The following is a 63,726-nucleotide window of genomic DNA, read 5'->3' on the forward strand; positions in this document are numbered from 1 at the left end:
ACTTTTTCGCCCCGATAACAATGATATCAATTTTATCCCAAACATAGAACAAGTTGTCCCGATAACGAAAAACGTATAAACCAGCGGCGACGCCACAGCCACGGTGGCGGCGCCACAACCATAAGCCAACGCCAAGAAGCACGATATTGCAGTGGAGCCTCTAGTTGCGTTTGTTCGTATCACTGAAACGCGAATGTTCAGTTAGCACACTGATAAGTGTGTTTTTATACCGGACCCTATTCCTGTCGTTTCTGCTCCTTTTACGTCACTGTAACGCGACACTGAAACGTTTTTCACGATTTCTTGAGTTTTTTTCTGCTAAGAGACGTCTTCCGTGGCTGGAAGGCCGAATAGTCAGTTACCAAATGCCAGTTTGTTTGGACTGAACAGAGCTGTATTTTATCTTTATCTCCCCTTTTAAGTGCAACCCCACATAAATAGAGATAACCAGGCACCAGTGTCGGCAGCCACAGTCTTCAGCACAGCGGCCGCACAAAAGATGACGGCGTTCGGTAGGTGATGACGTTGAGAAATCCTCCCAATTATTTACAACCCCGCAGGCCTGTAGTGGCAATGCCATGTTTACGCACCCTATGATCGCTTACGCACAGCTGTGTAAGCAGCGGAACGCACCCAGTTAGATGCTTCATGCGCAAAAAGCTCATTAGGACCGAAGCTGGAGTGCTCATTACATTCCCAGCAGAGAATTTGTCCATTTTTAAGGGAATGCGGAATACAAGGCTTTCTATTTAATGAGAGACCGCAGTAAATTCGTTAAACTAGTGTTGGTAAATGCAGTGTTTGGGGGCAACCCGGGCCATTCCATCTTTGACTGGCGCTTTCGAAATATAAAATGCCTTGTTTATTTGTTAAGCCAAAAAGAAAACAGAACACCTCCTTGGCTACTTCGTGAACGGCCGCAAATTTTACCGCCCTTTACCGAAAACTGACTTGGCGGTATCCATAGTTTCAAAACAAAACTGATTTTTACGCATCTCATGGTTATTATTTGCCCTTTGTTAAAGGGAATCCTCAAGCCTCACATTGATGCCGTGTGTATTCCTCCCACAATGCACTGCAGGAAAGCCAACTTTCTGTGACGATCATATTGAGCGGGGGTGAAGTGAAGAACAATTAAAACGCTTCCCGCGACCGGAATCGAACCTGGGACCATCGCGTTATGAAGCCGACGTCCAACCGATTGCGCCGTTCTGGAACGCTCGACACTGTTTGAATTCGGAGAGTGGTGCAATGACGCTGCAAAATTAGACAGAAAATGCACTTCTCCGTCTAGCGAAAACGACGGTTGAACTCTATAGGGAAAGCCATGGAATGCCCGCATTAGTGAAGACCTAGAGAGCACAATCGCAGTGCAGTAAACCGCCCCGATAAGAATCAGGTTCTCGCTTTTGGGTTAGTTGGTTTTGTAGTGTCTTACTTGCTTTTTGGAAAGGTTCGCGTTCCGTCATCGCTGTCGTCTCGACAGAGGGGTAGGTAAATTTACTGTGCCCTCCATGCATGTTCATTGAGAAAGAAATGCACCAAAAGTCTACCCTTTGACTGTGACAATATGTCACCTTACTGTTCGGCATAAATTAGACGAGAAGCATGCATGGTGCAATAGGAACACCCGTGAAGAACAAAGTTTATGGATACGAAAGCTTCAGTTTACACGTTAGGTAGAAACCAGCCGTCTCTGGCGCAGAGACGGCACAGATAATGGGTGACAGATTGCGTACAAAATGCCGATGCATCATTTAATAAAAACAGGAAACTTTTGTTCCACAGAAACTTGAGTACATTTTCTTCCGGGTGAGCTTGGTTCCTACCAACAATAACCAGAAGGCGGTACAGGCACATATTCTCGACACCACCATCATTCGGTGAACCTAGCCGACTAAAGATTAACCTAGTCAATGCCCTTTGGCTTTTGACCTATAGAGCAGTAATAGTATAGATAGTATAGTACTGGAATGTTTTATTGAGCTGGTGAAGTGGGCGCGCTTCCCTATTCTAGGAATCCATGTAATACGTATTGGATACATGTGGTCAGGCCTACATAAGTCATTTCACTGCGGAAAAAAAGAAAGGCTGCTGCTGCTGCTGCTGATGATGATAAACTTCAGAAGTAGCAATTGGGAAAGTAGCAAAGCGCGTTCTCACTAGATGTCCTTTTTGCTTGGCGGTGCCAACGCGGGTGAGTGCCGAGTCATTGTGACTGAGGAAAGAATACAAAGACGCAAAGGATAAAGGATGGCAAAATTTCGGCCCACGCAAGAGGTCCCCAGGTGGTCTAACGCAATCCCGAGCCATATATACTACTGCGCACATCATAGCCCAAGTGTAGCATCGGCGCGTGAAACTCCCAAAATTTGAGTTGAATTTTTCAGGAGAAAGTTAACGATAATCAGGGAATATTTGGGTAGTGGGAAACTCTTGTTTCCACAACCACTACATCACGTGTATAGTGGCGTGTATATATGTTCTGGTAATTGTTTTACTGTAAAATGCACGGCAATCAGTTGGAGGACAATGAGAGCTAGTATCTGTTTGTTTTGCTGCAAAAGGCCTTGAATGATGGCAGCTGCCCATCACGTATCTTCCTGCACCCAATCTGAAGTATACGTCACGCTTCTTTCCCCTCTTGGTGGACAAATAGCTTCACAAAACAGGGACGAAGGAAGGAACAGGCGACACACCGCAAGCGCAAATACGGTTTTATTGGAAAACAAAAATATTCCCGGGCCATCTCCACTAACGTGAAACGTGGGGAGGGGCGAAGCATGCAGTGTATAAGTGTATTCTTGGCGGCTTGCCGTTTTCGCCAATGGAGATGAAACCGTTGAGGGGTAGAGGCACATAGCATTGCTGTAAAAGTCTCTCGTCTTTGAAGCACCAAGTCCCGAGTTTTGTAGCCTGAGCTACACTGGCAGAGGTTCAGCAGTTTCGCGTGGCTCCTGGAGAGCCGTGCTGCGAATGGGCGAGGAGCAGTGACGTCACAGGGCGCACAGAACGTTGCTCGCTGCCCGGCGTCTCTCACACAACCCGCGCGCCCAGCGTCTTCACCGACCTCCGTTCGGCACGTGGCAGCCCGGTCCACTTAAATGATCCTGCGAGGGGTGGCCGGATGTGGAACCGATTGCTCGTGCGTCGCTGCAACAGCGGCGTGCGCCTGTGGAACCAGCTTAGGTCTGGGGCGATTGGTGACCCTGTGCCGGAGTCGATTGATGAATATACGTGTCACATAATGCTGTGCTGATTGATTGATTGATTGATTGATTGATTGTAGGGTTTAACGCGCCGACGCAACGCAGGCGATGAGGCGCGCCGTAGTGGAGGGCTCCGGGTTCATCTTGACCACCTGGGGATCTTTAACGTGTGCCGAAATCTCGTACACGCGGGCGTTTTTGCTTTTCGCCTCCATCAGGAAAGCGGCCGCCGCGGCCGGGCATCGAACCCGCGACCACGTGCTCAGCAGCGCAACGTCTTAGCCACTGAGCCACCGCGGCGGCTTGTATCACATATTGCGTATACAGTGCGTGTGTGTCATTGAAGCAGCAGTAAGCATGATAATCAAGCAAATCCTAGACAACCAGGAAAGCGAAGAAACACCAGATGAACCTTAGCTTACACAACGTATATCCTAGCATAGCCGAGCTAAGCCACTGCTAATTTTTTTTGTACGCGTTACGAAGCGCTCCAACTCGAGGCGTAAACGATTGTCCCGGTGAATTTTTTAGTGCGCGTTACGTTCTAGCGTGAGGCGTAAGCGAGTTTCCCGGTGTTTTATTACTGTGACTGCATGAGACGAGCGACGATTATGACGATGACGACAGGAAACGCCAACAGTATGAGCCCCTAAAGGGGCTTCGCCCATAATATAATGACTAGAGCTAGGATTTCTGAATTGAAAATATTAAAGGGAACGTTAACTGAGTTTTGCCGAGGGTGGACTCGGAAAAATGCCTTCCGTGTCGCCAAGGGACCTGATTAAATTTTCCAGATTACTTAATTGTGGTTTATAGGCTATCCTTAAATGCGGCGGTTCTAGTGGACTTTCACAGAAATTTCAGGACAGTACTTTTGAGTAATTGATTTCTTAGTCCGTTCGCTTTATTGAATATAATTGAACCTACCACAATTATTTAGAAATGCCCACAGCTTACCCACATTTCGTTTAATAAATGAATCCATACGGATTTACGATGGCTTTTAATTTTCCCACATGGTGCGAACAAGATATATGCCTTGGGTTTTAAAACATCCACGGTTTTCCGAAGATACTAAGCACTATCTCCCGTTCCTGCGGCCTTTACGGCTTCTCAGCGGCAGTCTCTTCAAACTCCACAGTGCGTGAAAGCCCTAACGCTCGATTCGCAGCTCCAATTTTGTGGTAAAGTTACAGCTATATTTGTGCTTGGTATAACCTTGTCAAGCCATGTTCGTGCGCAGTAAGGGATAACCATCTTAGCTAACAGAGATAAATACCAATGACCCATATACGACTAGACATCGATGGACGTAGAAGAGAGGCGCGGTTGGTCAGCGCTAGAAATTGAAATGTATCGGAACGCAATCGCTCTCAGCCGATGCATTGCGTCAGCAAGAGGGGAAATTATACGTAGAGGGTTAAGTGATACAAATCTATCGTCGCAGGTAATCATCTGGTACCGAAACAAACATCGACTCCGGAATAACGGCGCCGACGACACGTTTTGAGGTCACCAACATAAGCCACCAAACTTGCGATCAGCGGCCATCATCGAAGCATTGCCGATGCGGGAAAGGATAGGAAGTTAGCGCACCATAAGGCCTTGTACGGGAGATAATGAGATGCTCGTGCGTACAAGACTGATCTAAAAGTGAAACGCCGCCTCTGGATACGCGAGGCCACGTTAGCCGAGGCTTTCGGAGGTCACCGGAAGCGCCGTTAGATTATGCAACGCTTGCGATGCAGTAACTGTAGAAGCCGAGGAAATGTTTCACTAAGCTTCGCGTAGGTCGCTGTGTGTCCCTTTTGCGTATAGGCGTTTCCTAGTCAGTACAGCCTAGCGACGCATGGCGCTATCTAGGGGCATGTTTGAAGCTATCTCAACGTGCATGTGGCCCTCAATTTAATCGCTTAGAACCGCTTGGTCTCGTAGTGCAGTAGTTGCGCTCCTCATTAGTGAACATCCTAACCCGGGTCCAAAGCCCGTTACCGGTTTTTGTTTTCATTTTCAAGGGTTTGTCATACTCGAATATGAACATTTATTATCAGAAATATAATCTATTTATGACATCTGTATGTATGATAAATGGGATTTCAGGTGTTTTCGTTGCCTTTTGGCCAGTTTCAGCTACTGCTTCTGGTATGTTTTTGTGGGTTTGACCCTTTTAGGTCAGGTTCGGCTATTTCTGTTGAATATTTTTCTGTACCGTGGTTTTCAACCATTGCAGGTCTGTTTTAGCTGCTATTTATTTCAGTTCGGGTGGTTTTCAACGTGTTAGGTACATTTATGCCGTGATATAACCCCCATAAGCAAGATCAGGTGACGGCTGGCTGTACTGACCAGGAAACGTATATACGCGTCCGCTTTTGCTTCGTGAAGTAATCGTACAGTGTACGGCTTTTTAATTCATCTCCCACATTATCAGCAGTGTGTTCGTGTTGAATGCCCGATGTTTGGTTTTAACTGCTCCTATGCCAGTTTTGTAAATCCCTCCCTTGCAACAGATTTTGAATGCGAAGCCTGCATGGTCCCATTGCGTGCAGTGTCTTAACGAAAACGCACTTCAGCAAAGACACCTTTACACAAAAAGGGGGCACATGATCATGACGATGGAACAAGGAAAAGATGCCTCCAGTGTTCTGCTTGGACTTGAACAGGGATTCGTCGTTTTATGAAGCTGACGTCTACCCTATTGCGCCATCATCGAATTCGGGTCTCTCAGCATTTCGTTTGGGTCCGTTGATCGGATGTGGGCTTTGGACTTCGGTTGACTTGGAGTGGATAATAAGCTGTAGACAAGGATGGTCTAAACACAACGATTGAGGGGGGGGGGGGGGGGGGGCAACGGCACTCAGCTTTCTCGTGAGAGATTCGTTTGCTGTCACTTTGATAGTAGACGCTTGGGCTTTGCTTGCAGCAGCTCTAAATTTGGCACTTCGCAATTTGATTTTCGCACGCAAGACAATTTCGGGTTGGAACAATCATATAGTTACACGGAACGGATTTGAATTCTTTTGAATCTGCGCCGTTATCGATCACTGTTTGGAAGTATTTTGTTTTCTCATTGATGATTTCGACGGCCGCCTCTAAGTGGCCATTCCTATGGACGGATGGTCCACCTACAGTCCGTCGTCCGCACAATGTGACCCACCCAAAGCCAATTATTTCGCCTAATTTAAACTAGGATGTCTTTCACGTAAGCTCGTCCTGAAATACGCGACGCTGTTTTTGGTTCCCAAGGGTTTACCGTGGTTAACATTCTCGTCTTCGTGCCTGCTAGGATGGTTTAATTTTTCTTTCGAAGTGTTTTGCATAACCCAATGTTTTTGATAGATATGTAATCAGCGGAAGATAAAGAAATTTGCATTCCAGTGTCTTCAAAGAGAAAACAAATATTAACTTGGTAGGTCCTATATCCGCGTCCCCACACACAAATGGCCAGAAAACTGACCGGCTGATAAATCACTGAATAGCCGGTAGCTCAAAAATAAAAGGATGTGAAGAGTTCTTGGCCTCAGAATATATATTGGGAGGGCCTTTCCAAGCTACTAAGTCTACTGGCACGAATCATAAGTATACACATTGTCCAGTAAAAAAAAATAGAAATCACCTTCCTGAAGCATAATATAAGTATTTAACGTATTTATTGAAGAGCACCGGGTTCGTTTTAAAGCGAAGCTTTCCTAGTTTAGTTACGGCGTAGATCGTAACACCAAAATACACTGGAGCAATCCTACCTTCACACAACAGGTTTACACTACACAAAGAGCGCATGACAATTAGTTTAATGAAAAGCGAAGCCTTTAGGAAAAAAAAAAAACGCTTGCCGTGGTCGGAATCGAAACTGAGTCTTTCCCGTTATGAAGCCTACGTCAATCCTACTGCGCCATTGTGATACTGTGGAAGTAGTTTAATTTTTAAGGTTGCATAGGAGAAAGCTTTGCGTTTTACACATTTTTGTGTTAAGAAAGTTGCTCTATTTCTTACTAGAACACTTTGGATTGATTTTTTACAATTGCCTACCAAACAACGGGTTAAAAATGGCATCGATTGCAGGTGAGGTCAAAATTAACACAAACACTAAAACGAGCCTTTCAAAGCACACGAACAACAAAAGAAAAGGAACAAGACGAACACTGTACGTCGCAACAGATGGCGCAGGAGCAGCGCGACTGGGGAAAAATTGATTGAACAAACGATTGCAACTCAAGTAGCCTATAGCCGATGTGAATAGAATGGAAAATAGGATAACAGGATGCATGCATGGGGATGAAAACGAAGAAAATTAGGCAATTTAAAGATAATTGTGAGAGAACATGTTTGGAAATCTGCCACTTATGCTTTCGCATTGACTACATCGTTATATGCCCTCGTAACGTTTGATGATAAATGTACCTACGTATTAATTTTCGCTTAAGCCTTCGCAATTCTGCATATAATATATTTTTCATGATTTATATCAGCATTACCAATATGCCCAAGATAGTTAACGTCCATATTTTAACAAATCAACGATTTGTTTTTGTCCGAAAGGTCAACTTGCTGCAGGGGCACAAGACCATTGTCCAGCCTGTTTTAAGTGCGAATGCACTTCTTAAGCGAGCCTGAAGCGTCCGCCGCCGTCCCCATAGCAACAGCTGCGGGTGCGCGCGCTCCTCGTCTTCCTTGGCAACGGGGGGACATGGGCGCGCGCTGCCTGGCCGCTGACATGGCACATACCCACGTGGGGGATTGGCCAGGAATCTCCTCGTCTTCCTTGGCAACGGGGGGAGATGGGCGCGCGCTGCCTGGCCGCTGACATGGCACATACCCACGTGGGGGATTGGCCAAGAATCGGGCGTGAGAAGGGCTAATGCACCCGCTTAAAGGAGTACTGACACGAAATTTCAAAGCTGAGATCCGCTCTAGCAATCAAGTCAAGTGGGGGATTGGCCAGGAATCTCCTCGTCTTCCTTGGCAACGGGGGGAGATGGGCGCGTGCTGCCTGGCCGCTGACATGGCACATACCCACGTGGGGGATTGGCCAAGAATCGGGCGTGAGAAGGGCTAATGCACCCGCTTAAAGGAGTACTGACACGAAATTTCAAAGCTGAGATCAGCTCTAGCAATCAAGTACAACGACAACACAAATAGGTGGCGGGCGCTCCGCATTCCGACGCGTGAGGGCGCTCGTGTAGCCCTCGCCGTCACGGCGGGCGCTACTCTCCTCCTCCTCTCTCCGCTCAGTGACTGCGGGTGTTGGGCGCCTCCTCTCCACTCCAAGATCACGATATCCACCGTAATCGCGCAATCAACAACCGTGCATTCGCACTTACACACTCTCCCGCTCGGGGAAGTGCGAGGGAATTTTTTCCTGAACGGCTCCTTTTGGATGCCCCAATCATGGTCGTAGTAGAGTGCCCTCGTCACAACTTCACCTGTGCATATCGTGCTAAGTGAACGCTCACAGTGCAGTGCAGACTTTATATGAACAATCTTCCCCTCCCCTTTTCCCCGTGCCCCACACCAGGGCCTATTGGCCTCCTCCTGTAATAAAGTCATCCATTCCATTCTGTGCACCCGGACCGACTTTGCGATGTACACAAAGGTATTCGGGCTCTGATTGCTGATTTCTCTATGAGTATTTCCTCACATTGGGTGAGTTTCTCGTAGGGGGGTGGGGGGGGGGAGGATACGTATGAAGGAAGCTGAGTTGGCAGTTACACGGTGGGGAGAAGTGGACGACGAGGATATGATCTACGGCCGTTATACGGGGGCTGGAAGAGAGTTTCATTCGCAAGCATGTGACTGCGGTCGCCTCGTGCAATGATTGTATAACCAAATACACCTGAAATTTAACATTGTTAAAGAGGTAGAGGGCTAAGGGAAGGCGCTCATCTGAGCGAGGTGGTGTATGCCGGGAATGAGTCCATGTAGTTACAGGCATCGATCGCTTCCCCTGTTTTCACCACTTGGGGTGGGAGCATGGCAAGTGTTGCCAGTTGCAGCAAAAACGATGGTTACGAGGTGGTTTTTATCCGGGTAGGCGAGAGAGGTCCGGTGAATGCGGGTGCTCCTGGTAATTTTCAGGGTGTAACACGCGGCTTGATTTCGACAGCAGCCGTTTACATAACTGATGCAGGATAGAATAGACGGTGTAACACGCACACACATACACACACACACACACACACCCTCCCACCCACCCACCCACTTAAGCACACCCCCACGCACACACGCACGCACGCACGCACGCACGCACGCACACACACACACACACACACACACACACACACACACACACACACACACACACACACACACACACACACACCATATTGAGAGCTACGATGGGTCACCCGACGATCAGGCGCACGGCTTAGAAACAAGAGGCGGCAATGGCAATGGCAGAGAGGGTGCCTATCATTGTGCCAAGCATGTAGGCGTTCAACATATTTACAGACAGCATACTGTGGCGCTCGATTAGTAGTATGTGATTTATGGCCAACCCCGTTGTCGCCTTCCGCGACAGTACTGACACCGGTCGGATGTTGATGGCCGGATGCTGATGATGAACACAAACTGCGTTCTGTTCATCACAGAACACTATAACAAATTCTTCGTGAACCAGAAACTGTTAATAGACATTTTACAGGGCTTTGCACTGCCAAAGCAGTTCATTCAATGCTCGTCGTTTCCCTGACTTGTGATAACGTTCGTGCACTGTGATTTACCGAATCGATGAAGACCACAAGCAGCCCTATTTCACTTCAAAGAACAAACGTTCCCTAAATCGCTGAAATGAAACCATGTAATTGTTCGGAAAGAAAAATTCCTAATACCGACCGACATCCAAATTTACCGCTTCGCGATGTCACCAGTGACGTCATTTTAAACCACGATTGGCAGGTTCGGAGGAGCTAAAAATCAAACTTTCTGAAAGAAGCCCAAAATGCAGCGCGAGTATTTTTAAAGAAGCCCAAAACAAACAAGAATTCTCGAAAGGCTCACTCAAAAAAAAGTACAAGTAGACGAAGAACTCACTAACCGACTCTTGGAAAGTACACAAGTAACAAACATTTTGCATTGCAATGCTGTACGAAGTACGAACGGGAACACATTATTTGATTTTAATCGTAGTCTCATATATGTAGCCTCCACCCCGTTCCATCCACGTTTGTCCGTTCCACTGTAAAATTCACTTATCTCTTTTGCACCGCACCGTATGCTTTATTTCACGCCTCAACTGCACACAGTCATCGTCACATGTGTCTGACTCATCCGCAAATTCCCAGCTTCCGCTTTGGTGAAACCGTGCATGTTTTTCGAGTTCAAAAACTGCAGAAGCATTGTGTTACTTGTAAGACCCGGACTTAGACAGCTCAGATATTGAGGCCAAACGCACCTTCCCACTGGCACTCAGTATGGGGTTTGTCATTCTGCTTCATTTGACGAGACTTCCCGATCTTCCTGCGCGAAAACAGGCGTGAGACGTCGGGGTGCCGATAGGCGGGGCCAACAAGGACAGAGCGAACTCTGCTCTTCACTTCAAACTGCGTTAACTGATTAGATCTGTGAAATCTAACCTACCCAGAATGTGTTCGAGGTTTTGACGAAGAATGCGACAGCGTGCGTGCGAGCACTAGAATAGCAATGTTTTGAAAAGCGCGAATAATCGCAAAAAAGCGTCCAGCGGCTGAAAAAATCTTTAAGCGGCTCGGCGAAAAAAGAAGCCCAAGTCAGCTTACAACTGGCAGCACTGGCAACCCTGTTTTGGCCGGATCAAACACCGTAACAAGCGTTTGGGTGGGTACTTCACGTTATATTTAAACGTAGATATGAAATAAAAACGCAAGCGCCACTACCAGTGAACGCAGAAGCATGTTTATTGGCGGTAGCGTTTGTAGGTAGCCGCTAATCACTCAAGCTCGCCCGGTGGTGTCACCATGTGCGGACGTGCCAAGTGAGTCCACAATTTCCAACCTATTGTTTTATTACCCATATCATTATTTTTAAAATTTTTGGCTGACGTTGCTACTATATTGTGTCAATCGTTTGAACGCACCAAACACGCGTTTTAATGCGACAGCAATAATATAGCCCATTGTACAAATAAGGCCACCCTCCAGCCTCAACAGCGGCGTATGGACCAGAAGCACGGCTCATTCAATGTTTCCAAACACGAAGCGCTCCGAAATTTATTAATACTAGTTTGCTCTGCCGTAACTATAGATGCGTTGTCGGTGCACGCTTGCGCGATGGAAGGCTGCGGTCATTGGCTGTGAACGGCGAAGTACAAAACTAACAGCGAAAACAAGCATTTAAGGCGATGATCGTGCCCTGAAAAATTTTTCTGGGGATGGAAAAGGGTGGCCTTTATGAATATTTTAAAAAAAAGAAAGTGCAGAAAAACATGCCCGCCGTGGATGCTTTTTCTTTCAAACGAAAGTTGCGTTTCTTATTGGTATAATAAATGACTTACCACATTGTCCCCCTTGCTTTCCTTGTCTTTCTTGACCACCTCCCCTTATTTCTATCCTAATTTACTAAGCCCCTCATTTCTTATTCTGATCGGCTGCATGCACAGCGAGCGTCTCTGCTCTGGCAGTCTTGGTACCATAGGTTGCATAAGGGGGTTCTACGCTGGTAGACCGCTGCCCACGTGTCGTAGACGCTCGAGTCATGGCGCAGGGATAAGAAAGAGGGTCCCCTTCAGCCGGAGTAGTTGAAGTTGGGCTGGCTACCACCCTCCTGCGGAGTTAACAGTTACCTTAACCAAAACACTCGAGAAAGTGGAGGGGAGCACAACCCCGCCTGTAGCATCTTGAAGTGCAGAGGTGCGCTGCCTGACACGAAACGTAAGACAGGGTTAATACCACAAAAACAGACAAGGTGAGGCGCAAACTATCAACTGTTTATTATCTTGTGAAGGGAGGGGAAAGGAGTGGAGTGAGATTGCGTTAGCGCCCCTTCAATCCGGCTTTCGGCGCGTGAAATAAGTTTCCTAAATGAGGAATAGATATCATGTCACGTGTAGCGTTTTATTGTTATTTTTTCGTGCATGTTCTTCATTTCCGTCATATATAACCGCCTCCCTTCACAAGATAATAAACAGTTGATAGTTTGCGCCTCACCTTGTCTGTTTTTGTGGTATTAACCCTGTCCTACGTTTCGTGTCAGGCAGCGCACCTCTGCACTTCAAGATGCTAAAACACCAACTAGCCCACTCCCAAGCCTTGCTGAACCCGCCTGTAGCTCTGTGGTTATCGCAACAGATGCGTAATCTGGAGGTCGTGGGTTTGGTTCCCACCAGCGGGCATCTTTTAAGTGCAATGCACTTCTTAAGCGACCCTGAACCTGCGTCCACCGGCGATGTCCGCGCACGTGGAGATGGGCGCGCGCAGCCTGGCCGCTGACATGCACATACCCACGTGGGGGATTGGCCAGGAATCTCCTCGTCTTCCTTGGCAACGGGGGGAGATGGGCGCGCGCTGCCTGGCCGCTGACATGGCCCATACCCACGTGGGGGACTGGCCAAGAATCGGGCGTGAGAAGGGCTAATGCACCTGCTTAAAGGAGTATTGACACGAAATTTCAAAGCTGAGATCCGCTCTAGCAATCAAGTACAACGACAACACAAATAGGTGTCTGTGAATAAATGCATCTTTCTTTCTTTGTAGTTGTGTGTGTGTGTGTGTGATCTCTCTTTCGCGAACATTACCGAACCGCGCAAATTCAACTCGTGCATTCACACTTTCACATTCTTCCCCTCGGGGAAATGCGGGGAATTTTTTTTCTACGCTTTCTTTCTAAAAAACATCTGCATCTCTTATGAGGATAATAAATGACTTGCCACTTTTTGCCACTTGCTTGCCATCGTTCTGTTGACTGCTTGCACTTATACCCGTCCACGGATATTATATATATATATATATATATATATATATATATATATATGACAGTTGAACCTCGTTGTAACGAGCCCTGATATAGCGAATTATCAACAACAGAGAGAGAGAGAGAGAAAGAGAATGGTGGACGGTTGTAGCGCCGGGTTTAACTGAGCCGCCATTTTGATTGCCGGGCAGCGCATTACGAAGAAACAAAAACATGAAGGTCTCCAAATTAAAATAAATAGATAAAATAAAGAAGGGGACCTGATGCGCAAGAATTTTTAGACACATGCAGAGAGTCTGGCCGCGAAGTTCACCACAGCAAACGCCACCCAAATGATACACCAACTGCATGTGGAGAGTTAAAACTTCATAACATCTCCAGTAACAATTTTTTAAAACCTAACATGTACGGTCTTTGCTTGGACGCTGGGCGTATAGTGCACGAAGGCCTGTTTTGTCCTTTAGGCGGCAAGCGCAATATTGAAGGCCACACCACGCGCACACATCCCGCTGCAGATGACATTTGCAAAGATTGCGCGAATGGGAATGCACGGGGAAAGCGGCAAAATTTTCCCCCGTATTTCAGCATGCCGTATGGTGTGTTTGAAGTGCAACGACTTTGGCGTTGTGGCGCAACCAGCTATTCGTTTAGGCGCGTAGGGGAAATCTTTGGTCTTCCTTCATTCTCCCCAACAGTGCTCACCGATCATGCACGGGTAGAAGAGCTAACACACAAAGCGAGTGACAAAACCTTCTCTGAGAGAAAAGTGAGCAGTCTGGGGGCCCTCCTCACCAAATCAACTGGCATTGCGAGGCTTGGCATTTGAGCGGAAAATCCAAAGAGGCAATGTATGGGCAAGAAAGTGTCTATGCAAGCGAGGCGGCCCCTGATAATGGGTAAACCAACGAGGCAAAACGCTCTCTGTCTCCCTACAGCCGTTTCCACAGGCTGGATGTCTTTAAAATGTAAACTGTGGTTGTGCTGGAAATTGGCTGGCGGCGAGAAAGCTTTTTTTCCAGGATACCCTGTGCCGTAAGAAGACAGGTTTAGTTTGCTCAGAGGCAATTTATTTCAAGTTGAAACAAACCCACCTCCTAACAGCTTTTTAGAGGCTTTGTAAGTAGAGAAAGTGTTTTTGTAGTATATAATGTCGACAGCAAAAACCGCATCACAATGACAGAAATGAAAGCACCACTGTCGCAGACGCGAGATAAAAGCATGCACTAAAGCTAAACACGTCTGCTTTTGCTGCTCCTACAAAACAGAAACGGAAGATCCGGACAGATCGTGTGGAAGTTGTGTGAACGTCGGAAAACTGAATTCAAGTCAGCGAACCTCCGCTGGATTAGTCATGGGAGGAGGATGCGGAGAGAGGAGGGCCCGAAGAGATGGGAGAGGAGCAAAATAGGAGGATGGTGAGAGAAGAAAGGGTATTACGTGGCAGAGGAAGAAGAAGGCTGCCGTCTTTCAACCGGATTTTGGGGGAAGTGGCCAATGTTGTGGTCTTAGATTTGGTTGGGCTAGTGTAATTGGTGGAGGAACTAGCTTCTCCGGTATGCCATTGTCATCTCGCGGAGCATCAACCTCACAGGGCGATTTACCATCGGTGGACGCAAGTGAAGACCCACAAAAAAAGTTCACTTTCTTTCATAGAAACTTACTCAACGTTGGGGATGTCCCCTTAATATTGTCGATTAAATGACGACCTAGGTTAGGGCTTTAGCTGAACTCCAAACCGCCCATGTACATACGTCGCAAAAAAATCCGAAACAACGCCCTGCCGACACTCGTCCGTTCCCAAAATTTTCAGCCTTTAGCAACATACGCCGAAGTGTACGTTTGTTATGTCAATGAATGAGCACGGAAATTTATCAGTTCTCAGCACATGTGGTGCTGACATGGATAATGGACAAACAATCCGTGTTACCAATTTTAGTAAATTGCTTGTCAGTCTTCTTCGTTTTCTCTCAGAGACGCTTTCCTTTGGTTCAGAAAGCCGGCACAACCCAATGTATCGCATTATCCTGCGTCGCTACCAATAATTGCGTCTCGGAAAACCGTTTTTCCTTTTTCGCCCGTTCAACAGACACCAGTCACCCCTCTCCGCTTTATTGCTGCGTCAAGGACGGTCGTCCCAAGCTGTTACAAGCCACATACCGGCCCTGGGAAATGTTTAAACGGCCTTAAGTGCATTCAGTGCTCACGTGCACATTCCTGTACGGTGCGACTCGTTACGTTACGCAATACGTCTATTGTGGTTGAACAACCGCTGAAAGTATTCCAAGTTAATGTGGAGGAAATGTGCGTCGCTTAACTCCTGCTTGAATAACTTTATATTGCGAAGAACATCTACGGCGAATAACATCCCATTGCAGATACGTGCCACCGCAATCCACAGAATTTTACCACGTTCGAGTGCTGCCAGTGCGTGAGATGCGTTCATTAAGCCCCCTGCTCTTGTGCGCTTCTCAAACAAAACAAAGAGACTGTGAGTGTCAAAGCGCTGGCGCGTGTCGTTCCACGCTTAAATACTTTTCTTGTGCGTCCACTACGATGGTAACGTGCTTAAAAAAGATCAAGGGCTTCCGCGGCCCTAAGCCTTGGAGCTGAGGCTCCGTTGGGTGCGAGAAAGGTTCCCACATTAGGCTGCTCTTTCTTCCAACCTTAAAGTGAGAGATGTTTTTCATATATTTCTCTGGTGGTGTTTCAGAGCTGTCTGCATTGAGAAAGAGTTAGCCATCAGCTTATTTTTTTTTTCAATTCGTTCTTTCTATCACTTACATCGCGTGGAGGCCCAATTACATTTCCAAAAATCTTGTATGACAAAGGTAATTTTGCTTTTAGTACTTAGTTTAAATCCATAAACAAATTAATAAGGCAAAATATGGAAAAGCAGCCCTATGACCACGGGCTGCTACTTGAGGTAAAAGCGCGAGCTATTTTTCTGCGCTTGCGAGCCACCGAACAGGAAATGCACTAGTACCTGGTTTCGAGGAGTAGCAAATAAATCGCAATATTTTGGAACTTCCATCTTGTCTACACCCACGGCGGTGTCGTGAAACAGCCGAGGGTCTTCTTCGCCCCCTTGAGTCAGCCAGTCCAGTTCAGCCCAGCCCAGCTCAGTCAGTCAGTCAGTCAGTCAGTCAGTCAGTCAGTCAGTCAGTCAGTCAGTCAGTCAGTCAGTCAGTCAGTCAGTCAGTCAGTCAGTCAGTCAGTGCAGCCAGCCAGTAAATTTTATCGAGGTGAGAGGAAGGAAGAGAAGGAGGGGCTAGAAAAGTGAGTACGACCTCTTTTCAGGGCCACAGTCTCAGTTGCCGCGACGTTGGTTCTTCGGATACACTCTTGCTGTGTCCCGAGGGGCGGTGTTGGCCTTGGCTGCCTGCCATGTGTGTTCGATTCGTCGGATATCTGGTGGCCATATCGTGGGACATCCCCAGGATGCGAGGAACAAACTTGGTACCACTCAGCGATTCTTGTAGTGTTCGTCTGTGGTGTTCAGGAACATTAAAGAAGACCTGGACATTCGTATGAAGGTGTTAGAATTTCTTTAAATGTTTTGTTTTTGTAGGTATTAGGTCCTGTAATCGTGCACCCAGGTGACGCTGATAGTGACACTGACCAGCGTCTTACAAAACGTTGCAGCGCCTTCGACGGGGTCTTCGTCATGCATATGAAGCACAGATTACCAAGCGAATTTCTTGAATTGCCCATTTATTATTATGATGATCATGGTTGGATTTCTATGGCGCAGGGCCAGATGGGGTAAAGAGTGCCAAATAAAAGTAGATAACCGAAAAAAGTCGGTACTCAAGCGTGTAAGCCAGAATAAGAGTAAAATGAATTAAAGGCTATTGTGTGGCTGATGTATAGGGCCAGTTTTGATTATGTATGATATAAAATGAGATTTAAAAAGTTAACATCAGACAAATATTTAAAAACGCGTTTCACAGAAACCATGGCATTGTCACCAAAAAAACAAGGCTGGTTGTTGCGGAATGTGTGGTCTGTATAGTTCTCTGAAGTGTGTGTGTCTTGTGTCGGGTGCCCTGCATGTGATTAGGATGTGGACTACACATGTGATTAGTACATGTGGACGTGACGGGGCAGACGACTAGCCGTGCTGTCTGGTACCGCTTTTTTCCTTGGCCCCGACACTTAATACAAAAGTATCTGTATAAATAGATGTACATAAGTGGAAATAAAGAATTAATTAATTCATTCAGATAGGCCTTACCCACACCTGCTACACACAGGTCTTGGCGATCCAGTGAGCAGGTGGTAGTGTGTAACGTGTGTGTGGCCTATCCTCAACCTTGCTAAGGTCACTTCGGTGTGTCCGTTGTGTGAGTCGGTTGTGTACCATCCCAATAATGGCTTTGTTACATGTAATTTGTTGTCTCTCTGTTCACTCCAGGGTGTTTTCCATGTTTTACGCAGGTGTGGTCTGATTAGTGGCTTGAGGTCAGTGTAGGGTACTGTTGTTATGTCTAGAGTGTTTCTAAGTGCAGCAGCAGCGGCCCTTTCATCAGCCAACTCGTTTCTAGCGACTGCAGCAAATTGCCTATTTATATCCGTACATGAAAGTGGGGCATGCGCAGGCCATATTCTCAACCCCACGTGTCTCTTTACGAGAAAAAAAAGAAAGAAGCCGGCACTAAACGGCACGACTTGAAGGTAGCGAAGCTGTGGGCAACCTTCACGACCATCCCGAAGCTTCAAGTCCACGCTTCCAGCAGGTTTCCTTCTTCTAGGCTGCCGCATCGACCTTTACGGCACACGTTATGCTGTTAATGTGAGCTTCGTTCCTTTTTAGGAAGTGTTATTCATTGCACATCGCCTAGAAGGTGCATACCCAATGACGTGTTTTCTCTTTCGGAGCAAGTGCTGCAGCGATTACGGTGAACGCTGGATTTATTTTTTTGCCAATATTCCTAAGTGCTTGGCTTGAGAAACGTGCGACGGGGATGTTGGGCGGTCGTTGCGAGGCACGCACACACGAGCGCATGGCATGGTCTTGGTTTTGTTTACTGCCGGGAGGCCGTCGCGAGACCCGCGCTCAAGTGCATGCGCTCGGAAATTTCTTGGTATTTTTAAAGGGACACTGAAATCATTTGTTAACACTGCGGGATTACTAGCACAAATGGTAGTCCGGAGTCCTTAGGTCATGTTTGGACCACTCTGAGTGCGTTTACGCAAATTTATATAGTAGAAAAATCAATTAGAAAGGGCTGTCCTCCTCTCTGCATCCTCGCCCATTTTGTGTGGCGTTTTTGTGTGACGACAGAGGAAATGACTTGGCTTGAATGCGCTACTGCGTGGGTCGCTGACCTTCCGACAGAGTCAGTAGGCCCAGCGTTTAGTACGGCAGCCGCTGACGGGTCGTCGCAATTCCTTCGCTCAGTTGAAACTTAGCCCCGACACGTTTGTTAAAGGAAAAATGTGCCTTTTTTTATTTATTAGTTTGTACACTGTATCAAGCTACAATTCCAGGTTGCTCCACACAAGCGCTGCACAAGCGCACATGCGACGCTACGCTGACTGGTACGCTAGTAGGAAAATCTAAGGCTACTTGAAGGCGGACAAAGAGTGAGTGAGTGAAAACAACTTTATAGAGATCGCCTGCAGATCGGTTTAAACGTCCCTCAGCTTGGAGGGCTTCTGTTCACCGCGACGCGGCCTGGACGTCGTCCCGCCAACCCCCGAGGTTTGCTCCCGAGTTCGGCCTCATGGGTGCGGAAGAGCCACCGCCCTGCTCACCCTCGGCGTCGCTCGGTCACTGCCTCTCTACGGTAGCCGAGACCTACAGGACGGCCAGGAGTTGAATGTCGTAGTCGTGGGTACATGTCGCTGCTTCTAGCTGCGGGGGGACCGTCTTCATCCTGGCTGCCTTTCTCGCGTTAACGCTACAATCCCGCAGGATGTGAGCCAGCGTGGCTCGCTCCTTCGCGCACTGTCTACACACGTGACTGTCGTACACCATTAGGCATATGTGTTTCGCGAGCACCGGGGTGATCACGGAGTCCGTCTGCAACTGTCTGTATAGCACTACCTCTTCCCGAGTGAGCCTCGTGTGAGGGGGCGGCATCATCCTTCTATTGAGTCGGTAACACTTCAAAACGTCGTTGTAACTGGTCAGGGTGTCCTTGGTACCGTCGTCATCGTTGCCCGCGACCACGTCGTCGTAGTAAGCCTGTCTAGTCGTCGCAGTGCGGCTGGCAAGTCCTCGCGCGACGGCGTTGGCCGTCTCTTTGTGGTTCACGTTCCCTCCCTGGGCCGCCACGGTTTTACACATGTGTGCCGGGAACGACTTGATCACCACACCACCACTGCTGCCGTTGGCTTCGGCCTTGCGCAAGAGGCGGGTGGCCTCACGGCACACACTGTTCTTGGCAAAGTTCCGCACCGCCGTCGTGGAGTCGCACAGCACCATCGTGCAGCCGTGATCGGTGGTGGCCAGGGCCACGGCCACATCCTCCGCCTGGTGCGGCTTCCCGAAGCGGATGCTCGCCGCCGTCTTCGTGTTGCCCGTCGTCGCCTCGATCACCACCACCGTGTAGGCTTCTTTCTGGTCTTGGTGCTTCGCCGCGTCCAAGTACGCGGCACCGCTGTCGTTGGCGTACAAATCCACCAGGCCCTTGGCTCTTGCCATTCGCCGTTCTCTGCTGTGTTCGGGGTTCATGTTCCCAGGTATCGGGCACACGGTGATCCGTCGTCCCGACCCTTCGGGTGACGGTTCCCTGCTCGTCGTCTTGCCCTCCTTGGGCACCAGGCCCAGCTGCCGTAGTAAGTGTCGTGCCGTTCTGGTTCAGATAGTCTCTCGAGCTGCGCCACTCGCTGGGCTTCTGCTATTTCATCCAGGGTGTCGTGCACGCCCAGGGCCGCGAAGTTGTCCGTACTTATGCTCCTAAGGAGCCCGAGCGCCGTCTTGTACACCTTGCGTATGACTGCGTCGATCTTTGTGGGTTCGCTCGCCCGCCAGTAATGAAAGGCGGCCACGTACGCTATGTGGCTGTGACGAATGACTGGACGAGTCTCGTGAGGTTCTCTTCCCTTATCCCTCGTTTTCTTTTGGAGACCCTTCTGACGAGGCGCATCTCCGCGTCTGCTTTCGTCGCTACCTTGGTGGCCGTCGTGCCGTAAATGCGATTCTTATCGATGAGCATTCCGAGCACTCCGATCTTGTCAATGTCAAACATGACTTACCCGCCTTGCGTGCGCACGGTGACCTTGGGGCTAGCGTGGTCGTGGTCTTCATCATACTTTCTCTTTCTGCCCGCGTTCATCGGCGGGAGCACCAGTAGTTTGGCTTGGACAGTGAACAGACTAGCCCCGACCCTTGCAGTTGTTCTTCTATGGCGTCGACCGCTTGTTGCAGCGTCATTTCTATGTGACCGTCGCTTACCCCCGTGATCCACAGCGTGACGTCGTCGGCGTAAATGGTAGGCAGAAGAAGAGTCAGTGAAGTCAATATACGTACTAAGGAAATAAAATCAACTGAAACCTTTCGAACAGCGTAAAGCTAGGGAGCAGGAAGCACTTCTTTTTTGGTTTGGTGAACAAGCCCAACCATCATCAGCACGACCCACATCTGCGAACGCTTTTCCGTATAAGAAATTCACTTGCTAGACGTGAGATATTGTGGAAACTGGGGTAGTCTTACTGTACGATCTCTATACAACAAATAGACACCTAAGCTGTTTGGAATGCTAAACCTAAATGAAAGTGTAAACTGTTTATATATTATATACCTGATATTTGCAATTCTCGCAGCGATGTCCCAGGGCGAGTGGTTTGGTGCGATACGTCTGTTTTTGGCAAGTCTGCAAGTCGCAAGTTTGAATCCCCGAGGGTAGGTTCTTTTTTGTGTTGACTTTTTTTTTGTTTTTGGCTAATGTGTTATAGACTGAGTTCACTATTTTTAGATGCGACTGCATCTCATTCACTCGCCTTGTCCCTGCATCCCGCGTCGGCGCTGTTGTCGGCGTCCGCCCCTACCCTATTCTCCTCGCCGCGTGAGCTGCGCTCTCCGCCGCTCACCCCCTTTCCTCTCCGATAGCGAACACTCTCTCGCGAATGGCATTGGATTGGATTCGAATGGATTGGCTTAGCTTGGCTTGGCTTGGCTTGGCTTGGATTGGATTGGATTTGGATTAAAGTGGATTGTGATGGATTGTGTTGCGTCATAGCCGCGGCAGACGCACTGGTGCCGGCGCGTCACCTCACCGTTATGCGCGCTATAAAACGCGGTGCCTGCGCCGCTCCGCTCCATCGTTCCAGCGCCGTTCCTGCGCTGTCCAACGCTGCAACGTGAACCCCTTATGCGTCGCATCTACACAGGGGTTCCCGCGAGGGGAGGTGGGAGATTTTTGGCCGTAACGTTCACTGCTCCATGAGCGAGATCGAGGAACGCGCTCAGACTGACACTAACACGCTAGTGAGTTCCCGTAGGCCTGCTGCTGCCATAAGCACTGACTGCTTGCGGGAAGTAGGCACAGGCCACAATAACCCGACGTTTGGCCTGGTGTTAATACGCTTTTTGCGATACAGGCATGAATGAAGCAAGCTCCAAATATAGGGGAAAATCGCATGGCATTTGAGCATCTGCGTTGACGCAGAGTGAATTCGTTTAGTGCGTAGGCCTCGGCTAGCGATTCCTAGGATTTCAAACCGTCCTGGGAGGCTTATCTTAGGCATTTTACAGCTGACAATATCGCAGCAGCATGGTATGACGATTACTGAGATATTGAGAATGACCGTGCAAAGATAACGTTGGATATCAAGCATATTGTTTTACAGAATCGAAACCAAAACTTGTTTGAATGCTAATCTTGGACATCATCCAATCACGGTGCAGCTCCTCCCGATGTCACAGCCTTTAGTTGGAGAGGCCGCCACAGACCGCGAATGGTAGTTTTTCTTCTTTCGGGCTTTATAAAATAATTACTGACTTATCAAAAGGATAAACGATGAAAAGTGTGTCAATTTGAGTCAGTCTACGAAGTGCAAGCAAAAAAGGCCGCTTGACAAATTCACCGCAATGTTCCTTTCAGTGCAGAAACGAAGAATTACTATATATAAACCGCTTCGCTGTTGAAACTTGCACTAAAGTGCATTTTGTATGTTAAATCTCTGCGCCTGTCAGCTGACGCCGGCGATGACGACACACTGGTAGGCCTCCGAGAGGTATTTTACAAATCTGTGACGGGCTACATCTAGGGCCGGAGCAAAACAGAATGTTATTTACCATGAAATGGGCAGGATCTAAATTAGGCATAGTGGAAACGCATGAAACTACACTTCGCCCCAGAACAAAGTCACATGTGTTTTGTTTTCTGATGTTACACTTATGAACGATAACTTGGGCACCCCCATATTGGGGAAATGAATACGTCAGAATGCGACAACTAAGACCGCGATAAATTTGCTTCAATGTCCCTTTAAGTAAGCTCGACCGTGATCCTTTGGGCCGATGTACGCTTATTGAGAGCAAATTGGCGAGTTCAGTGCATAACTTTTGAAAAAACAAGAAGAACGTTCGAACTTTTGGCATGAAACACGCTCAAAGCTGAAGCCGCCCCTGCTGCCGCTGGCCTGCTGCTAAAAAAAAACGACTGAAAAATTACACCATCCCCCCGAAGGGAACTATGTGGTGATGCAAAGCAGAATTGTTGGCGTCCATTCAGCTCATCGGACGGTGCAGCGTGTCTCAACCGAAGCAGCAACCGAGGAAAGGGCGCGCGGACTGTGTTTATTATATAGAGAAAATGAAGTGGAGAGGAGGAGATGAGAGAGGAGACGCGCATGCGCGCTTATCGCCCAGCTGGCGTGTTGCCGTTATGTTGAGTGATCTGGTGTTGAGTAGCGCCAGAGGAAATTTTTCGTCCAGGTCCACGCCGGTGGCAAGGGCACGCAAATACTGTTGTGTTACGGTGAGTAGGCGGTGGTGCTCGAGGCACCGAAACTCGTCCATCATGTTCCTGTCGATGTTGTCGTCGCTGTGGTAGCATCGGTAGTCTCCGGCAGCGTTGGTGAGGTAAAGGTTGTTGACGTTGGTGCACCGGCTGAGAGCAGCGCACACGCCCTCGTCTTCGCAGCTTTGTCTTCTTCTCCTTCTTCTTCTTTAGCGGTTCCCCTACGGGAAGATGACGACGGTTTTTGAACGCGAAGCTATCTCGTGATGGATTCTTTGGTTGGCCAATCCCTAGGGGCATCGTGCCAAAATCATCATCAGAAGCGCTGCAGACGGGGCGAGAGCAACGTACACGCCCTCCTCTTCGCAGCTTTGTCTTCTTCTCCTTCTTCGTCTTCAGCGGTTCCCTTACGGGAAGACGACGACCGTGGTTGAACGCGACGCTATCTCGTGATGAATTCTTTGGTTGGCCAGTCCCTAGGGGCATCCCGCCACAATCATCGTCAGAGGCGCTGCGGACGGGGCACGGACGCGGGACATCCCCCCGAGCAAGAGACGCTGACATCCTCCTCTAAAGTTTTCAGTTCGTTGTTTCTATTGACGTTCAGCTTCGCGTGCCTTCGTTGTATCAGTAGCTTCTTGAGGTAGTTTGAATGGGTCAAGGACATGAGGCGCATTCGTAGCAGTTGCTGCTGTCTCGGGTTTGCAGCGCAGTGGAAAGAACTCCGCGTACCTGCCGTTGCGGCCAGAGAGTGGTGGGATAAAAACCGGGCGCCGCTAACCATTTTTTTCTTACAGTGTAGGGGGAGAGGTGCGGACAACGGACGGACGCCGGACATAGCCCCGAGCAAGAGATGATTTACATCTAAAATCGTTCGTCTTCAACGCTGTCAATCCTCCTTGCAAATGTTTCGCAGCCTAATTAATAAACAGGACCTCCTATGCTCCTTCACTGAATCATGTTCGGCGGTGATTGTGCTTGTAACTCAAACATGGCTTTCCTCTGATGTCAGTGATGGCGAGTTATCACGGGCTAAAACTTTTTATACATTTAGAAAAAAAGAACAGTGTCTTGTGGTGGTGGTGCCGGCAAACCCATTTAGCCGACACAAATTCATCTATAGAGATTCTGTTGGTGATAATCAGCATATCTGCTTCTGTAAGTTGTGTTGTCCGGGTCTGCTACCGTCCGCCGGATTCTTCCCCGCAATTTATTGAACATTTGAACGAATCATTGTGTTTCATACAAAACAAGTACCCAAAACACCAGTAATTCTTGCAGGGGACTTCTAGTACCGAGGAATTGATTGGCAGTCAGGCAGCACGAAAAGGCATGGATGCCAAAAATTTCTTGATGTCTTCGTTTTGTTTTAGCCAAATGGCACATTGGCTACATGTGTTGACACAATTTTAGATGTGCTGACTACAGAACCGAGCAATATGCTCGTACATGTTTTAGATAGCAGCAGCGATCACACTGTGAGGTTGCATTACAAAGCTCCAAAACTGAGAAAAAGAAAACAATTATTGATTACAGCCGGGAACCGAATTGTTATCATATTATGCGCAGTTCTTCATTTCCTTTGCTCTAAGAAATGTAAAACATAACTTTCAAATCGTTGGCGACAAGCATCTGGAACTGAAAGAAAAAATACATTCCAAGAGACAGTATCACGTCATCGTCCCAAACCGCGTGGTTTACGACTGACGGTAAACGCTGCTTTAAAGAAGAAAAAGCTACTTTACTCAAAGGCCAAACCACATCTAATTCAGCCAGTGACTGGAAACGCAGCACTGCAACGAAAAATATAAAATGAAAAGAAGAAATTGAGCCAGCCAAGCAAAAATTTAGCCACAACGATATACCAAACCTGCTGCACACCAACACGAGAAAATTTGGGAAGGCCGTGTCTAGAGTGCCGTCCGACGGTATTATAAGCACTCCACTATATCGACGTCCACCGGTGTTTTGTGGCAAAATTGCTGCATGTGGCAGTACATCGCTCTAGACAACGTAAAGCTAGGCAACCTAACCTAAACATAACATAAGACAACCTAACGCACACAAAGATATCATTTAAAACACCAAAACTAACCTAAGGCATAAAAATTACACTTCTATTAAATAATGAAAAAAGAAAAAAACAACCGAGGCCAGAGCCAGTCTCGAACCATCGACTTTGGGATCAAGAAGCTGAGACGGATCATCTACACCACAATGACAGACTTTCTGTCCGGTGCTAGCCTAGTGTTAAATATGCGAATGTCGTCGGACGGCACTCTAGCCATGCCTGCAACGATCAGCTAGAGTGCCATCGGATGGCACTCTAGACACTGCGATTTGGGAAAGTAATCAATCCAAAATACTCATTATCATCATCCATATAATTATCCAATAATGGTACACTCCTTTTTTCATCAGCAGGTGCAAGAGAATTCAATTCTGTGTTTTTTGTTCTGTGTTTACGAATGAAAGTTCATTACCGGCCACTTCTAACATACAGTCCTTAGATTTAGCAATGCATGATCTTATCGCTCGTGAGATTATTGCTGCAGCCACTGATAGACGTCGAACCCAAATCTGCATCAGGCCCCGATGAAATATGCACGAAGCTACTAAAAATAACTAAAGGGGCCATATCACCGATCTTTGTTGCTGTATTTCAACAATCCATAGATATAGCATGCGTACCATTTGCCTGGAAAATTCCCCGTATAATCCCCATCTTGAAGTCAGGCGACCCATCTGTGCCTCTTAATTACAGACCGATTTCCCCTACCAGCATAGCTTGCAAACTCCCAGAACACATAATATACTCTGCCGTAATGAGGTACCTAACAAAAAACACCTTCTTTTTTTCTAATCAACATGGTTTTTTGAGATACCGTTCCTGTGAAATTGAGTTATTCGAAATAACTAGTGATCTCCATAATGCAGTACATTTGTCCTTACAATTGTATGCTACATTCGTAGATTTCTGAAGGCCCTCAGCAAGATCCCTCACATCCGCCTGATGTAAAACCTACACTGCCTAATATCAACACCATGGTTAACAGGTGTATTAAAACTTCCTAATGCATTGGTATCAGTCAGTAAACATTAATGAACAATGTGTCTTTTTAGCTAAGGTAACTTCCAGTGTGCCACAGGTCTCAGTCTTGGGTCTTATCTTATATTTGATCTATATCAATGACATTAACACTATCTGCTGTAATGTCCTACTTTTTGAGGAGGACTGCGTCATTTATAGGCAAATTAACAACCCCAAAGTTTCCTTATCTTTGCAAGCAGACCTTAATCAACTGCGAAATGGTGTATGAATTGGAAGATGGAAGTAAATGTGCCCAGAGGTAGCGCTATAACACTTTGTACAAAAACAGCGCTTCAGAGCCCCGTCACTATTTTCTCAATAGCATTCCTGTACAAAATGTAATCATGGTAAAATACTTAGTGGTGCACATAACTTCTGATCTAACCGGGAATCACCATGTCGATACAATAGCCACCAAAGCATCTAAACAACTCTGGTTCATTAGGCTCATTCTGTATTCAGCTAATGCATCCACAGAGCTTTTGGCCTACCAAACAATAGCTCGATCAAAGAGTATGTGCAGCGTTAATCTGGAACCCCCATCATCCATATCTCGTAAATAAACTTGAGGCACTGCGAAATAAAGCTCCCAATTTATTCTCAAAAATATACTCATGAACATCAAATATAACCGGAATGAAAAAATTCTTGAACTTACCACCTGTACAAGAACGCCGGCTTCATTGTCTTTTCATTGGTTTTTTATAGACTATATCACAGCCGGTCATCTTTCGCTGTCTCCAGCATTAAACTCGCTAGTCCCGTTTCTTTTCCCGTTTAGGTCATGGATTAAAATTTCAGCGGACATTCTCATGCACCAACCTATTTTTCTTCTCACCACTCTTACTTGCTCTTTGTCAGTGGAGTCAGCCCCCACGTAACATCGTCACCCTCAATAACCACAAAGAGGTGCAGTTATTCCGCAATGTATAAATGTTTTTTAACGTTTGTATAATTTACGATGCCGTTGGATTTCTGCAATGTTCATTGTTTGTGCCATTTCGAACCTGAGTTATTTTTAACCCCGTTATTCTTGAAATTGGATAACTGTTGTGCCCCTTTTTGTGTACACGAATTTCCAACTATGCATTTAGGTGTGAATGTGTTTGTATTTGCATTTGAATGAGTGTTACTGTTTTTAATGTTACCATGTGTTTCTTTTTACTCCCACTCCGATGTAATGCACGTATGGGCCTTTAGGGTAAATGAATAAAAAGAAAGAAAGTAAGACGAGTTAATAGTTGCCATTTGCTGACGGTGAACGCCGTACCAGGCACAACTACCAAACCTGCTGAATTTGCCGTGTACAGTACAATAGTTTTAGAAAATTATTTGGTGTAGAAAAAAATGCAAGAAGGGCACACTAACCTGTAAGACTTGAAGGCAGCGAAGCTGTACGGAAGCATCAGGACCTTCACGACGGTTTAAATCTACGATTGCGGCCGATTTTCTTCTTCCTCGCTGGTGCAACGAACATGCGCTCGGTTTTTTTTTTGGCTCGAGGCACACGCTCACGAGTACGCTCTGACGTGTTTTTCTCTTTCCGAGAAAGTGTTGACACGATATGGTGAACGCTGGAGTTCTTTTGTGGCCAATGTTGGCCATTCTGCCTAAGTGGGTATGCTTGGCTTGGCGAACGTGCGCTCGAGGCGTGCAGCGAACGCAGGAAGTTTAGTTTTTTTTTTGCCCTCCGTCCACAAAAATTCTATTGTGTGCTCTGCTACGCCATGGCTCGAAGTCACTTTTGTGGTGGTAGTAGTTCTTCTTCTTCCACGCTGTATTTTGTCCCCATGGCTTTCTTAATGCAGCCATACGTGTGATGAAGTCACGGTGAGGACGGAATTCATTCAGGTAAGAGAACGCGCCGACGAAACGCAGGCGATAGGCGCTCCGTAGTGGAGGGCTCCGGATTAATTTCTACTGCTGGGGATCTTTAACGTGCGCCAAAATCTGGTACTTACGGGCGTTTTTGCTTTTCGCCTTTATCAGAAAAGCGGCCGCGGCGGCCGGGAATCGAACCCGCGTCCTTGTGCTCAGCAGCTTAAGGCCTTAGGCACTGAGCCACCGCGGCGGGTTAGTTTCTTGCTATGTGAGTGGTTAATGCAGGCGGAAGGAGTTATGAAACCAAACGTACCGACTAACATGCAGGAATAAAAAGTTAGGAGATCGCGCTACTTTCGGGAAGCCGAGTCACGAAAGCGAAACCCAATGCGCCCCAGACGTCACCATACTGCGTGTCTGCCGCGTGGCACTGCGGGGTAGGATTTATTGGCCACCGCTCGCTGCTTACACATTGCTAGAGCGGAACGCGCATGGTAATTTCTCGGACGATGTACCTTGACAACGTTCCTGATCATTTCTCTGCGATCCTGCATTGTGAACCAGAGAAAATACACCTCAGCTCGCGCGTACGCCCGCCCGGAAGCACGTGTGCGCTAGTGCGCCGAGGAGACGAGTACATAAAGGTCTGTGAAAAGCTACCTACAACCTAACCACCACAGACATCAAGCTACAAAAAAAAAACATTGTGGGTCACGTGCTGGGCCGACTCCGCCTGTTCGCGAAAAGGAAACACCTGAGGGTGCGGCGTGCACGCAGTTGGGCTTGCGAGGGCTGGGTGTGTGACGTCGTGCGGTCTCCTATCATTTTTCTTTCACCTTGCCGACTAACGCCTGTGCTACATGAGGACTTTCAGTTGACAATTGAACGCTCGCCTGCAAGTGCGCCCTGTGCATTTGCAATGGGACACTCAGACTATTGGTTCAACGGCCTTCGAAGGGCCTTTGAAACGGCCGTGTAGCACAGGTATAAGAGTTACGTGACCGTACGGGATACTCAAAAACTATTGACCTAAGTATGCTACCCACCATTTTCAAAATGCTAAGAACTACAAAGGTACCAATATAGTGTATCGTTACAACAAACACATTCATTAGAAAGCATTACTGGGAACACTGCTGTAAACCAAGCACCGTTATCAATGATGATTACCATGACCATCGCATGCAAGCGCTATGAAAACACGAAACACTTCCCGCGAGCGCTTTAAACCCAAGACCCTTGACCTATGATTATGTTACCACCAACATGAAGAACAGCCGGCGCCCGCCGCCATTGCTCTGTGGCTAAGGCTTTGTTGAAATGAGCCCAAGCTCTGTGGCTAAGGCTTTGTTGAAATGAGCACAAGCAGGCGGGTTCGATTCCTGCCGCGACGGCAGTTATGAGCACAAGGAGGCGGGTTCTATTCCTGCTGCGACGGCCGTTTTTCTGACGGAGGCGAAAATGAGAACTTGTGTGTTGAGATTTCGGCAGCAGCGAAAAGATTAGCAGAGGCTCGACATTAATACGGAACCCTCCACTTGCGGCAAACACTCATAGCACAGGGGCAGCGTGAGTGATACACATGGGAAAAATTAGAAATCGAAACGATCAACCGAGGTTGATGTAAAGCAACTAGTAGCAACCCATCGCTCTGTTAGCATCGCTGCGCCTGAAATTCGGTTCACGTTAGAAATCCGCATTTCGTCTAATACATTCCGTATTCTATCTGCATAGCCTAAGCACTAGCTTAAGTTTGATGCGAACACACTTAAACCTTATTTTTCGGAAGCCGCCCCGGGACGCCTGGCCTCCATAAAGTTTATGACAACAGAAGACGCTCATAGGATGATATTCCCTGACCTGCTTGTTCTTTCCGTCTATAATATCCTGGAAGGGGACGCTTCGCCATCCTCAATTAAGACTTCGACGAATGCATCGCCCGCATCGTGAGCGAAACAGAAAACACCGAGCAAAGCGTTACGAGGCTGATTCGGCGCTATTAAGATGACATTACTTGGAAAAGGGAAAGTGAAGAGCAAAAATATATTGTTCTTTCTTGGCCTAGGTTTGTCCGTTTATAAACATGTGTGCAATGACTGTTTTGTGTCGACTCTTGCAGTTAGGCACGTGAACGTCATCTAAGCTTAGCGCCGCAGCGTGCTTTTTTGCATATCGATGAGGGTGCTAATCCATGCGGACCGGACTTTTTCATCTAGCGGCTTCTTGGATTATCAGCGCTGTTGCGTGCGGGGAAAACCGTGAAGTACAATGCAGGGTAGAGCACGTGGTGCTATTGCCTTGGCAACATTTACATTCTTGTCGGGTGAGTACAGAGATCAAACTCCCTGTTTTTTGTTTTCTAGTCGTAAATGTGCCGACTATTATGCTGATATGAAAAAATTAATGCATATATCCAGCTCTAGATTTAACGAGCACAAAATATCTAAGACAAACAATGTTGTCCTCTGTGCACAAGATAACTTTTGAACGCCATGGTGGAGACAGGACTTGTCGATTGCATTTACGTTATGCAGCAGAACGTAGTTGCGGAATATAAAAAATCACTGGAAAACTCGATTTGTTTATTTTTCTCTCTGGCCTGCGTTTTTCGAAGTCCGGGTTTTCTTTGATAGGTGTTTGGTAGCCACAGCTGCCACATAACTGCTAGTGGATGGCTTTGTTTCATTCTCACCGCTAAAAGAATAATGACATCACACCAAACGTAACCGAACAAAAACGGAACAGAGAGAGTGAAACGCACGCGCTGCGGTGGCGAAATGATGGATTGCCATTCTGAATTCGCGATGTCCTAATCTTTACCAGTGGTGCTTCCAAATATGAGTGAAATAAATGAGGCGGAACTACCTTATATAAATGCATCATATTGATCATATGAAAGCAGCTGTCACTGAGAAATGTGGGATAGGTTCGAGGTTGCGAGAATTCCGGGCTGCTCGTGTATGACGGTTCCGTATTAAGGCGGCACGCCTGCAACAAATGATGAAGCATGTGACAAACTATGCCGACGTAGGGAACGGTAATGTTTGCGCCTGTTCTGATCCTACCGCTAACTTGAGCAAGGCAGGTATGCCTTCTTATGAGCAACATACCACTGTTCATAATTCTTAACTGGATGTAAGTGTGTGCAAGGCGGACGAAGGCGGACCAAGGCGGACCAAGTCTTGAAAAAAGCCTTCTGGTATATCACTAGAGAGAACTTGTACGTAAGATGATTGGTTGATTATGAGGTTTAACGTGCCGACGTTACATAGGTGATGAGCCCCGCCGTAGTGGAGGGCTCCGGATCAATTTTGACCACCTGGGATCTTTAACACATGTCGAAATCTCGAGCACACGGGCACTTTCCCTTTTCGCTTCCATCAGGCGAAAGCGGAAGCAGCCGCCGCGACCGGGAGTCAAACACGCGTCTTTGGGCTCAGTAGCAGAGCGCCTTAGCCACTGAGCCACCCGGCGGGTTATTCGTAAGACAAGCAGAACTGCCATTATGATGTAGTGCAATCAAGTCCAGATATTCTAACTTACATTGCATACCCCTGCCCGGTGTTTGAAATATGTCAGCATTTACGCACAGACATATTGGATGCTGTATCTTTATCTTGGAAAACTCGTAATAAAATAAAATGGCCTTGGCTTAGCTCAGCTAACCCTGGATATGCAAATGAAAAGCTTGGCTTAGCCTGGGTAAGTCTTGGTTTCACTTGGTTAGTCTTTGAGTTAGCTGAAGCCGGTCCGTCTTCTCTGAGCGCAACGCTCAGAGAAGACGGCCCACCTATGCCCATTTTCATGGCCGAGTTCGCATACACGCGGCCAGTCACCTGGTCACACGGGGCAAGAATAAGACATGAGGCAAATCAAGGCTCCTTAGCGCGGCCAGGTGTCACAAGCGCTGTCATAGGTTACGCTACTGGCATCCGCCGCGGGTAAAGAAACTGCGCGGCCGCCGCAATCGGCATTTCACTGCTGAGCCCCGGAATAAATGCAGCCGCTATCACTTCGTCCATCAGGTGCCGCTACCCCCTCCTTCGCCGTCACAGCTACGAAGGTTTGCAGTCCGACTTCGTTTTCGAAAGCAGACCTGGCAGAGAGCGCATGCGCCGGGCCTGTAGTGCCGGCGGTAGGGGCGAACGCAGCCGTATTTTTTTCTGTATTGAGCGAACGCGGCCGTCGGCCCTGCGTAGTCAGCCGAGCTAGGCCCGGCAAGCCTGATACGTTGCCAAGAGTAAGGCGCAGCAGTGGTCAAATGAACAACAAATTTCCGGCGACGCCGAAGCAGCTGGACCACATTATTAAAGCTTCGCTTTAAAAGTAAACTTGCAAAGTAAGCTTGCCTGTCAAGTGGTCGATACTATTAAATTATCTGGTTGAACGCTCCGAAGCTTCAACTGGGATAGGACGCGCGCCGTAGTGGGGGGCTGCGGAATTACTTTGACCACCTGGGGATCATTAACGTGCGCCGAAATAACAACACAAGGGAGTTTCGCTTTTTGCCTCCATCTGAAGAGTAGTTGCCTAAGGCTCACCAGCACAAGGCTCACCAGCACAACGGCTTACCGCTGACCAACCGCGGTGGGTCACGCCATGTTGTCTTTAAACGAATTCGAATGGGGCTCATGTACACTGAAAGGTTTAATTCAGAAAGTACTGGGGTACATCACAGTTGACTGCGGTACATTATTTGGCACACTGGTCGGCATCTCTCAGCGTCGGTTACAACAAGGTGCGCAGTCATGCATCATAGGTCATTATGATTGCCATTGCATTGCAAACGCCATATTAGCGGAAGCGACCCTGCCACTAACATTTCTTTCCCCTTCAGTAATAGTATATCTGTTGTGATGTTTTCCTTCTTTTGAACAAGTCATTATTTAATAATGTACTACTAACGCCACTACCTTGTAGGTTTTTACTAGCCGTAGTTGAAATCCTAGTAAAGTTCATAAATTCAGCATTATTCCGCGTAGAGTTGAACTCCAATCTCTACTAAGAAAATCGGATAGGACCTATTTCTGGATAACACAGCTGTTTGGTGTATTTGCTGTCCTCCGAGTACTATGTATATATCTGATGCAAGTTATTTTAATGTAGCTGTAACATCCTTAATTGTGGATAGCGCTGTTGTTTTCTTCGTTGTATTTTTCGTCGATATTATTTTTTCACTCTTTAGGTACCCATTAACCCATTTATAGATTCATAAAGCTCGCGATGAACTGAATAAATAAACGCAAGAAGAGCACCCGATAGCATATCATTTTTTTTGTATTTTTACATTGGTGACTCTGAAAACCTAGCGCAGGAGCTCTTTTAGTAGACAATATGTGCAGCGAATGCGCAAGAATAGCCTTGTGAATCCAAAATAAAGGCCTCAAGGTTGTGATAGCGCTACGTATTAGGAACGTAAGAAATCACGTGTGTTGTCGTTCCGTTCCTGAGGGTTAGCGTGACTTTTAAACTGCTTTCAAGTGTAGCAAATCCTTTGCTTTCGCAGCATTGTATGATAATTAACATTACTTTACAGTTCGATGCCAAGGAATTTTTTTTTCTATTGTTGATTCAGCCATATTCAATGACCTCTCTTGGTTCACGCAACATTGGGGCACATTGTGTTTTTGCGCTTAATGGAAATCCTTATCAATTTGTACTAATATTCTCTCGAAGGTATATGTCTTCTACGCAGCAGTTGGTTGCTATTTTGTGCACTTTGCCTCTGTTTTCTGTCAAACGTTCTTTCATGTTATTTTTGTGCCACTGTGCCGTAACTGCTCTGCACTGGTGCGTCACTTGTTCTGCACATGTTATGCTCCTGCTCTGCAAAAAACGCTGACAACTACAAATACCACGGACCGGAAGCCCATTTCGAAATACTGGCCCTGAAGCCCGGCTGCAACAACGACCAACTGCGCAGCTGTGGCTCCGACTTCCTCGTGTACGGCAGCGTAACGAGGCTTCCAGAAGAAACAAAAGAGTTCAAAGACTACTGCGTGTAAGCACACAGCACGGGGAACTATTTTAAATCGAGATGTGCCTTTGCTCCACAATTTATCCAAACGTGCTTAATGAACCCAATTGATATTGTCCTATAATAAACGTCCGAAAATCTACTATGATGAATTACTTGAAAGACCCATTGATATTGGCGTCGAATGTTGCCTCTAAATCCACCAGGGGATGCATGAGTTAAAATAATTATGTCCCGAACAGACAATCTTGTTTCGTTAAAAATATTTGGCTTTTCATACGTCACGGAACCTCAGCTAGACGCTCAAAGAATGAAAGCTCACACGAACGTGTAAGACTGGGAGTTAGCAAGCTGTAAGCAACCTTCATGATTATCACGAAGGTTTAAGTCAATATTGCTGCCGATTTCCTTCTTCTTCGTTGCCGTAACTAATACAGACGGCTTAAACTTGTTTTCTTTTTTTGTATTTTAAAGCGCAGCTTCCCATGACTTCGGTTTCGTGCATTCTTGTTCTGCGTGCGCACGAACGGGTAGCAGGAAATCCGACTTTTTCGCGAATCCTCCGCAGCAAATGGCTATAACTCTTCTGTAATGAAACATAATCCCCCTACCCCCCCCCCCCCCACCCCCGCCCTCCCGCTCCCCCGTCCCCGGAAATAGAAACTTGACAACTGGTTCCAAAAGAACTTCAGCGCTAAATGAAGTTTCATTTACCTGCGATGGTTTGTTAACAGTGAAATTGTAAATGTTACAGAATTCCCGACTGCTGTCAAGACGTGATCACCTACGGAAGGAGTATAGTTACAGAAAGCGGCTGTAACACTTGTTTTACCGAAAGTATCCCGCATCAAAGTCCATAACAACCAGTCGCAAAGTTGACCTTATCCTTACGCCTTGTTTCATTTACTTTTTTTTTAATTAATTCACAGTGGTGTTTCAGCCGTTGCACAATTAACGTCCGCAGTCAGTACATGGTCTTTCACTGAAGGGAAACGGACACCCCTGGTTTGTAAAATTCGAGACCTCTCATGTTTTATTAACAAACCACAAAGACACAATCAGAACCATTACCAAATTACGAGAAACTGGATGCGGATGTTTTATCTATCAATGTGTTGATGTGTACTTTTTACTGCTTCACTGTTCGTCCAACCCTGTAGAGTTGAGGAGCTCCTAATTTTTTGACGGGTAATCATGTTCCCCTTTCCTACCCATCCTCTATTTCCGTAGGGCGGTTTGCCTGCGATGAAGAATCAACTGCGGACGCCTATGTTCCCATTCCAGCGGAACGCTACATTGGCTAAGAATTAGGGAAAAAGAGACAGAGAGAGATAGAGAACGAATCGTTATCGGTGAAGAGAACCTGATTGATTGGCTCGAATTGCGGAGAAAGAATTAAGGGTGGCGTCTTGCCCCTGGCATTAAGTCTGGCTTTGTCCGAAGCCTCGTTTTTCAATTGAGAGAGAGAGAGAGAGAGTTAGTGGTTATAAATATAAATATATATATATATATATATATATATATATATATATATATATATATATATATATATATATATATATATATATATATATATATAGCGAATGAGAAAATGGGAAATGAGGGGCCCCGTGAAATAAGACAGAAGATAAGGGTTGGCAGTCAAGAAAACCTCGGAAAGCAAAGGGGAGGTTGTGGTGGGTCATAGAAAGAGATGAAGAATTTTTTCAGTCGAAAAGAAAGTGGTGAAAAAATGCCCGCCGGGTGGGATCCGAACCCACGACCTCCAGAATACTGGTCTGGTGCGATAACCACTACGCTACTGGGGGGCTGTTTCCCCAGCCCTTTCTCGGGTATTTATGTCAAGGTTTTTTTTTGTTTCCTGCACTTGGGGGTGGTAGCCAGCGCCACTCGGACTACTCGGGGTGAAGGGGACCATCTTTTTAACCTCCGGGCCGTGACAGGAGTGTCTACGACATGTCGAGAGTGGTCGACCAGCGTTGAACCCTCTTCAGCTCCCTTTGGCACCAAGACTGCCAGAACAGAGGCCCTCGCTAAGCATGTAGCGAATACGAAAATGGGAAATCAGGGGCTCCGTGAAATAAGACAGAAAATAAGGGTTGGCAGTCGAGAAAACCTCGGAAAGCCAAGGGGAGGTTGTGGTGGGTCATAGAAAGAGATGAAGAATTTTTTGAGTCGAAAAGAAAGTGGTGAAAAAATGCCCGCCGGGTGGGATCCGAACCCACGACCTCCGAGGTTTTCTTGACTGACAACTCTTATTTTCTGTCTTATTTCACGGAGCCCCTCATTTCCCATTTTCTGATTCGCTAATGCTTAGCGAGGGCCTCTGTTCTGACAGTCTTGGTGCCAAAGGGAGCTTAAGAGGGTTCAACGCTGGTCGACCACTCTCGACATGTCGTAAACACTCCTGTCACGGCTGGGGGGCTAAAAAGAAGGTCCTCTTCACCCCGAGAAGTCCGAGTGGCGCTGGCTACCACCCCCAAGTGCAGGAAACAAAAAAAAACCTTAACATAAATACCCGAGAAAGTGCTAGGGAAACAGCTCCGCCGGTAGCGTAGTGGTTATCGCACCAGACCGGTATTCTGGAGGTCGTGGGTTCGGATCCCATCCGGCGGGCATTTTTTCACCACTTTCTTTTCGACTAAAAAAATTCTTCATCTCTTTCTATGACCCACCACAACCTCCCTTTTGCTTTCCGAGGTTTTCTTGACTGCCAACCCTTATTTTCTGTCTTATTTCACGGAGCCCCTCATTTCCTATTTTCTGATTCGCTACATGCTTAGCGAGGGCCTCTGTTCTGGCAGTCTTGGTGCCAAAGGGAGCTTAAGAGGGTTCAACGCTGGTCGACCACTCTCGACATGTCGTAGACACTCCTGTTACGGCCCGCGGGTTAAAAAGAAGGTCCCCTTCACCCCGAGTAGTCCGAGTGGCGCTGGCTACCACCCCCAAGTGCAGGAAACAAAAAAAAACCTTAACATCAATACCCGAGAAAGTGCTGGGGAAACAGCCCCGCCGGTAGCGTAGTGACCAAACCGGTATTCTGGAGGTCGTGGGTTCGGTTCCCACCCGGCGGGCATTTTTTCACCACTTTCTTTTCGACTCAAAAAATTCTTCATCTCTTTCTATGACCCACCACAACCTCCCCTTTGCTTTCCGAGGTTTTCTTGACTGCCAACACTTATTTTCTGTCTTATTTCACGGAGCCCCTCATTTCCCATTTTCTGATTCGCTACATGCTTAGCGAGGGCCTCTGTTCTGGCAGTCTTGGTGCCAAAGGGAGCTTAAGAGGGTTCAACGCTGGTCGACCACTCTCGACATGTCGTAGACACTCCTGTCACGGCTCTGGGGTTAAAAAGAAGGTCCCCTTCACCTCGAGTAGTCCGAGTGGCGCTGCTAACCACCCCCAAGTGCAGGAAACAAAACAAAAAAAACCCTTAACATAAATACCCGAGAAAGTGCTAGGGAAACAGCCCCGCCGGTAGCGTAGTGGTTATCGCACCAGACCGGTATTCCGGAGGTCGTGGGTTCGGATCCCACCCGGCAGGCATTTTTTCACCACTTTCTTTTCGACTCAAAAAATTCTTCATCTCTTTCTATGACCCACCACAATCTCCCCTTTGCTTTCCGAGGTTTTCTTGACTGCCAACCCTTATTTTCTGTCTTATTTCACGGAGCCCCTCATCTCCCATTTTCTGATTCACTACATGCTTAGCGAGGGCCTCTGTTCTGGCAGTCTTGGTGCCTAAGGGAGCTTAAGAGGGTTCAACGCTGGTCGACCACTCTCGACATGTCGTAGACACTCCTGTCACGGCTCTGGGGTTAAAAAGAAGGCCCCATTCATCCCGAGTAGTCCGAGTGGCGCTGGTAACCACCCCCAAGTGCAGGAAACAAAAAAAAACCTTAACATACATACCCGAGAAAGTGCTAGGGAAACAGCCCCGCCGGTAGCGTAGTGATTATCGCACCAGACCGGTATTCCGGAGGTCGTGGGTTCGGATCCCACCCGGCGGGCATTTTTTCACCACTTTCTTTTCGACTCAAAAAATTCTTCATCACTTTCTATGACCCACCACAACCCCCCCTTTGCTTTCCGAGGTTTTCTTGACTGCCAACCCTTATTTTCTGTCTTATTTCACGGAGCCCCTCATTTCCCATTTTCTGATTCGCTACATGCTTAGCGAGGGCCTCTGTTCTGGCAGTCTTGGTGCCAAAGGGAGTATAAGAGGGTTCAATGCTGGTCGACCACTCTCGACATGTCGTAGACACTCCTGTCACGGCCCGAGGGTTAAAAAGAAGGTCCCCTTCACCCCGAGTAGTCCGAGTGGCGCTGGCTACCACCCCCAAGTGCAGGAAACAAAAAAAAACTTAACATAAACACCTGAGAAAGTGCTGGGGAAACAGCCCCGCCTTTAGCGTAGTGACCAGACCGGTATTCTGGAGGTCGTGGGTTCGGATCCCACCCGGCGGACATTTTTTCACCACTTTCTTCTCGACTCAAAAATTTCTTCACCTCTTTCTATGACCTACCACAACCTCCCCTTTGCTTTCCGAGGTTTTCTTGACTGCCAACCCCTATTTTCTATATATATATATATATATATATATATATATATATATATATATATAAATCTAGAGAAAGATAAACTCACAAAGCGCGCAGAAATAGTATAAGTAAAGAGTCGGATACACAGCAAGAACAATAACAAACAATGTTTACTTACGTAGCGGCAATGGGACTTGCCTTCATCAGAGTAAAGTTACATGATTATGGTGTCGCAAACATTGAACAGATTTCTTATATAGGTTTGCACAAAACTGTAAGAAGGAATGGAAAATGTTTCGCAAATGGAGAGTGTGCATAGTCAGGCTACGCCTACGTTACAACATCAACCAACAAACAACAACCAAAAAAAAAAAAAAAAAGGGGGGGGGGAGCAAGAGAGAGAAAAAGGGGTCGTGTTAACAATGCAGCGTTCAAGGTTGCACCATGCCGGGTCAACGTATGCCGCGCGGGTTGCAAGTTCAGACAATGGGGGAAAATGGTCAACCGCGGTTTGTAAAGAAAGGGAAGAGTATACAGCAAGGTATTCAGTGGCTGGGGAGACTGGTTCTAGGGAAAGCGAAGATGGGTGTGCCCCCCGCGGATGAAGAGAATAGATAGGGGGCCCCCTTTTGTGCCCCCTATCTATTCTCTTCATCCGCGGGGGGCACACCCATCTTCGCTTTCCCTAGAACCAGTCTCCCCAGCCACTGAATACCTTGCTGTATACTCTTCCCTTTCTTTACAAACCGCGGTTGACCATTTTCCCCCATTGTCTGAACTTGCAACCCGCGCGGCATACGTTGACCCGGCATGGTGCAACCTTGAACGCTGCAATGTTAACACGACCCCTTTTTCTCTCTCTTGCTCCCCCCCCCTTTTTTTTTTTTTTTTGGTTGTTGTTTGTTGGTTGATGTTGTAACGTAGGCGTAGCCTGACTATGCACACTCTCCATTTGCGAAACATTTTCCATTCCTTCTTACAGTTTTGTGCAAACCTATATAAGAAATCTGTTCAATGTTTGCGACACCATAATCATGTAACTTTACTCTGATGAAGGCAAGTCCCATTGCCGCTACGTAAGTAAACATTGTTTGTTATTGTTCTTGCTGTGTATCCGACTCTTTACTTATACTATATATATATATATATATATATATATTCAGAGAGAGAGAGAGAAATAAAGAGAGAGAGACAATTTTAATTGCGCACTGTCGATTTTAACCGATCCTTCGCTCTGGTTTTCTTCGCTAGACGACAGTAAAAAAAACGAAAAAAAATATATAAAACAAAAAAGAGATGTCATTTGAAGCCCCCAAAATTTTCCCAAAAATCTGTCCTGTTCTGCGCTCCAAGGAAATCTCACAGAGCGGCGATTGCCCGTGCAGCCTGACTGGGACTTGGCCAGGGACCCGAAACAGCCCTCAACCTAAGTTCCGCACCGAGCACCCTACCCAAAGATAATATGAGTTTCTCTCTGTGCACGATGTATTTTGGACGCGCGCATATAACTTGATGAATTTCTTCTGGTCTGATTTAGTGAACATGACTTTTTTATGGAAAGGTAAACTGCCATTCCTCTTTTATTTTTCTTTCAGACACATCACGCAGTAGTTGTCATGCCCGCTGAACTTTACAAACGCCTGCGCGGGTGGTCTGCCGCATGTGGCCGCCACTTTGGGCATACAGGCCATTGACGAAGTGTTCGAGGACATCTGCACGGATGGCACAGACCAGTATGAAAGTAAGTCTATACGTATCATTCACGGTCAACCTGACGCGAAAATGTAAACGGGCCAGTGGCCGTAAGCAGGAATTGAGCTTTTTGTTTCGCAGCAAAGCGCAGCAATTCAGTTGCGCAGCAAAACTTTTGACTACCAGCAGTTTGGAATTAAAAGCGTTAATCGCGTTGTAAGTTTCACCTCGTGAACGACGTTCCTAGCCTTCAGCCCCAATGGTATATATCAAATGCTTGAAAACATAACTAAGAAGCTGTAAACATACTTTAAGGTGGGAAGGCGTTTATAACTCAAAGCGTTCAATACGTAAGGATTTGGAAACCCATATCGCCTAAAGCTAGTCTATTGTTCATGTGGGGCTTTTAGAAAAGATAGAAAGAGGCTGGAAGATTAAATGGGTTTCGGCATTGCCCTCTTTAAGAAGACATTACGTGTCTAGTCAAACGCTCAAGGTTTGTTTAACTTTATTCTACAACAAAAGTTATAAGTTTTCAGGTTGAACTCCAAAACGTCATTGACCGCAAGAACAGCGTTACTCAGCAATCGCGGGGCTACCTTGTCATTGCCAGATTGTTGTGAACTTTTATAAATAGCCTATTAGGTGGTCGTACAAACGCACAATGAAGCGGTTCCTCGTTTGGGAGTATATGTGCAACTACGTAATTTTAAAAAGAAAGAGAAAAAGTAAAAGCCAAAAAAATATTTCTGCCTAAATGTTTTGTCTCAACTAAAACTTCCTACAACTGGCAAAATGAAAATAAACGCAGGAATATTAGCTGAACAGCAGCTTCTAAATATTCACATCTGTCGCAACCAGGCCAACATGCATTATATGCTTTTTGTTTTTTGTCACATTAATATTTTTGTCAAGTCAAGGCTTCGTCTTCCTCGCAATCGTACAGCATGCTACAACTAGTTTTAACCACCGACGCAGAGCTCATGTGCGCAATTCGATTAATATCGTTCCAAAGTACCAATCGTCATATTTGGTTGCCCACACGGCAGTGTATTGAGTCTGTTGCTCTTTTTATTGGTACGTGATGGAGGCGAAAAGCAAAAACGCCCGTGTGTACGAGATTTCGGCGCACGTTAAAGATCCCCATGTGGTCAAAATTAATCCGGAGCCCTCCACTACGGCGCGCCTCATCGCCTGCGTTGCGTCGGCGCGTTAAACCCTACAATCAATCAATCAATCAATCAATTTTTATTGGTACGAACATTTCTCGGATAAGTGATTCCTGAATCAGTGTCGTGATGTTTCGCCGGTTTAATAGTATTACGCCGGTTACTATTGGCTGGCGATTATGAAGAAATATTGCGAACGTCATGTTGATATGCGTAAAAATTTCAATCGTAGTTAATGGAGTTCATGGAACACAATCGGGCATTCTATATAGCCACCGCGCACTTATGGTTAATGCATATGGCCGCCCAGTTTGGGTACATAACAAAAATTTATTTTCGAGCGAGCACAATTCAGACACTGCAGCGCTGCTCTTCAGTGTTTGTTCTTTTTGCGGGCAAAATGCCTAAATCCCCCGACTTTATATTTGCATATACGGTTGGACCGCAAGTTAACGAAGTTATGCCAGCAGAACCCACGAAATGTTTTGTAATATTTACAGATGGGTTCTTTCAGGTACTAGCATCAGTAATTTTTCAAAAGAAATTTATTTCCCCCTAGAATTGAGTGTTGTTAACATAAAGTTTTTTTCCCAGCGCTACGTAGCCTAAAGGTTTTCCTGAACGCACAGCGAGAACGTACAAGTAATTACCCGACTATTTTGTTCCTTCTAATTCAGACATTTACGTGGTTGCCTTGAATAATTTTGTACATTTTGATATATGCGGTTTAACGCTCCAAATATGGAACTGGGATATGAAACACCCCGTAGTCGAGGGCTCCGGATGAATTATTTGAGAAAATATATCACCATAATTCTTCCATAAAGGAACAACTGGTTTGCCCACCTTACCCCCTTCCCCACTACCGCTATCCATTCCCGAATAGACCATAGCTGCAAGATCGGCCTGCCAGGTTGTCGTGCTAACGTGTGTAATGATTCCTTCATTTTGAAAAGGAGTGTTGGAAAGAACCACCTCCCTGCGGAAATCACACTCACTACCTCTACAATCTTTTCAAGACCGCCGTAAAAAACGCCTATTGTTCATACCACAGTCATATATATGCACGACCGGCTTTCTAAATAGCGACCTGCCCATCACGTCCGGTGACAGTGGGATCCAGCGTGCCAAAAAATAGGAACGGCTCGCTCTGTCAGGTGGGGCTAAGTTCAATCCCCAAACACTCCAGCTTCTCTTCGCTCGCACTGAGCCCTGCGAAATCGCGCATGAGCGGTCTCACCTATAAATTACGATTGCAGCGATCACCAGCCATAATAACGGTCGGCAACGAGTATTGGCGGTCAAACTGGTGAAGCCTCGAACCGTTTCTTAACCTGAGCAAAGACCAGCGAACATAAGTTAACTACACTGCTGCCATAAGCGCCTGCTCGACTGGCATCCATATTTTCGAGGAATTTCGTTCATTTAAAGATGCGGAAACTTTTTCTACTTCCGCTTCACTTTCAGGAGCTATATTTGTGACGTCAAGCACGTCTATGAACGTGCAAAATTTGACATGGAAGGCTTGAATTTGCATAAATACCCCAACAGTGCCATTCTGTGCGTAGAAGTGCCGCCATTCTTGCGGGAAAACAAAATATTTCTCCAACGAAGGGAGCACTAATCGGCTGGAACCTTTTCAGCGGCTGCGGCGCTTTAACCATGACGGAGCGCCGCGTTTGTAGGAGCTCCGTCGGGGAAGCCCAACAAATGGCAAACTTGGATACGGCAGCCTTCCCCGGTAAAGGCTTGCGGTCAGAATAATACTTACCTTCGGGACGTCTTTTTTGAGCCACAGCCGTTGTACCGAAGCCATCGTAACCTTCACTTTTGGCTACGTTTCTCACCGAGCCTCCTGGCACGGTCGCCTGACAAAGGGTGCACTCGAGCTCTCATCCAGTGCTTTTGCTCCTGCGTAAGTCGACTATAACCTAGAACCTCGGTATTAGACCCACTGCAGCAACTTTTTTTCCTCAAAAATCACTCTTCAGCTACTGCTACACTACCTGCCCTTAAGGTGAAGGCCAACCAATCTGTGAGAGGATTTTTTGGAGCACGTTCGTTTATTTTATTGTTATACTCGTACTATGTGTTGTACGCCAATCGCCATTGACCGCGAGATGGGGTTTTTTCCTGATTTCCCCTTTTCGTTTGATGCACCATATGAGGCAGTGCGCGCAAACTGCTTCTTCCTGTTCATTTTTTTCTGTTAGACGCAATCGAACAAAACGCGCTGAGTATTCCAAAGCAAAGCTTTCTACCTCTACCAGCCAACGGTTCCTTCGCGGCGTGCGGGACAAGAAACTCCTAACGTGGCTGAAGAGGAGCAGGGCAGTTTTCACTCAAGGAGCACAGTGTAGGTGGCGCGGCGAACGCTCGCTATTACCCAGCGTTCACTGCGCGCTGGTGGGCGCGACGGCGGGAACCATTCCGTCGGCTTTGTCATCTGCGTTAGCGACGGCCGTTTTGGACCTGTTTTGGCGCAGCTTCGCGTCCATTGCGTGCTTCCTTCCAACGGTTTAGCACCTCCTGGGTAAACCGGACCCGACAGAATTTAGTGGTCGTACGGCAAAGATACGCTAAGGAATGGTTTGCAGGGCAGGAAAACAAAATGTAGAGACCACGTACAGACATCTGGCCGCTAGAGAAACGCTACGTTTTGTGCAGCACTTGCCAAGAGTGGGACTCCGTTTTTCATAATTGGTGAATACCAGTTCGGTTATGTTTTAAGAGTTGTTACAAAAGGCGAAAGGAGCAACTGGTTCTGGTAAATAGCGATTGTAAGAGTTCCCTTTCTCGCCGTTCTCAATCTTGATAAACGAACTAGTTTAAATCGGTATCAATGCAAATCACTCAGCTCACATGGCGAATTGTTGCGGTGTCTGCGCTTGAGTCGCGCGGTGGTGGAGCCCCGAGCTCTCACATCAGGATGGCAAGGTTCCGCTGTCTCACCTTTCTAAGACGCTCCAACCTGTTTTCTTTCAGCTGACGCACAGCCGGGCTACAGCGGCGGTGTCCGCCGCTCTAACCCGGCCGTGGCCGACGCTGCCGCCCCGCGAATTCCGGGTAACGGATGGCCGAATCTCTGGTTTCGCTCTTTGTAGATTCACGTGTGTGAATTCAAGTGGCGTCGGTTGGGAAATTGTTGTGGGTGTCGTTTAAAGCTTTGCTTTCCAACCACCTTCACAGCGGGAATAGAGCAATTTTTTTCTGAGTTTTATTCCTTCAGATGTAGGCGCGATATTTGAACGCGTGGAACGCCATGGAACGCTTTAGCAAAGACTTAGCAGGGGTGGGCACTTTTTTTCCGACGATATCAGGGTGGATGTGGGCTCGGTTGACACAGCTACCGTGCGTGCTTTCACCATCCAAGCCAAGTAACCATTTCGCAATAAAAAAACACTTATTTGAGCTCACCGTCGAACCCACAGAAGGTGTGCACTTCCCCCAGTGTGAATCGTCAAAGACTGACCACAACGGACCGAGTGAAAGACAAAATCACAACGATGGCAGGCCGAGAAAACGCGTATACAGTAGAGAAATGTGGATTAAATGCAGCGCCAGCCGCTGCAGTGGCGTCAGAAAGAACCAAAACGAACTAAACAAGTAGTAAGAAATTCGGCACGCGAAATCGGCGCGCATGGACAGGTCGCTATCTGTGAAGCCGGAGGGGGTCATATTCGCATCGGTATTATTTTGCCATAGTGTATGTCCGTTGTAGTGAAGTGTACACCAGTATTATGGTATTATATGCAAACAAACCTTCTCTTGTGTATTTTACCACTCCCCTTTGTTGGGCCCTATAGGCCTGTCAGTATCTGCAATAAATAAATAAATAAACAAACAAATAAATAAATAAATAAATAAATAAATAATAAAATAAATAAATAAACACTGACCACCTTTGTGTGTAACCTCGACACATTGGCGTTTTGAGCCAAGGTATTCGTTCAGGTAAAAACCCAGGAAACGTCTCGTAACGCGTCATTCACCGTCAAGCTCAATCACGTTCAAAGTGAGTACATCTCGCGGCGTGGAGGAGTGAGAGTTTTTTTTCCTTTTTTCGTTATAAGTGGGCAGGGGGGGGGTTGAAGAGATGACAGGGGGAAAGGGGGAATATAAGAACGCATGCCATCAGAAAATGTGCGCATTCACTGCGTGCTGTCCGCGTAAAAACAGTGAGAGAAAGGAAGGGAGAGACAGTAAACGTGTTTATTCAAAAAAACAATAGGGAAGAGTCCTCAGTCAAAGACATCTTGAACGTGTTTTTTTCGGAAAAACAATGGGGAAGAGTCTTCAGTCCAAGACAACTTGAGCGTTGCCAGTCGCAACACCCGTCAACACAAGCAGGGGCTGATCATTGAAGCCAGAGCTGGTAAGAGCTCTTTCCCAAAGCTCGTAAGAAGAAAGCGAAGGATGCACGAATGTAGTGGGGCGTGGGCGCAGCCACCTTACCATGAAGGAGAATCCTTTCGCTCGACAAACTTACCTTGCCGTTCGCGCCGGCGGCGCGGAATTGCGTCCATGCGTTGCCTCTGGTGAAATTGTAGATGGGGTATTCACGGCTACTAAAGCGGATATCCAGAACCCGCTTCACCAGATCGAAGTATCATTCGACCAACCTCGTTTAGACAGGTTTAACAACAGCAGAAGTTATGGCTACGATTATTATATGTAAGCAGGCTTTCGTGTCCCTGACGGAAAACTCTTTCTTAGGGATTACTCTTGTTATTTCTCGAGAAAAATAACAGTTGCCATACCTTTCGCATAAGTTTGATGTCACATCAATTCCGTGTAGTTAAAATGGTTCGCACTCACTCACGCAATGGAATAACTTTAATCTTGCTGGTTTTCGCTCCCACACGAAAAGCGGCCCTTGCGGCGGTGAATTGAACCGCGTCCTTGGGCTCAACCGCATAACGCTCTAGTCACTGACCCAAAGCGGCGGAATAACTTTTACTTAATTGCTTCCGACCTTGTCACCAATCTTAATTTTTGTAATCGGTTGTATATACCGAAAGCAAGCTGGTCAATACAGTAGGCTACCACCCGCCTGCTTTGGCCAGAAATCTTATCCGCCATCTGAGAAGTGGTTAGTATTATAAAACGAAATATTAGATACCAGAAATGAGAGAAGAAATCTTTCGCTGTTTAACAGAAGAACCCTAAGTGATTTTAAAGTTTTTATTATAAACATTGTGAAAACGCGTAAGGAACTGGGGTGGTTGAAAACCTTGCTAGCTACAAAATGTTTTTGCCCAATGTTTCTTCTCCAATATAACCGTTTGAAGTAGTTTTTTTGCTGTTTTATAATAAAAGAGTAAAGTCTTATTACTTCGTCACCAGCAATATCTTTAATGAACCGTGGAAGCGAAAAGGCAATTGTATGGAATAAGACCAATTGTATGGAACAAGACTTGTACTGTAGGGAACATGGGCAGGTGGAGTAAAAAATAAATAAATTTGAAATAGCCTTGTGAAATCTACCAAAAAACTGCGCAATTGGTACATAATGGCATCTGTGACAGCTAGAAAAGGATAATTACGTCGTTTTGTTACATTTTTGGAAATGCCGTTATGTCTGGTTGCAGTGTGAATAGCTACTTAATAAATGGTCTGAATTTTACAAGAGTTACGGATTTTCGTCTGTATTTAAAAAAGAATTCACTATCCTCTCCTCTATCGTGAACAGGGGTGCACGTGAAGCTTGTAGTAATAAGATACTATATAGAGACATGGTTGTTTTTAAAGGCGATAGTCTTTCTTGGACTACTTAAAAGCAGACATTTTGGTCTGTGTATATCTGTATGCGACTCCATTCAGCCACTCGCCAAAGTGACACTAAATCTGCGCTATAGTCTTATATAGCCACAGCCAAATCTAAACGTCTAAGTGCGGTGGCGATCTTCATGCTTCTCACCACTGTTGAATAAGAACAAAACCTTACGCAAGTGTGAGGCAGATAATCCATTCATAAGTCATACTTGCAGTGTTCCTTTATTAAAATTTATGGATGCTTGGTTTCGCGATACCAAATGAAATACCACATCAACTACAGAAAATCGCCGCCTGCTGTTGCGCGCCACTATAGCTCCTGGAGAAATCATAAGAAATCAAACGGCAACAGTAAGGAAAGGTTCCACTACGTAGGTTCCACTTTCCGCTAGGAATGCACGTGGAGCAGGGCAACCTGCTTCGATAAACGTTTTAGTAGGGTGCCTCGAATCACGCCCGTCTTTGCCATATGGCAGCGCTGGCATCGAGGCACCCTGCCTGGAGCAGTATACCTCGGTAAATTTAAATTGATTTGAACAAACCTCTCTCGTATTATCTTGGGATGAGCGAGACGGGAGAGGAATGGCATGAGAGGTGATTGGGGAAGAGAAAGGAGTCGTTTAAGTGGCATGAGAGCCAGTGGACTATCGTCTTTCGTCGGCATTGACAATGAAAGGAGCAGATACACGGCCATTTTTTGGACTCCACGTCAGCCGGTCCAACCGCTGGATCTGCCCGACGTTTCCTTTGTGCCTCGGTGATGTAGACCTTGCCGGGAATGGTCTAAATCGTGTTGCAGTATGCCGGTGATGGGAGCAGTCTATGGTGAATTTACTCAACAGGCGAAACCGCTTCCGCTGGCTGACTTGTCAAAATCACGGTTAATTATTAATAGCGGCTCTGGCTAGTCAGTAAGCGGAAGCGGTTTGGCCGGTTGGGTGAAAGCAACACGGACTGCTGCCATCGCCGCCGTGATGAAACACTAGACCATTGCCGTCCTAACCTCATGATCGTCCGCCGTTGTGATTTAGCTTCAGCTCGCCCAACCCCTTCAGCGACCGGCCTGTTTTTCTTTTCTGTCTTTCTATTGTCCCAAACTCAGGATTAGCTCTACGATCGTGCGCACATTGACGGGACCGCACCCGCTGCCGTTCGTTAATGGCTGTTCACTTTTCAATGGTGCGGATCTAGCGCGTTCTACTCATGGCGCTGCCAGCCTGAAGTTGGCGGCCGAGAAACGCCCGCAGACAATGAACCAACCTGCCTTCCCTTCTCCGCAGGGAGATAGCTCCTGTGATTGACTGATAGTATATGGCGTGATCTAGCACGCGCCACTTCTGGAACCGACCGTCAGCTGCGGAAGAGGAGAGATGGAAGAGGGGTGGGGGTTTTGGCGTACGCCGATGAACACCGACGGCGCAAATCCGCCAGTCAAGCTTCGCTTCAAACTTAAGATCGCCTCTCACACAGAATCCAACCAGCAGCAGTTCCACCGCCAAAGCGACTCGTTAATTCCCATTAAAAGCGAAACATTGCTTCCTAACAAAACGTATAGCAATGCCTTTTTACCACTAACGCACGTAAACAGTACGAGCAGAAGGAACAGCCAGTACTAAGTATTATGCGGGTTCCTTAGATATTTCTACGACTGTGAAGGCGAACCACTGGTTGGACCTTCTGTTGATATGCTGTCAACTCTGCGGTCGCATATCTCTCCAATCGAAAGCACCCCCGGGGCGGCACCGTTCCTAGCTCGTTCCGGTATCTCGCCATCGCCAGTAGCCTCAGGTGTGGCACCGTCGGTACCTGCCTTGCTCAAAGCGGCTCGTATTGCGCGTGCGGCTGCGCGTACCCACTTCCAACGCTGCTCTCCATCGCCCCAAAAATATCTTAGCCTATTTTGGACAAGAAAGAGGCAGTGAAACAGTGGTGTGCCAGGAGCGATAGTTACTTATGCAGCCGTTACGTGACAATTTGCCTATCCGGCTGTGTATGTCTATTTTTATCACATGCAGTATAGCTTTAACATGTCTTTACTGGACGTTGAAAGTTTGGACCACGCGAATGCCGTTTATGGCGCTCCTCACGCCTGCCGCGCGGGAGAAAAAACTTTGGTGCGTTTATAGGTTCAGTTTTGACACCTATTCACCGCAGTTCTTTGGTTTTTCATCTGGGCACACAGTTTGAATTTATCGTTTATGGAAATGAAATATCACTCCTTCTTTGGGCTACTTAAGTATGTTCCAACAACAACGTGTCCACAACTTCTTTTCTTAGGTCACACAATGTTGACACGCTTAAACAAAACTACTAGTGCGAGTCGTTGAGCAATAATTTGTATATGTAACCATGTTACGCTCATCGACGCGCCCGAGGACCTTTTTCCAACGCATTTACATTCAGTTCAAACTGATCTGGAAAGAGCGACGGTTAATAAATCTTGTACTCTCTGCACGGCTGTGGAAATTTTCATCGTGACCACGTTTTTGCACTTACGTCCTTGTTGCCATGTTGGGTGGTGGCAACTAGGCCTAATTTTGGACGCCCCACTAAAAGCGCCTTGCCCACTATAACTCACTTTACTGCCAATCATTTGTTTTAATACCTGAGTTGAACCTAATGAATTATGAGAAAAACCTTGAAACAAACAATAATGGTCAGCATACTCGATTTAGGTCTGCCGTTTGAAGAAGAAATATACACACTGGTTCAGTGAGGATGGATATCTGATGAAGGATTACACGGCTCTGCTACCCCGACGTTGTAATTTACCAAAAGATTGTAATCAAAAGCATTCCCCGAATAAATGGTGCACGAATTATTCTAAAGCATGTCAGCTGCCATTTCCATTCTCGAATACGTACCACCACAACTTCACCACAGGGGCATAGAATGTCTAAAGGTCTGGTTCGCGAGCTTCATTTTAGTTTTTCAAGTGTGGAATTTGTTCACGCGTTGCATGCAAGAATTTAATGCCTCATAATTCTTGCTTGAGGATATTTACAATGGGTCCACAGCTACCATCCCCTCCATAAGGAGAACAGTAAAATACCAATAAGAAGGAGACACAATGTCTCCAATGTTATTCACAGCATGTTTACAAGAAGTATTCAGAATATTGGATTGGGAACAGGTGGGAGTAAGGGTTAATGGAGAATACCTCAGTAACCTCAGATTTGTGATGATGTTGCCTTGCTAAGTAACTCGGGGGATGAATTGCAAAGCATGCTTACCACACTCGACAAACAGAGTAGAACGGCGTGCCTGAAAATTGATATGCAGAAAACTAAAGTAATGATCAATAACCTCGGGACAGCGCAGCGGTTTGAGATAGTTGGCGAAGCAGTGGAAGTCGTGAGAGCGAATATATCTACTTAGGCCAAGTTGCGTCCCCGGATACCAACCATGGGGCACACATAATCAGAAGGAGAATTGGGTGGATTGCATACGGCAGGCATTCTCAGGTAATGAATGGCAGCCTGCCATTGTCCCTAAAGAAGAAAGTGTATGACAGCTGCATCTTAGCGGTAGTCACCTGCGGGGCAGAAACTTGGAGGCTCACTAAAAGGGCTCAACGAGCAATGCAGCGGGACGTGATAGGTGTAACGTTAAATAAAACGAGAGCAGAGTGGGTCAGGAACAAATGCGTGTTACGGACGTATTAGTAGAAATTAAAAAGAATAAATGGGCGTGGGCCGAGCGTGTAATGCGAAGCTAAGATTACCGTTCGTTAGTAACGGGTACAGAGTTTATTCCTACGGAAGGCAAGCGTGGAAAGCGGCAGAAAGGTATATGGGCAGATGAGATTAAAAAGTTTGCGGGGATCAATTGGACGCAGTTAGCACAGGACCAGGTAATTCGACATTAATGGAAGAGGCATTTGCTGTGCAGTGGGCGTAGATAGACTGGTGATGGTGATGATGATGAAGATAATTTTTATTTCGGTTGCCTAGTGTTTACGCTTTCTGGTAATTAATCAAGCGATTATCCTACGTGTTTTTCAGTGATTTTATAGACATTCGCATCGCTTAGTCTTTGATAAGATCAGCGTATGTTCGGGGGTGTGTTGCGCATGCACATTTAAATGATCCCGTCGACTGCTTAGAAGATAGTGCCACCCCCCACAGCCCACTGATGAAATGGCACAGCCCAAGGCAAAGATGTTAAAGATGTGTATACAGCCATCTCTGTTCAGAATTCCCTGACAAGGATGGTTTGGACAAAATCATACCGCAGTAACGCTTCAACTGAGTTCTGTGCTGTGACGAAATTTTCCCGGAATCTTTTCGGTTGCAGTGTACCACAAGAGCATCAAATGCATGAACGCCATCGGAGTAAAGCTCAACGGTTGTCAAAATACAATGCGGGAAGACCTGGAAAAGGCCGTATTGGCTGCTCCTAGGGAAAAGCAAGTCTATTACGGCTGCTGGTGAGTGCACCCGTGCTGCAGTCTCTTACACCAACACGGATCTTATAGCCCCTGGTGAGGCGCAATGGGAGATGATATCCGCCGTCTTGTGGAACCAACGAGCCGAAGAAAGGCGCCGAGAGCTGACAAAATGTATCCGTCTGTAAAGCTATAGTAGGTCGTAAACTCTGTACGAATTTTTGTTAGAAGCATCATTATGAGCTCATCCTAGTTTTTCTGTTTAAAACCTCGACAAATGAAGGCCGGTTTTTCAACTGTAAACAGCTCCTCATGAAATAAAAAGCTGGTAGTAGTATTACCTGTAACAGTCAGCAACTATTTCTGACAGTCAACCTGCACAGATAGGGGGAAAAACTTACGCCCTTACTCGGGAATATGGCATATGGAACCATTAGCAGAGTTGTCTTTCCGTGATGGCGACACAGGGCAGAAGACTGAGGGCAACGAAAAATGTACCAGTGGGATCATGACTTTGAATTAAGGTTTGTTGCAACAACCAAATCATTCTAACACAAAACGCCAGCCAGGCGGTTGTTAAACGCCTTATCTGAGTTTGAGGGGGAGGGGAACGGCAAGTAGTGAGCCTCCCATATCCGGGAGGCTGCGAGCCCGCACCGATTCCAGTGCTCCTTTCACGAGGCGGAGTCGTCGCGCCACCACGCACCTTCGAAACTTTGATTAGACTGTGAACATAAGACGCCTTATGTGGAATCCGATATTCTTTCTTTTAAGTACCCGGCATGCGACGCTTAAAATTTCGGCGGCCTTCATAATTTTTACAAAGAACATAAATGAATAAAAAATCGCTAGGAATTTTCACCCCTGGTAAGTATGTGGCTAGAGCTTTTCACGCTGGGCATACTGACGAACGGATTTGCAATGTAGCGAGACTGCACAGGCTGTTCCTGTAGCCGTCTGTTCAGGCATCCGTCTCTCTCTTAGCCCACAAACTCCACCTGCCCCCCCCCCCCCCCCCCCCGCCGCCCCATCAGAAGAATCTTATAAGTTTCAGGCGCTGAGTCATTGAGCATAACACGGCGTTCCACGCATGCGCAATGTCAACTGGCATCCAAGGAAAAAAAGTGGTCACAACATGTCTGATTTTCGCAATTTGCAGTGCGTTCCACAAGGACCTGGATTGCTTCGATGTCGCCATGGAGGACCGCTCAGAGACGCCAGCCGGAGAGTTTATCAATGACATCATGGACAAAACATTCGGCGCTGTTCTTGGTTTGGTGTGCGGCCAATATTCCCGAGGTTCAAAGGCCTGCCCGGATCTCCCAGACCTATCAGATTTTGTGAAGCCAAATGACCTCGGAAAAAAAGACATTTTTGAATTGGTCATAGACCTAGGGGAATCTCTAGTGAAAAAGTCCTAGGGCTGTGGCGGCGGCAATTTTTGACCACTGTGCAGATCTCGCTCACAGATTTATGGAGGCGAAAAGCGAAAACGGCCATGAGCTCAACATTTCGGCGCACTTTAAGTAAACCCAGGTGGCCAAAATTATTCCGCAGTCCTCTGCTACGGCGCGCCCCAGCGGCAGTGTAGCGTCGGCGCGTTGGACCTCATAATAAATCAATCAATCGCTCACAAATTTTGCCAGAGATTCATATATGTAAGATCACGATTGAAAAAAAAAAAGAGCGTTACAACGTCTCTAAAAGCCGCACCACATTTGTCGGCAGTAAAGTGTACAGCAGGGCGAGCCAAAATGAATACTGCCATGTGAATTTGTATGGGGGATTCTCATTATGCCGTCCGAATCGCCTGTCCTGTCTGTCAATGCCATTAAATCTTTAAATGAAAAATCAGCTTTTGCTTTCCCGAAAGTCAGTTACCCAACACGAATGGCCTTAAATGGGATACACCTCTTGCAACAGCAATCTATACATGGGCCTCGTAAAGACACAGCTAAATATGTTTGTAAGCGTGCCCACTTGCACAAGCACATATAATTAATTTTAGGCCTATCACAACAACGATGCCTAACGGGGCTGTACAACACGTTATTTGGCTTTTTTTAAAATACTACAGCGTAGTCAAGAAACACATGCAGTACCTTGAATACGGAGTCCGAAAGTACTTGAGACAAAAAATACTGCTCTATATGTCTATCAGATAACTTGGAAAATCGCTCAAAACTTTTTTCTCTTTTCCGGTGTTTGAGTTCTTCGATTTGTCTAATTACACTTTTACAGCAGTGTTGGGGCTATTGGCCGGCTTTCCTTCAGTTGAAATGAACTCATTATATAGCCACTTAAAAAAGCCGCAAAAGCAAAGCGAAAATTAGGCAGTGGCGCTCCATGCTGGCGGTAACTATAGCTTTCACAGTGCTTTTAGGGGTGAACGAAAGAGTGAAAGCGTGTACCGAAAGTGTTTGAGAGTCCCTTTAAGAAACTGATAAAAAAACTACATTTGCCGTCCTATAAATGCTCAGTCGCAGCAGTTTTTGATTATCTTGCATTTATATTATTGAAAAAATTTTCATAAAAGGGGAAGTATGAATATACTTTCAGTATGAATATACTGCACTAGCTGATCTCAAAATTACACTGGTATTTCACAATAGGAAAAGCACTTCTGGGACCTGCAATTTTTTTCACACTACTTCTGATGAGCCACGTTGTTTCCACATTTCTTGATGGCCCCTCTCCACTTTGACTGCGAAATAAAATTAGCACGTATGACGTTATTAATGTGTTTAAACTATCTCTCACCGCTGCGCTTGTTTTTTTTTTTCAATTGGCAATACATTTTCGGTGCTCAGTGGACAACAGCAATCTGACGTTTTGGTGGCTTTTGCTTTGAGGTAGCGCTAGAAATAATTATTCAGCTGTTTTGTGAGAGCGGTCACTCAATTTAAGGATCCATGAAGCAAACGGGCGGACTTTGCTCCCAACGTCAAAAGAAGCCGGACCACTAGTCGAGGACTTGTCGTCTCATACAGCTCGGAGAGGATAGAAGGAGAGGGAGTAGGTGGGAGTTTTGTAGACGCCCTCAAGTGATGTGAGGTAGTGTGCCTGGTTTTTAGAAATAACGGCATTATACGGAGTATCCGTTAGTACACATAACGTGTAACCGGGTTGGGTTATAGAAAACGCAATCCCAAGAGAACGATGGGTATACGCGAGGCTTTCTGCCATGTAACGTGAGTCAAAGCAAAGTCCAAAACCTAAACTGCTTCAGCCGTGCCGAAATGGCGCAGAATGATAGACATCAGCTTGAAAAAGGGACAAACCTGAACGCTGGTTTGTACCTACCAGCCGGACTAACTATGGGAATAATATGCTCAGCTCTATAACACCAAGATTACTCAACACTCTATATAAAAATGGTGTCGAAATAGAAAATGTAACCCCAAAGAACTTGTTAGCAGTGTTTCTTTAGTGATGCTCACCTTACTGCATTTTTGTTACTTGCATTGCCCCTGCACTGTATTTTATAGAGTACTGTTTTTTCTCTTGTTATATATGCATACCGTCGTGCCATCTTCTTTGTATTGCGATTGTTTCTTGGTGTATTTCACTGCAATATTACGTTTTCTATATCTAGAATATACTACTTACACAAGTTGCATTCAAATAATGAACATGAAAATATTTGCTGCTGTATTTGCGTTGTACAAACTGTTGTCCAGGTCCAGGGGGTTGGAGCTTTGTCAAGCTGCAGTACTGCAGCTTTTCTCCAACCCCCTGGTGTACTTGTACATGAAATAAACTGAATCTGAATCTGAACCATGTTTAATTCCACCACGGGGATCGTTTTTATTTTGATGATGCGCTTTTATGATGCGCTTTTATGGAAGCCCATTGTGGAAGTTCCCGCTTTGCACTTTGGCCGTAACGATGGGCGGCACCAGTGAGCCGTGCAAAAGGTCGCTTTAAGAATGTTCGTTTCTTCCCGTCGCATTACACCTTACGAGTCAGCATACCTTTCAGCGTAATAAAACGTCTGCTCTGAAAGGTTTGTGGAATTGTTGCGAAAGCATACTATTACGCTGTAAGCCAGCTGTGTTTGCCGTAAGTACAGCATAATACAGCACGGTTATACGGCTATAATCAGGCCGGTGTAACACTATGGGAACATTGCCACTACGGCGGCTATAAATAGAGTTATTAGAGAGGCTGTGTTCCGCATGCTGTGCTGCGGCATAAATTAGAACAAGCACACAAACATCGGATAAGTAGTCAGAATGGTGCGCAGAGTAAATAACCATCAAATCAAATTGAGCGGCGCTGTGCCTTCAGCCTGAGGTCGTGTGCTTGCTAACTAACGCTAGTACATAAAGCCGGCCACCAACCTGCCCGACGCACTAATACACGTGACCGCATGGCACTTCCCAAACAGGTGGTGCACGGTAATACAAAAGTGGGTATATGGCGGCCTGAGCTTACTTCCAACGTCAAGCGTTTACGTCTTCCGTCGTCAACCGGAACCAGAAGCTTGACATACCCAGAGTTTGACGTTGCTTGGAATATCATAAGGCTTAGAGTTAAGGCTGTGTAGTGTATCGAGATACAGGGGTGATTATGTAACTATTAAATACATTAAGGGAAAGGAACAATGATTATAATGGCAAGACATGCCTTTGTCATACGTCACTAGGAGTGCTGTGTTCTCTAAATTTTGTATCATCTCAACCTTCTCTTCCCAGATTGTCCTCTTTCTTCTGATATACCCGTTGATTTAGTGAGAATACCGTCTTCAATCTTTGGCGAAACTTTTGATCGCCGTCGTTGTGGCCCTTACCGCTTAGCACGCACTTCTGGTAGAACTCGTGGTTGTCTGGCAGCATTTTCGGGGAGGGGGGAGTATATGGGGGAGGGACTTCGTATTATATAACACGAATTCTGGTATCGCAGTTACAGTTGATTTAAACCACGGTAAAAACATCAGGCTCAAAAATAATACGAAGAGTAAAGTTCAGTAAAGATGCCCTCTTAAGTACTGGGATGAGTGGCCTATTTCTATGCTTTGAAAGAGAAGTCCGCCCACTCTAGTCCTGTTCGTGGTGCTTGGTGACACACGTTGCACGCGTATTCAGCTGAGCGAGATAAGACATTCAGTTCAAATAACTGCAGCAGTAGTAATATAGCATAGCCAGTTTCACCACGAAGTTCTGAGGGCGGCTATGTTGGCGACGTGACCACTTAAACCTGTGTAGAGCACTTACTACAGCTCTTTTTTTCGCAACGTCACAAGGCTGCCTAGAATCGCTTGCATCACTACGGCTACTTTGACCACGCAACCAACATGTCAAATTTTAGGCGAGATAATTGCGCCTGCTGCACCTCTGTTTTCGCTTTCTTTATGACCCCGACTGCCTATAGTTCATATCACGTCAAACGTCGCAGGTGTGGCGCTTGACCCTGTAAATTTTGAGAAAATTTGCTGTTCATTACCACGTCCCAGAGCAACACTGGTTGTAATTTGGAGCGCGAAAAAATAGTTATTCAACGCAACAACCCTTTATAGATGCGGTGCCTGTGAAAGAAGCGCCGAATTTGTAAATATATTTAAAATGTTCGGGAGAAGAAGGAAAAGTGAAACTGTGCTTGTCGCGGAAGTATTTTTTTGTTTGTTCGGTCACGTAAAATTGCATAATATTAAAAGGTATCTTACCCACGTTTTTGGTCATCTTTCCAAGCACTATTCGGTCTCGTGTTGTGTATAACTTATTTTCTCCGTATGCTTCATTGCTCTTTTGCTCGAAATGTAATTTTGTAAGCTAATTTTGTTCACTGCCATGGTTCACCATGTTCTACGATTTGTACGCGTGTATTCTTTGTATTCTTTCGTTTGTCAGTTTGTTTAAAGAATGCTGTGTGCGAATTTATACTGCCATTAATGACTAGCTACGAAGTGTCTTTTTTTTGTTTTCCTAGATCATTGGAGATTTGTTCTCGTACGTGCGTCACATCTTTCTTTTACTTTTTTCATAATGTGCAAACCCTTGTTACTTGCAAAAATATCAAATGTAAGCAGACAATTTGTTGTATCTATCCATTTGATGTCATGAGCCGGGGGCTCGTTCAACTGCTTTTTTCTGTGTGTTGTTTCTTTGTTTATTTCCTGCCTTGTGTGCCATTTCTCAAAATCCTCGTACAGCCTGCGCTCTTCTTGGGCGGCTGACGCACAGCTCTGTCCGCGTCGGCGCCCTTCCAGGAGTCGTCATTAGCCCCGTTTACATTGACCCGACGAGGGCGCGTTGAGTCGAAATAAACAGGTTTTTTGGACTCGACACCCCCATGTATAAGCGGACGGGGTGGGTCAGGGAGCCGTCGCGGCGAGTCCAGTCAACTCGGAGGCAGGGGGTGGGTTAGCTCGCTCGTCGGGCTGAGTCGGCGGGCCGCGGGGAGCAGAATACCGTATTTGCGTGGTTGTAACGCACCCCCAATCGTAACGTGCGGGTAACTTTGCGCAGGAAAATTCGAAAAAAAAAAGTGACACTGACGGTACTGCGCAGATGGAAAAGACACGACACCACGTACCTGGAAGAGGGAGATTTTATTTGGCGTATGCAGCTCTGGAAGCCAAAAATGAATTGTGCTTCACAAGGTTGCTTATCCAGCTGCTGCTGGAAATAAAGTTACAGCGGGGAACACTGAAGCTCCTTGCGAGTTCAGGTGCCTTGATCTTCATAATTCTAAGCGTTGGGGGCTAAGCAGAAGCACAAAAAAAATGTGCAACATCTGACCAGGGTATGCGGCATGCCATTGAGGAATCAGTGCGCCGAAATTCACTCACGTGGTGTTGACGGATTGTTTTTATAGGATTGAGTTGGATTTTGCGGGTACTTCGTGTCCGTTGCGCATGGCAATGCTTCTGGCCGCTGTAAAGCCTATTTCGGTTTTGAGCCCGATTGTAACGCGCACACAAATATTAAGCTACCTTTTAGCAAAAGAGGGTGCGCGTTAGAATCGTGAAAATACGGTAGGCCCTTTTCCGTGAACCCCGCCGCTCCCCTCACCTCGATTCTCTGGACGGGGTTCATATAAACTCGGACGCGTCGAGGTAAGCTGAACCCGCCACTCAACTCACCCCGCCCCCGTCGCGTCCATGTACACGGGGCTATTGTCCGCCTTGTGCCCAGGACGCGGGCCGCGGATAAGCCATTTGTGGCTATTATCTAGTCTCCTCCCGAAGCGGCGGCACTTTCCTTTGAGGACGCGGCCTCCTTGCTAATCCTCCCGCCTGCATTATTGACATTCAACGTCGCGTTCTGCCATTTTGCGTTCCCCAGTGTCTGGATGACTAATTGTCGATTTTACGCTTCCGCCTTATGCGGCAGGTTGTTTCCGCTCCTTTGGAGTAAGATGCCCAGTACCCCTTCCTTAATTGTTTACTTTTCTTAATATTGCTGTGCGTGGGTGGGCGGTGGCTGAAGGAAACACGCTTCCTAAGTGCCTCGCTTTTGCTTTTCGCCGCGTTGTATATTGAGATGGATTACCTGCGCGCCCAGTCGTGCAGTACGTTTCTTTCCACTTGTTTCTTGCTGTACTTCCTTCTTGTACACTTTTGAAATAATATGTCCACGTGCTCACAGCGCTCCTTGCGAGCCTACATATACGCTGTATTCGACCTATGTACTTCACTTGAAAAAGGCTGGTTCCCAGCCGAAACGTCGTATTAAATATTGTTATGCTTTTCGTGGTGACTCTAATTTAATATACTATTCAGCTGTCAAGCCCTGCACTGTTATATATATATATATATATATATATATATATATATATATATATATATATATATATATATATATATATATATATATATATATATATATATATATATATATATATATATACAGTCTAGTCCACTTATAACAATATCCTAGGGCCAAGGAAATGCCATCGTATAACCTATAATTGTTATAAGCGGGTAACGAAATCAAAAGACGGAACAGAGCTCAAAACATTTTATTCGCATGCCAGCAAGGTCGTACTGCTACTAATTTACGGAAAAGAAGCCACAGCCACGCACCTTTGTTTGCCGCGTGTGGAGCTAGCGCAAATCTTTTCCAAGAGCATCTATAGGTGCTTAACCTTGCTGAGGTAAATGTCTTCGGCGGAAACAAACTCCCCGAGGGACTGTGTCACGTATTGGGCCTCCTACGAAGATACTACCCGAGTAGGCTGCGGAGCCGCGTCGTTAGAATCATCACTTTTGCACTTCTGATGCACACTATAACCGGATTCAATCGTTATATCCGATATCGTGACTCTGGAGCATTGTAATAACGGTTTATTTTACCATGCAAAGAATACAAAAGTGGACGGTGCCATAGCTGTTCATCGTTGTCTCCGATATATTTTTATAAATGGTATTGTTATAACTTGACTCGATGGTATTATATATATATATAGTTTATAATTATGACTATTTATCACTAATCAAAGAAACATGACAAACACGTCATTCGGCAATATTAAAATGTATCGGAAAAGGCCGAATAGCACTGGCAATGACGACTGCAACCTTGATATATATATGTATATATGTATATATATATATATATATATATATATATATATATATATATATATATATATATATATATATATATATATATATAAATATATATATATATATATATATATATATATATATATATATATATATATATATATATATATATATATATATGTATATATATATATATATATAGAGAGAGAGAGAGAGAGAGAGAGAGAGGGAGAGAGAGAGAGAAAGAAAGAAGTGAAGAAAAAATGCCCGCCAGGTGGGATCCGAGCCCATGACCTCCATAATACCGGTCTGGAAGCTTAAGAGGAGTGAACGAGGAAGTTTAAGGGGGTTCAAAAGGAAGCTTAAGAGGGTTCAACGCTGGTCGACCACTATTGACATGTCGCAGACACTCGAGTCATGGCCCGAGGGTTAAAAAGAGGTCCCCTTCACCCCGAGTAGTACGAGTGACGCTGGCTACCACCGCAAGCACAGGAAACCAAAATACCTAACATAAATACACCAGATAGTGGAGGGGAAAATCGCCCCTCCAGTAGCGTAGTGGTTATCACACCAGACCGCTACTCTGGAGGTCGTGGGTTCGGATCCCACCTGGCGGGGATTTTTTTCTCCACTTTCTTTCTTTCTTTCCAAATTCTTTATCTCTGTCAATCACCTACCACATCCCCCCCTTTGCTTTCCGAAGGTTTTCTTGACTGCCAGCTCTTGTTTATATATATATATATATATATATATATATATATATATATATATATATATATATATATATATATATATATATATATATATATATATATATATATATATATATATATATATATATATATCTACCTATAAAGAGAAGTGCCCGCCTGACTGACTGACTGACTCATCAACGCGCAGCCAAAACTGTTAGACCTAGAGAGTTGAAATTTCAAGAGTTTATTTGCGTCATTCAGTAGGTGCTCACTAAGGCGGGTTTTTCAGAAATTGCCCTCCTAGCCGAAGAAAAGGGCGAAATTGTGGTTTCGCGAATTCGTGATTTTCTCGGTCACTCATCCACATATCGAAGCGCTTTTTGCTGATATAAGTAGCCCTTAAGAATACCTAAAAAGTAGTTTTTGGAATTCGCCCTAACCTACACCAGCGAGGTGATACCGCATTCCGGAACTAAAACGGTGTTCCTAAAGATTCTCGAATAAATCTTTCACCGATTGAGTAATCCACCTTATTTTTGCTAGAATATGTTACTCATACAAATGCACAGAACCATTTTTAAGGATTTCGCTCTGAGACGGCGCAAAAGGGGTCAATTTGTTTTTTTACAAATGACACGGCTGATGAGCCAAAAAGGCCTGACAGGTTATGTACACGTCTAGCCAAACTGCTCTTTCAAACGGCTACAGATTGCAAGGGCACGTTCTGATTACGGTGTTGGAGGTCAATATTTCTTAAAATTTTAAAAATTCCACCATGGAGAGAGTGAAAAGCGGTAAAATTGTTTTTCACATATTAATTTTTTTACCGCCCGCCATCGGAGATATCGAACTGGTTTTTGTTGAGATAGGCAACTTACTCACTTATCTCAACACTGTTATACAACATTTTTCAATGACAGCCTCCCAATAGAGGCAAGCGGGATTTCGGGAAACTACACTTTCACAAACAATCACCCAGCCAGTTGATATCTCCCATTCGTTTTTTCTTGAAAATGCTGCACATTTACTTGCCCGAAAACCACTTTCAGGATTTTGTCCCAAGATGCGGATTAGAAGGCCAGCGAGATTTCTTAATCTGCATCCTTTTGGACGTAAAATTCACTTGAGTTTTCCCGCGTTCGCTTAGCGGTCGCCATCTGTTGACACCTTCGGCAACTACGCGTCTCCAGTAGGAGCAGGTGTCATCTATACCTATATAAAGAAGTGCCCGACTGACTGACTGACTGACTCATCAACGCCCAGCCAAAACTGGTTGACCTAGAGACTTTTTTTTTTAATTGCGACAGTATGCCTTGTGGCATAAGTTCCTACAGGTACAAGTTTGCACCCGTTTCCCGGATGAATTCCAGAAGACAGCGGTGGTGGGGTCCCAACAGCCATCGCTGAAGATCGGGGGGTCTCCCCGGATGCAGGCCTGTGCCGCGAAGGTGCCGGGATCTCGCTGCTCTCAGTGAAGGGCACGTCCATAGCAGGTGGTTGGTGTCGGCTTCTTCGGCAGGAGCCGTACAGAAGGGGCAGGTCGTGGAAAACGGGGCATGGTATCGCGGTTGCCACGCCCGGGTTACCGCAGGAGAGAGGGCCACCCCAACTCGTAGTCTACACAGAAGGACCTCCTCCCAGCGAGCGAGCCCACTGGGAAGGTCTGTTCCACACGGTGGGATGAGAGCACGTGTAGCGCGACGCAGATCTTCCTTTAGTTGGATAAGTTGGTCATGTGGGTCAGTTGTCAGCAAGGGCAGGGGCCGTGGAACCGACCTAACGTGACAGAAACTATCCGCCGCAATATGAGCGGTGACAGTATTACGCCGTATCCACGACAGTCGGAGAGGGCAGGGCCACGTGTCCAGCAGGTCTCTTGAGACAGACGAGTTGGAGGGTACACGTCGCAAATCCCGTATGGCCGCCGTTGAGTCCGTGTAAATGTGTGCCGTAAAACTTCCAGGAGTTTCAAGAAGTGCCGGTAGGAGAGCTTGCAGTCCGTCCCGGATGGCTGTAAGCTCCGCTAGCATAGAAGGCCAGGTGCGGAGTGTTTCATATGCACAGTTTTGGTTTGCTTCTGGATCAGAGGGGCATACGATCGCTGTAGTTAAAACGCCGTCTTGGGCCCCAGCATCCACAAATGCCTCTACAACCTGGGGCAGGTTTGCAGTCGCTAGTATATATATATATATATATATATATATATATATATATATATATATATATATATATATATATATATATATATATATATATATATATATATATATATATATATATATATATATATATTCCAGAAGAATATATATATATTCTTCGCAGCCCAGCGGCTGCGAAGCAACTGACCACGGCGGCGGTCAGACCTGTGACACAGCAGAGGGTGCTAAGAATCCCTGGATCCGGACAGGCCGCCAATGGAATCTGAACCTGGCAACGTTTAACGCGCGAACGTTATCTAGCGAAGCAAGTCTCGAGGTGTTGTTCGAGGAATTAGAGGGCATTAAATGGGATGTAATAGGACTTAGCGAGGTTAGGAGGGCAGGCGAAGCCTTTACGGTGCTGAAAAATGGACACGTCCTATGTTACCGTGGTCTAGAGGACAGAAGACAACTGGGAGTGGGATTTCTAGTCAATAAAAGCATAGCTGGCAACATAGACGAATACTATAGCATTAACGAAAGGGCAGCAGGTCTTGTAATTAGGCTAAATAAGAGGTACAAGCTCAAGGTGGTGCAGGACTACGCGCCCACATCCAGCCACGACGACCAAGTAGTGGAACGCTTCTATGAAGATGTGGAATCGGCAATGGCTAAAGTAAAAACACAGTATACCGTAGTTATGGGGGACTTCAATGCTAAAGTAGGCAAGAATCAGGCTGGAGACAAGGCAGTTGGGAACTATGGTCTGGGCTGTAGAAATAGCAGGGGGGACCTACTAGTTGAGTTTGCAGAACGGAATAACCTACGGATAATGAATACCTTCTTCTGGAAACGGGAGAGTCGGAAGTGGACCTGGAGGAGCCCGAATGGGGAGCACAAAAATGAAATAGACTTCATATTATGCGATAA

At 46.3% G+C, this 63,726-nt stretch overlaps 1 protein-coding gene and 1 non-coding gene across 2 annotated transcripts; one reads left to right on the forward strand and one right to left on the reverse strand.

Annotated features, from left to right (window-relative positions):
* Nucleotides 1-35,623: 35,623 nt before the first annotated feature.
* Nucleotides 35,624-35,696, reverse strand: Trnat-agu (transfer RNA threonine (anticodon AGU)). Its single transcript has one exon. It is a non-coding gene; the product is annotated as a tRNA-Thr (tRNA).
* A 4,346-nt stretch (nucleotides 35,697-40,042) lies between these two features.
* Nucleotides 40,043-55,137, forward strand: LOC144149142 (uncharacterized). The gene is made up of 3 exons (XM_077680680.1): nucleotides 40,043-40,172; nucleotides 51,364-51,496; nucleotides 52,614-55,137. Coding segments are annotated over exons 1-3 (396 nt in total). The 5' UTR covers nucleotides 40,043-40,171; the 3' UTR covers nucleotides 52,876-55,137.
* Nucleotides 55,138-63,726: the final 8,589 nt, after the last annotated feature.

The sequence above is a fragment of the Haemaphysalis longicornis genome, unplaced genomic scaffold, assembly GCF_048455015.1.
Source record: "Haemaphysalis longicornis isolate Haplotype H1 unplaced genomic scaffold, Haemaphysalis longicornis Haplotype H1 scaffold_8, whole genome shotgun sequence".
NCBI classification, from domain to species: domain Eukaryota; kingdom Metazoa; phylum Arthropoda; class Arachnida; order Ixodida; family Ixodidae; genus Haemaphysalis; species Haemaphysalis longicornis.

Coding starts and splice junctions, on each gene's coding strand:
- LOC144149142 (XM_077680680.1), top strand. Junction 51,497..52,613: donor CAAGTCTATTACGGCTGCTG/GTGAGTGCACCC, acceptor CGCAATTTGCAG/TGCGTTCCACAAGGACCTGG.